We start from the raw sequence: 69,643 nt of genomic DNA on the forward strand, positions 1-69,643 counted from the left end.
GTCCAATTATAGTGTAGTTTTCAAATTGGAAGTATTAGGGCATCTCAAATGGGAAAATGTAAATTTGAGATGCAAAAACCATATTTCCGGCAGATGTAAATGAAAGTTCTACTTCAATCGGTGAGATGTAAATTTGAGGTCCCATGCAATTTTCTCTCTTTGATTAGTGGGACCCATCACCAAAAGATGTAAAAAAGAATGTAAATTTATGTTTTTATTTACATCTTCTGTCGAAGATGGATAATTTACATTCCTCCATTGGAGAATTTTCCAGCAAAGAAAAGATGTGAAGTGTCCATTTCAAGGCATTTTGCATATCCCATTGGAGATGCTTTTACTGTAGTAGTGATACAGCTGCTGTTACTGTATTTCAGTGTTTGGGGGAACAGCTTGAGAATGTACTTTCTCTAATAGGGTTTTCTTCTCTGTTCAGTTTGGAGGTGGAAGAGTTATACGCCCAGGGCAAGTGCTGGAAACAGCTGAAGAAAAAGCAGCTAAAGAAGCACGCACAAGACAATTAGTAGCTGCTTACAAGAGTAAAATGGGGTTGAATATTGATCCAAAGCTAAGAGCTGAATGTGAGAAGGTTTGCTTCTATTGATATATTTCCTTTTCTACTTGTATATATTTCCATTTCTTCATAGCTTGACATCAATCCCTTGGGCATCTCCAGTGGTTTTAGAATTAAGTTAAAAGTCCCAGTCTAGTGATGATAGGTTTGGTGTTGTATGTAATGCCACTGGTCTAGAGCTGAACTAAACTAGATGTTGGAATTGTTCACGAGTCCAGTAAAACTATTTGTAAAGAATAAAAAATAAAGTGATGGCTCTCTAGTCTCTATAAAAGGAACATAGATACTGGGTTTCAGGTTCAAATACCTCCAGATTTCAATTGGTATTGACCGATGTAGGAATTGAAGGGATATATCTATCATTAAATTTCTGTGAAATAATAAATGATTAGTTGATTCCAAGCCTGTACATACATTCTTCTAATGATCTTAGGATTCCGTGATTTATGGACACCTTAGTAGTAGAATACATTAAGAATTTATGACTTATAGGTTTTCCGTTAGAAACAAAACAGACTCTTGGGCTAGTACAGCTGCAATACATCCCATTATTGACCACCCCAATCAGGCAAGGTCCCAGGTTGGTCCAAAATTGTTCATTTATGCCAAATATTGATATTTTGCTCTTCACAATCTTTAATTCATCTCATATTAATGTATCCAATACTACATTGTCATTTCCTCAAATTAATAATTCTAAATGCAGGCGTTAAAGGATGGCGACTCATTGATGAATGTTGGAGAGCTTAAGGAAGCATTAATCTATTATCAGAAGGTTATGGATAAGTTACCATTCAAGGTAATGCTGCTGTAAATTATCTGAGCTGATTGCATATATAAAAAATAAATTAAAAAATTTGCTGCAAACATATTTGGACAATGAGTATTTTGTACCATGCATAAATGATACACTACTTGTGTTAAAAAAACCACGTTCTTTATCATTAACAAACAACAATGATCCTAAATCTTCTATCCAAAATCGCTAACTTTTAGCCAGTGATGCAGTTAATAATCAAGGATAATAAATCAGTTTTCATCACTTCCATTAAACTTTGGCAGTATGCGTACACATTTTTATACCCACCCCACCCCCTTCTCCAATTTTCTCTTTCCTTTTGTTGTTTCTGGACAATGAATAACTGATTGTTCTTTATATCAGTGCATTTTTCATGCAAAAATTGTTTTCACAGAGTGAGCTTCATGGGTTGGCTGCTTTACAATGGTCCATTTGTCTGGACTCCCTCAGCAGGTATATTTCTTTATTTTGAGAGTCCAATCACTCACGGGAGAGTTTACTACACAATAAGTTGGTTTTCTTTCTAAAAAAGTTGAAAATTTTGTATTTTCGGTCAGCTTTTATAAAGTTTCAAGGCATTTTTGGTATCGAAATCATAAGCTTGCATCTTAGTATGGAATTATTCTTGTGTCTTTGTCCGTGTTTCCATTTTTGGATGTTTAAATGCTCTATGAAGTATGATGATGTATCATTTCTAGGTTTATTCAACTTGTTTGGGAGTAATAATTCTTCAAACGCTAACGATTTGGTGTTTGTGAGGAATTTACTTGCTTGATTTGGAAATTTGAAATTTCTTTGCTCTAGTAACCATGAATATTACTGCTGCCAAGGTTCTCAAATTAACAATGGTGAGAATTAAGCAGTTGTTTAGAAATGAATCAAAAGCATAAGAAGAAAAGAGAAATTAATAAAAGGAGAGCATCGTTGACCAGATAGAGGTAAACGATGCAGCTATTTGGAGTGGGTACATGACTTCTTGACCGTTCATTACTACCTTATTCTGTGTCATATTATTGGTAAACAAGGCCTTCCTGTATAACATAGACCATGTTTTGGTTATAATTATTCATTTGGGTATGAACTTGGCACATCCTACGTAAAGATGGGGAGTTTCTGAGTATTGTTAGCTTTTCATACCAAAATACCTAAGGGTTTTAAACAGTAATTGTGGTTGGTAGGTCAAAGGAAGCTCAAGTTATGTACGAGAAGCTTCAGTCCCACCCAACTCCTAGAGTAAGTAAGAAGGCGAGGCAATTTGTGTTCAGCTTTCAGGTAACTATAATTTGATCTGTCATTCATCTAGCACCTATAATTACAAGACAAAGCTCCAAAGCGCTCTATTCTTCAAACTAAGCATTCAATCCTTAAAAAAAAAAGGTTGAGCAACTATGACTTTGACACCTGATATGATACCTATATTGTAGGCATGCGTTTTCTGTACATGTTAGAGTTATTCCATGTCCTAAGATTCAAATGCCAGTTTGAAATAGTAGCCTATATCTTATGGGGATTCTTACAAATAGTTTTTTCACATTTCAAAGTGACCATTTCGTGTGCATATTGCTGGATTGTTGCTTTCATTTCCATCATAAGTTATATGGAACTTGTTCATCTGCCAGGCCATGGAAATGTTGAGGCTTACAAAGAACTCACCTTTGAAGAACACTGGCTTCCAGAATTATTTTGAAGCTTTCATTGAAAACAAATCGGACTACGTGCTAAAAGAGGATGAAGTCGAAGTAGGTACACTGAATCAAACTCTACCATATATCATTTTTCTTGTTTCTCCCATCCTTTTGGTGCTACTCATTGCTATACAAAACAGAATATAAAGTAGGTTACCATATACAGTCTTATTACTAGCGGGACAAAATCAACAACTTGTCATTGTAATTGTATATATCTAAAGATATTATTTGGCATTACAGTTACTGAGCAGTATATTCCATAAATGTCAGCTTCGTATTTAGCTTATGACCCATTGCTTTTATTTGTGAAATGCGACTTTGTAGCTCAAGTGAGTATGAATATTTGTTCGTGTACTTGACGTACTTTGTTCATTCCGTCTTCCCTCCTTATCAATAATATGAAAGCTTAAAATACCGGCTACTTGTTATGGTCTCTGCATTTAGCTTTCGTGCATTTACATGCATTGCGCATCTCAACCTTTTAATAGTTAAGTTAACTCCAAGTTAACAGCCGCTCCTCCCCGACAGCACCTATCACCCAATCAACCCCACCTTCTACTTGTTAATAGTTTACATACTTTGATAAGGTAGGGCTCGTTCAAGTTAAATTGACAGTAGAGTTTTCGCTCACTGAATTGCAGATAATTTCAGACTGCAGAGATGCAATATTTTTATGCAGATGGTGAATAAGCTTTAGTTGGTTTTACGGCTGAAAAGCTTTTTCTTCTGTTTTTAATTATTTTTAATTGATATAGACTTAATGGCGTTAAATCGGAATTAACTATTAAGTTTGACGTGTCATGTTTTAAGTATTTAGATTATCAAAATAATTGAATTTTAGCAAAATATGTATAAATGCATAAAAGCTAAATGTAGGGACTCGAGATTCGCAAGACATGTAGGTCGATTTCTTGCATCTCCATTCAACCCTAATCTTTGATTATGGCATAATTCTACCTCGAAACGAATAATGACATGTCTTAGCTGTATATATAGTGACATGTAAAGCTCTACCGACAAAACCAATTGTTCTTATTTTGTTCTTGTCCAAATAATTCAATAAGTGGTATCATGATTTTGGGAAATTCTACAATATTATGTTGTATTTAATGCAACATAATATAAATGAGAGAAATTTAAAAAAACTAATCGTATACCATTATCACCTCATCTACTCCAGTAATCGGGTTGAGGAGGTCACAAGAATGTTTGATTTCATTATGGCACTATTCCTCCTCATTTACAATTATTCATTTTTTTTTAGCAGATAATATTATCTACGTTAAGGGGGGGACCTTAGTGAGAGGTGTACTTGGCCTCACAATAACTAGCAATAATATGATTTAAATTTACATTTGGCAAGAATCGAATTTAAGACCTCTTACTTACAAGTGAATGGGAATACCACTAGACCGTAGTACTAAGTAGCAACAATGATTCATATTTAATTTACTAAAAAAGATAGGAGGGACTACATGCTGAAAAAACTATATATTGTCAAGATGACTACAAATAGAACAAGTCACTTACGTATAAACTACATATTCTTTTGGAAAATGATTTTCGCACATCATTTTCTTTCTATACATCTTCTTATTTCCCTAGCATTTAGATTGAATATACTAAAGGAGAAAATAGTGCGCAGATCATTTTTTAAAGGAAACAACATATTTCACTTATTAAAGTGGCAAAGTATATTACAATCAGATGAAAAATATGGCCAAGAATCTGAAATGTGAAGACAATGGGAGATCATGTGAGAGAGAAAAAAGCTCTCTAAACAATTAATTGTGGTATATGAAAAATGCCATGCTTTTTATTTAGACACTGTAAAGGACATCGGGGCTTCAAATCACCTCGTGATCCAAGACCACTTATGTATCTGCTTCAACATTGGATCCAACAAACTCAAATAACGAGAGATTTTTCAGTGTAACTGGTACACGAGATGGTACATCACGTGTCACTATACAAATGATGAGATATATGTGCTAAAAAGTTAATAACTTAAAAAATAAAATTTCCCACCACTTTTATTAAAATATGTAATGTATTACTCGTATTCCTGTCACAGTGAAAAATTTCTCCTCAAATAACGTACCTATATGGTTGCATTACTTTGGCATGGAGGGTGTTGGAATTTATTAGTTTATTTAGGAAATTAATTAGAGATTCGAATTGATTTTGTACTAGGGTTTCTTTTTTATATTTTACACATTAGGGTTTTTCAGGTTTATGTCAACTATAACTTGCAATATAGTTTGGTAATTAAGTTACTCATGCAATTCTTAGTTTGTAACCGTCTTGGCATTTTTGTTTGTTTGATTTCCAGTTAAAAATATTCGGTATCATGATTTGTTTGATCGTCTGTTGTGGTACTCTAATTTTCAACTGAAATACTACATCAACCACACAACGACCAAAACTCACATGTCCCCCCATATAAGAGACTAGAAGATTATAAAAATTCATATGAAGCAAGGTGTAAAAACACAATCAACTCACAAAGTATTATACTTTCTCAATAAAAATACACGTATTGTATTTCGTTATCATACCATTGTGATCAACTATATTACTAAAGAAAATGTAAAAGAAACCATATTTTTAGGCCAAATCGTGATCGTTGTATTTTATGTGAGAATAAACAATTTTCACTCTCTACTTTAGGTTTACAAAATTCTTAACTTCCCTGTACAAATCCCCATTTACGATACACTGTCGTCTAAATGTCTATCATTTCCAAGTCAGCAAGGATAAGGATGACCTCATAGCCAATCATTTTGCCTTAGAGACGTGGAGATGACAAACCAGAGGGTGCCATGTGGCATAGAGTTGTTGGCTCTGTGCACGGCTGGGTAATTTCAGTCTAACCTAGACACAAGCACTATAAATAACACTGATATTGCTGCCGTCAAGGCTCAGAGTGCGCCGTACATCGTATAGAGCAGTAGGGTTTCTTTTTGTCTTTTGATCATCCTTGTTCTCAAATGTTTAGAACAGATGGTGGGTATTCCAAGAACCATTCAGTTCCTCGAAAAGAAGAGAGTCAAATGCAAACCCTAATTTCCCTTTCAGATCACGACGCATGACGTTGAATCGAATCCATGATTTACCAGAAAGAGATCCCTTGTGTTTGTACTCGTCGAGAATGATATTGCAACTATTCATTCTGCGTGCATCAAGGAGACCGTGATTCCAAAGTTTGATCATGTAAGTTCTAATTCAGATGCTGTTGTTTCCATTTTGCTTTTGGGAGTATTAGGGTATTAACTAGTATAAGAATTCTTATGGAGGAATCAAAATATGTCAGATTTTTGGCTATGTGATTTGTAACATGATCCCTGATATAGATAACTTATATAAACTGATGCAGGCAGTGAATGGTTTGCTGAGGGGAGGAGGGACCTCGAGTTCAAGCGAGGATCTGCATGTGTTTGAAGGAGGAGTGGTGGGGCTGCTACCATTTCCGCCGTCGAAGAAGCCGTATCGGAGGAAGTTTACGGTGGAGCAGAAAGAGAGGATGAGGGTGGAGGATTCAGAAGCTGGCTGAGAAAAAAGTGGAGTGATTTGGGTGGAGGTTTGGAATTAAGAAGCAGGAGCTTAGCTAGGGTTTGGATGCACAACAAGAACTGAGATTTGCGAATGTGGAGGGAGAAGGAGGAGAGGAAGGGGAAGGAGCTGATCAAGATTAAGGGTAGTGACAAAAAGTTAATTAAGTAAGATTTGTAAAAGTTCATAATGTGTAATACCCTTTTAATTATGAATAGTTTGAAATTATCGAATCAATGATTTACCAAATGGTTGTAACTTTTCAATTATGTAATAACATATCAGTTTTTTATTTGGAACCAGCATATGTGCACGCACAAAATATGTGTGAATGTACGTGGGAATGAGGAGAGAAGGGAGGGAACTTTATTTTTTATTTTTAATTAGAGATTGTTAAAATCAAATGTTGATGAGGTTTTAAAAAACAGCAAAATTTTGATTGTGTGAAATTACATTATTGTTCATATTTTTTATTTATATTCAATTTTAACTGAAGGGTAAGAATGATAATTTTATGGGATTTGGTTGATAATGAAGGCTCTATTAATATGGACTTTAGATAATTAGACTTAACCTCTCCATTTTCTCTCATTTGTAGCTTTCCTGCTTTTGATTTTATATATTTTTTGTTTTAAGTACTTTGACTTGTTTTCGGGTCAGTAGTTATTTATCGCCAATCATATTACATGTTAGTATTTTTTTTTTCTCATTAGATTTTGGTTATTAATTAATTTTTTCTTTTAATGCTATGAATTTTGTGGATCTCGTCCTCCCTATATATAAGGAATTCCACTAAGTTTTGTCCAAAAATATACTATTAGTAAGTTTTCAATTGATAAATTCACAAAATTATACTTTCATTTTTTCGTTTATTTTTATAGTTTTGTAATTTTATGGACATGCCTTGAGGTACTTTTGCCTGTATAGCTATTTGGTTATATGTATGGTACGTTTAGTTTTGCATAACATGAATGCATTTGGATTTTAGTAGCATACATTTATTGTATGTTTATGGTACATTTGAGTTTTAAACATACTACAAAATTGATACGTTTATGATACATTTGAGTTTTGATTCATGACATTTAATTGTGTTGAAGGGATTATTTTTATTACTGTATCAAAACAAAAATAAAGTCGCCTTTAATTGAAACTTATCTATTAATTTTTTTTCTTTCTTGACATGCCGTTTACGGCAGGAAAAGATTAAATATGAATTTCACAAAATTAATTTCCTAGATATTATAGGAAATTAGTTGTAGCTGGACGAATATGGTTGTATTAAAATTAATGGCATTTGGTGTAATTTCATATCCAAAAAATGTTTAAATTTACTTTCTTTTTTTTTTTCTTTTTTTTTTGAATTTGTTACATCCTAAATTAGAATTTTGGAGAGGGGGAGATTCTGTGATTTCTAGTTTTCGTTCTACAATACTAAGGAACTATTCAGAATAAATCTCACATTGGAAGCTTAAATACTTTTTACTTGTTATATATTAGTCACTACATTTACCTTTTGTGCATTTATGACATGCATTTTGTTGCATCTCAACCTTTATAATAATCACTTGCGTAGCCATACCAATGGCTATGGTGGGCTATAGCCCAGGGAGGGTTCGTGGCAATATGTATATATATTTTAGTGTATTGTATAATAGACAAAAAGAAGTGCAAGAAGAATTATTTTTAATGAAACTAGCCCAGTGAGTATTTAGCACAACTAAAAATATAAAAATTATCATGGAAATTGTGATGTCATTTTGTTCAAGATTCAATTGACTTTATATTAGTTTCAATCAAATTTTATTAAGATTGCCTTTACTTCTACTTTGTTTTTTTTTTTTTTTTTTTTTTTTTTTTTTAAGTTTTCTATCTTCTTCTTGTGTTTTCATCTAAATATATGGGATATTTGATGATTCATTGTAATTTTTGCAGTTTGCAATCGTGAAGCTTATTGAGTTCATGCCTAACAAATTTTAAGTATACAAATATAGAATTTAAACTTAAACTTTTGTTTTTTTTTTTTTTTTTTAGCTAGACGACCCATAAAAAAAAAAAAAAAATTGATTTTAGGATATCTTACAACTCAAAACATGACACATCAAGTCTGAATAAATTTGATTTAATATTAACTCCAAGTTAACATCCTCAAGTGTGAATAAATTTTAATAAACTAAAAACCAAACAATAAACAAAAAGTCCAAAACTTATGAACGCCTCGATGCCAGACTTTTTTGGCTGATAAGTTTCTGATTTTCTGTTTTGATTATTTTTAAATTTATAAACTTAATGTCATTAGACCGGAGTTAACTATTAAGTTTGACTTGTCCTGTTTTAAGTCATTAGATTATAAAAATGATTGAATTTAAGGCAACATAATACGGATGAGTCAGATTTAAATAACCTAATCTTATACCGTTATCACTTTCATCTGCTTAGTAATTTGGTTGAGGAGGGTCACAAGAATGTGTGATTTCATCATAGTACTATCCCTCCTCATTAACAGTTATTCATATTTAATTTACTAAAAAGGATAGGAGAGACTACATGATAAAAAAAAATAGGGTAAATTACATTTTCATACCTCAGGTTTAGAGTCTATTTCAATTCCTTACAACATCTTCAAAACATTTCACTTTCATACCTTAAGTACTATTTTATTTCAAAATAATATCTCCGTTACATTTTCTATCCATTAATCCGTTAAGTGCTGACGTGGTTGCCACATATATGCCACGTGGTTGCCAAATGTCTGTCACATGGCAAAAAAAATAATTTAAAAAAAAAAAAAAAACCTGAATCTTCTAAAAAAAAAAAAAAAAAAAAAAAAAAAAAAAAAAAAAACCCAAAAACAAAAGCTAGACCCGCAACCCCCATCCCTCCCTACCCCCCAACCCAACCTGCAACCCAGAAGAAGAAGAGGATAGGGGGGAAAAAAAACCCATCTTTCATCTTCCTCCCCCTCCCGTCTTCCCCAAACGCACCGTGCACCCACCCTCCACTTCCTCCTCCGCACCCACTACCTGCAACCCAGAAAAAAAAAAAAAAAAAAAAAAAACCCAGAAAAGAAAAGAAAAGAAAAAAACTCTCCATTTCCATACAACCCAGATCCCGTCTTCCCCAATGAGTGTGGATTTAAGGAGTAAGGTGTGTAGATGAGGGAAGAGGGTGCGTGCGAGGGTGGGTGCAGAGGGTGGGTGCGCTGGATTTTTTTTTTCTTTTTCTTCTTTCTGGGTTGCAGGTTGGGCTCAGGTTGGAAGGGGCAAGATAGAAAGATGGGTGCGCGGAGGAGGTGGAGGATGGGTGCAGAGGAGGAGGTGGAGGATGGGTGCGGAGGAGGAGGTGGAAGATGATGAGGCTCCGACATTGCGCCGGGGGGGGGGGGGAGAGGTTTGACGAGATCTGGGGAGAAGGGTGTGCAGGATTTGGGTTTTCTATTTTTTTTTTTTTTCAGTTGAAGGTTTACGTATGGGGGGGTTTCGGCGCCGAAGTGGGGTGGGGTGGATCTAGTTTTCTAAGTTTTTTTATTTTTTGGGTTGAGGAAAAATTATTATTTTTGCCACGTGGCAGACATTTGGCAGCCACATGGCATATATGTGGTAGCCATGTCAGCATTTAACAGATCAATGGATGGAAAATGTAACGGAGGTATTATTTTGAAATAAAATAGTACTTAAGGTATGAAAGTGAAATGTTTTGAAGATGTTGTAAGGAATTGAAATAAGCCCCAAACCTGAGGTATGAAAATGTAATTTACCCAAAAATATATATATTGTCAAGACGGCTACAAATAAAACAAGTCACTTAATGAAAATTACATATTCTTCAAGAAAATGATCTTGCACATCATTTTATTTCTATACACCTTTCTTTTTTTTTTTTTCGTCTAACTTGAACAATTAAAGAAAAAAATAGTTCACATGATTTTTTCTGAGAAAAAATGTCACATCCCGGGCTCGACTCCACTGTAGCACGATATTGTCAGCTTTGGGCCTCGATCACGCCCTCACGGTTTGTTTTTGGGAACTCCGAAGTTAAGTGAGTTCACGCGAGAGTATTCCCAAGATAGGTGACTCATTGAGAAGTTCTGCTCCCAACCGAAATCAAGGTGTGTTGGCCATCACGTGAGGGTGACAGCCAGCACGCCTTGATTTCAGTCGGGGTGTGTCAAAAAAGTACGATATTTATTAAATAGAATAGAGCATACAAAATAGGAGGATAGCAGTGCATACATGGGCCTCGATAAATAGGCAAAGCATAATAATCATAAATGAAAAATATGACCACAAAAATTTGAAAATACAAAATAATAATTGACACACCTCAACCGGAGTCGAGGCATGCTGGCCGTCACTCGAAGGTGACGTAACAAAAGTGTGAATGATGTAAAAATATGAATAAATTAAAACCGAAGCTAGAACTTATTTAAACTAATAAAGTGAGTGCGCAGTAGTCAGTAAAACCCATAAACTACAGTGCAGACGAAACTAATTGAGTACTTAATACACAACAGGGAAAAGGCCCCTACATTTAAACAGGAATATGTCAGAATCGACGCTAATCCTCACACACCATAGGGTAGGTCAGCTATCTAGGACCTGGAGGGGCAAAAAACAGAAGGGTTAGTGGGCACAAAAATAAAGGTTTATAAAACACAGTTAATTTCCGAACATACTAACCCCTCGCTGTAAAACATGTATAGTTTCTGGAAAATCATACTACGTATAGGTATGAAATCAAATGTAAATCAACAGTAACAAGTAGTATGCCACACCACAATATCTCAACATTAACATAAATAAAATCAGGTGTTCAATTAATTTATACTAGCACACAAGTCGGAGTTGCCTAATGCGACTTGTACAATTGGCCCTGATGCTCATCAATCTATGTTAGCACATGAGTTGGAGTTGCCTAGTGCGACCTGTATGACAGGACTGAGTGTAATAATATACGCTGTAGTGCTACGATCATGTGAAGACTGACAATAATCGCGGTCACCTAAAAAGTCAGAGTCGTCTAATGCGACCTGTATGACAAGACTAGCACCTACTTAGATCCAAGGCGAGCGTGCAGTGCGGAGGTGGACATACACGTGAAGGACTGGCCCTGGCCCGGGATGAGTACTAACATCTGGGTGCAGCAATGATGAGCAGACTACATGAATATAAGCATGCCATAATGATGCAATAATTCTAATCAATATATAAACTTACCTGAACTTACCTGCACATCCCGTAGGATTATTTTAGCATTTTAAAACATTACAACATTGATGAACAGGTAAAATGTATATGAATATGCCATGACAATATATAAATCTCAACCACATAACAACATTTTTTTTAATTTAATAAATCATGGCATAATATGCATAAATCAATTTAAAAGCAATTGTGGAAACTATAAAGTTTATATATATATATATATATATATATATATGTATGTATGTATCTATCCACGAAAACAAAATGCCTACTCATTGATATGTCGATGGATCGTAGCCCCCTAGCCTCGCTTGTCCTCATACGTCCTCAGGGTAAGTCTCCCCTATATGTATACAACTAATAATAATTAGTTAATTATCACCTTCACTAAAAGCTAGGAAAAACTCCCCATAGTTTGCTTAAACAGAAGGTTTAAATATACGAAAACACTCTACTTGATGTCACGGACCCGTACATGTCAAGCACTTGCCGGCCGGTGGCCGGACGCGCCGGCTAGCCCACGGCCACACATGCTTCCATGTGCAAGGCAATGACTGATAGAAGTCTAACAGACATTAGGAATATTCCGACTAAATTGACGAAATATTTTGTTAAATAGTAACGACGTTACCTGACGCCGTTAGAATATTCTGTCAACTTTGACGGAATATTCCCCGTCTTCTCCGGTGAGCCTCGTTGTCCGCCATCTGGTTTCGCCGGAAACTGGAAAATTTTCAAACTGTCATAACTCGCTTATTTCTCAACCATTTTCAACGAAATTTATATGGAAATGAAGCTCTTGAGGAGTAGAACAAGTCTATATCTTTCAAAAGCCTTAAAATGGACGAAAAATGGCCTGAAAAAGCCTCACAAGTCTCGGCTTAAAACTCGACTCCTTGAAACCGTGCTTCTTGATGTTGTCTCCACTCCAAACTTAGCCCAGGGACTATAGGGAGTTGTGTGGATGCTTCCACAACCTTCAAAATGTTGTAACTCAGCCGGGATCACGTTGGAGCAAACTCATCTGAGTCGGAGCTTCCGAGTTGGCGAGTTAAAACTCAACCACTTCAAGATCGGTTTGTACAGTTGGGTTCGTGAGGATGAGAGGATCACGATGGTGGTATTTTTAAGTTCAATCTGTGAGTGTTTGATGAAGGTCCTTATAGTTGCAGAGAAGAGGAAGGTACGGGTGAGAGAGAGAATGACAGCTTTTCTGATTGGTGGAAAAGTGAGGGAAGTTGTCTGGTTGGGTGAGAGAATTGAGGAGTGAAATTGATTGGTGGTGAGGGATTTGAGGGCATGGGTCCAATTTTAAAGAAGAAAACAGATAGGGTTTGTACAATCGTAATTAGACGAAATCTAACGTACCCTATCTGAAATAGTAGTTTCCAATACTAAATAATTAACGCACGCATGTACAACTCTACCCGTTGCTAACTTACTTTAACATAACGTAACTTTTTCGTTACAAATCCGATTTGGGTTTAATTTGTGCTCACGCGATCATAACAAGAAGTAAAATTTAATCACGATAGTGAGGAAAATAATTTAAAGCTGCATAATCACGTCCACGTCACTTTGCCAATAAGGGCATAAATGCCAATTTACACACTCGGGAAGAAATTACATAAAAAATTAAGATCGAATCGTCACAATAATCACAAATGCTGAAATAACGTGAAATGTGAAAATAATGGGAGATCATGTAAAAGCTCTCAAAACAATTAATCGTGGAATATGAAAAACGCCATGCTTTTTATATAGACACTATAAAGTACATCGGGGCTCCAAATCACCTCGTGATTCAAAACCACAGTTCAACGTTGGATCCAACAAACTCAAATAACGTACCTGCAGTACTTCGATTTGGAAAGTGTTGGAATCTATTAGTTTATTTTTGAAATTAATTAGATATTTGATTTTGTGTTAGGTTTTTTTTTATTTTTTTTTTATAATATATATTTTATGCATTAGGGTTTTTTAGGTCTATGCCAACTATTAGTTTAAGAATTAAGTTAGTCATAATGTAGCACTCAATTTATAGCGGTCTCAGCATTCTTGTTTGTTTGTTTCCAGTTAAAAATATTTAATAGTTTCATAATTTGTTTGTTCATCTGTTTTGGTACTTGCATTTTCAACTGAAAGTACTATTTCAACAACACAAATGACCAAACTCACCTATCGCATATAGGGAGACTGGATACAAATTCACATAAAGCGAGACTGTAAAAACATAGACAACTCACAATGCTATTATACTTTCTCAATAAAGATACAATTGTATTTCATTGTACCATTGTCATCAACTATATTACCGAAAAAAATGTTAAAGAAACCATGTTTTCAGACCAAATCGTGATCACTGTACCATTTTACCTGACTATAAACATTTTTCATTTTCTATTTTAGGTTTACAAAATTCTCAACTTCCCAGTATTAACTCTTTTCCTATGGCAGTACTACTATACCGTCAGCTTAAATCCTCATTACGTACACTGTCGTCTATATATCTATCATTTTCCGAGTCATCTAGGATAAGGATGACCTCACAGCCAATCATTTTGCCTTTGAGACGTGGAGATGGCGAACCAGAGGATGCCATGTGGCATATATTTTGGCTTTGTGCACAGCTGGGTAATTTCAGTCTAACCTAGACACAAGCACTATAAATAACACTGTTAGTGGTGTTGATGCCGTACCTTGTACACAGCAGTATGGTTTCTTTTATCTTTTGACTGTCCTTGTTCTCAGATGTTTAGAACAGATGGTGCGTGGTCGAAGCACCCTTCAGTTCCTCGAAAGGAAGAGACTCAAATGCAAACCCTAATTTTTCTTTCAGATCACGAGGATTTACGTCGAATCGAATCCATGATTTACCAGAAAGAGATCCCTTGTGTTTGTACTCGTCAAGGATCTCCTCCTCCTCCTCCTCCCTAAGCTCCTGCTTCTTCACTCCAACCCTCCCTCAATACCTCGTTCACTTCCTTCTCATCCAGCTTCTGAATCCTCCACCCCACCCTCTCCGCACACTCCATCATCCTCTCCTTCTGCTCCACCATAAACTTCGTCCGAAACCGCTTCTTCTGACAGTGGAAACGACGGCCGCCCGGCCACTGCTCCATCAACCACATTCAGATCCTCCCTTGAATTCTCGGTCCCTCCTTCCCTAAGCAAATCATTCACTGCCTGCATCAGTTTATACAAGTTATCTATATCAGGGATCATGTTACAAATCACAAAATCCAAAATCTTACAAACATTTTGATTCCTCCATATGAATTCTTATACTAATTAAACCCTAAATACCCCCAGAAGCAAAAATGAAACAACAGCATCTGAATTAGAACTTACATAATCAGTATTTTTTTTTTCCCACTTGATTTCGGTTATTAATTAAGTTATTGTTTAATGCTATGAATTTTGTGGAATTACAAAAAAAGCGCCTATAAATGATGTTGAGTCCATATAAGTTGTTTACTAATTCACTTCAATCGGAATAAAAATTAGGTTGATTACTAAAATATCCTTAATTTATAATAGACAAATTTTAATTTTTTTAAACAATTACACACTAGTATATGTGTTTTAAAGAGTTAAAACTCAACAAAAATTTATGGAACCTCCACGGTTCCACTAGAACCCTCTAAACTCTCCCTCTGCATCCTCCTCAATTTGTTTCTCCGATTATCCTCAAACACCAACTCTTGCTGCTCTCGACACGTCAACCTCCCTCTGCACATCTCTCTCTCTCTCTCCATTCGGGTTTGGATCTGGGTCTGTTGGGTAGAATTTTTATGGTGGGTTGGTGATGGGTATTGGCACTTTGGCAGTCTGGGAGGTGTTGCGATGGTATGTGTTGGTTCAAGGGTGGGCATGGGTGTGCTTTGGGTGGTTGACTCGCGGAAGGCAGATGGAATGGATTGAATCTGAAAGGGTAGTTTCGATCGAAAATTCTGATTCCGAATGTTGGCTTTCATCCGAAATTCAAATACCTCATCCAAGTCGGTAATTCAATTCCGGGAATATCAGGAGTTTGATTCCTGATTTTGGGTGGAGCCCACTAATATTTGCATTCCCAAAATTTGGTAAACGCCGAAATCACCCATGGAAGAAATCGATTCCCTTTCCTTTACCTCCATTCCGGATGCGTAAACACGCCATTACTAAAAAAATTTCAAAATAATGAAAAGAAAATTAAACATTGAGATTTAATTTTTATAATTTGTGAATTTTATTGTTTGATTAACATAATAGAGTTATTAATCTATAAATGAGAGATCGTATTTAGGAAATGTTCTAATAGTGATGGTAGAGACAACATTGATGTTGGTGGGTGGTGGCGGCAATGACGGTGACGGTGACAACAATGGTGGTAGTGGAGGCAATGACAATGGATGGTGACAACGACAGCGGCGGAGGTGACAACGGTATGTGATGGTTGCATCAGCCGTGATGGTGATGAGGATGGTGGAGGCGGTGGTACCATTCATGGTTGAGTTTTTTGGTATTTGTTAGTTTAAACTCTCATTTAAATTTAGAAATGATAAATATTTACATAGAATTTAAATTTGTGAAAGAAAGGATTCTAATTCTAATTTTTTTTTTTCCACTTGAAAATTCTAGATTTCTATATTTATGAATCCAAAGAAAGGACTTGTTGCATGTCAATTTAGAAATAATAATTATTTGCATAGAATTTAAACTTGTGAATGAAAGGTTTCAAATTCCAATTTTTTTTTTTCACTAAAAAATTCTAGATTTCTATGTTTATGAATAAAAAATAATGATTTGTTGCATGTCAATTTAGAAATGATAATTATTTTCATAGACTTTAAACTTGTGAATGGAAGGTTTCAAATTCCAATTTTTGTCCACTCGAAAATTCTAGATTTTTATGTTTATGAATAAAAAAAAAAGGACTTGTTGCATTTGCATGTTAATTTATAAATTAACATAGAATTTAAACTTGTGAATGGAAGGTTTCGAATTCCATTTTTTTTCCACTTGAAAATTCTAGATTTTTATGTTTATGATTCCAAAAAATGAACTTGATGTATGTTAATTTATAAATTAAACTTTATCCAAATTTCAAGTTTACGTTCCTCATCGAAACATAATGCAATAGAATTTTTATAAAATCCTAATGAAAATACCACGTTAACAAGTGTCAATAAAATTAAAGAATTATATCAATTTCAGCAACTTATACGGGAAAATACCTCGTCATTGTTTAAGTCGAAACGCGTCGTTTCAAGCTACGGCGAATCATCATATTTCAGTCGCTTAAGCCCCAGGTTAAACCCTTCTCTGTCTCCCCCTCTCCGAATGAAGCATTCTCGGTTGATCTCGCTGTTCAATTTCTCATCTCGTTTCGGTTTCCGAAACGCACCGGGCGTTTCGCTCTACTCGACGACGACGTATCGCCCTCACAGAGAGCCCTCGACAGGCACACTCAACGAGCTCTACCGTCGGATTTCCCGCGCCGGAGATCATACAGCCCCCATTTCCCCGATTCTCGACCAGTGGATCGAAGAAGGCCGAACCGCACCCAAAGATGCATTCGTCACCATCATCAAGGAGCTCAGGCAGTACAAGCAATACAAGCATGCTCTCGAGGTACTATGTTCTGTTTGGTTCTCTGGAAAATGTGGAAATGAAATTAATTTAGGGCTTCTTATTCCGTAATTTTGTTTTTTTTTTTCTCCCCAATATACTGAGATTATGTTGAAATCAGTGAAATTGAAATGTCAATGGCTTGAAATTATGCTAATTGAGTAGCTTAATTGTGTTCCTATCAGCATTTGAATGCATATAGAGCTTCATTGCTTCATTTTTGTCTGTTTATATTATATTTATGTGTATATGTGTGTGTGTGTGTGTAGAGCTGCATTGCTTCATTTCTGTGTGTTTATATTATATTTATGTGTATGTGTGTGTGTGTGTGTGTGTGTAGATATATGTAGGAGAAGCTTTATAAGAGGATCCCGCTCCATGGAGCGGAATAGGATAGTGCCCTCGTAATGAACGTGTCATGACCGTGTATGACTGTTCATAGTTTCGTGTTTTTGCCCCCACAATATAGGGCTGCTATATGGACAATACATAGTTATGTAACAGTCAATACGAGGGCACTGTCATATCTCTCTTCAACAGTGAAGTTGCATCTCCTTAAGAAGGGGCTCCGATATTCCGTCTTTCTACAGTGCAATTAAATATCAACAACATACCGACAATTTTAAGTTTGCAGTATTGACAATTTCAATAATATCGACGGCATGTCTGCCTTTAAAGAAAATGCAGTTAACTGCAATGTAAAAAAATTCTGTGTGTGTGCACGTCTGTATTGAAGTCATAGCTTCTGAACTGAATAAATGGGAGTGCTTTAACATTAGTTTAGATGCCAATTCTGATAACGATGCTTTAATAGTCAAATAAGTCACCCAAGTAGCAAATCTTTCATCTGTTGCATCTACTTGATATTTGGATATCTGGAGAAAGATTGTCTAGCCTTGTCAGTTAGCATCAACCCATCTTCTTAATATTAGTTTAGATCCCAATTCTGATAACAATGCTTCAATATTCAAAATAAGTGTCTAGTCTAGTGAGTTAGCAAGTATCAACCCATCTTCGGAAATTTGATCTCGTTTATTTATTCTCAGATATCAATGTGGTTGTCTGACAAAAGGTACCTTGAGCTTACAATTGCTGATGTTGCCATCCGGCTCGATTTGATTGCAAAAGTTCATGGAATAGAACAAGCTGAGGATTACTTTAACAACATTCCAAAAAATTTGAAAGTTCTCGAGGTTTACTGTGCTCTCCTGAACAGCTATGCTCATGCAAAACTTGTGGAAAAGGCCGAGGACATTATGCAGAAGATGAGGGAATTGGGGTTTGCTATGACATCGTTGTCCTACAACAATTTGCTCAATTTGTATTATCAGACTGGAAACAGTGACAAATTCAATGTTCTAATGAGTGAAATGAAAGAGAAGGGCATTGTTCATGACAAGTTCACATATTGTATCCAGATCTCTGCATATGCAGCTGCGTCTGATCTTGAGGGAATTGACAAGGTTATGGCAGAGTGGGAATCAGATCCCAAGGTTCGTATGGATTGGGATAGTTATTCCAACGCAGCAATTTCTTATAAGAAAGCAGGAAATGTGGAAAAGGCTTTGGCAATGCTAGAGAGGTCTGAGAAACTATTGTCAAGTTCTAAAAGAAAGAGGCGAGCATATGAGTACCTTATGACACAATATGCAGCACTAGGGCAGAAAGATAGGGTTATGAGACTCTGGGAACTATACAAGAAGCACATGAAAATATACAATAGGGGTTATATAAGTATAATGATCTCTGTGTTGAAGATTGGCGATATTGAAAGTGCCGAGAAGATCTATGACGAATGGGAATCCAGCAATTTATCTTTCGACATTTGTATCCCAAATTTCTTGATTGGTGCTTATAGCAGAAAGGGCCTAGTTGACAAGGCTCTAGTTGACAAGGCCGAATCCATTGTTAACAGGGTAATACAAAGGGGAGAGAAACCGGATGCAAGGTCTTGGTATTATTTGGCAAGGGGATATCTTGATCATGATCAAATTGGGAAGACAGTTGAGTTGACGAGGAAAGCACTTTCAGTTGAGGGGTCACGGTGGACACCAGATGGGCATGTTGTCGCCGCCTGTATGGAATATATGAAACAGAAAGCTGATGTGGAAGGAGCTGAAGAATTTATAAGACTACTCGGGGAGAAGTGTAGTTTCCCCATAAGTATTCAGGAGAAATTGTTAGATTACATTAATAATGAGGATTCAGTCACTGTAGAAATAGGTGACCTGGAATGGGATCGTCGGAGCGGAGTTCTGAAAGAAGCTGATTTAGGTTCCAACTAACCGAATCTGTCAGATACTTATTTCGAAAAACTCCCGAAATTGTGGGTAGCAAATGCAAGTCAACTTCAGGGAGTTGTAAAGATTCTCTACCGATTTAAGGTATTACTTTTGTTTCTGAACATTAAGTTTGCTGCAATTTGAATGAACTTTTTCTTCATTCCTGAATTGTTTGTCCTTTTAAGACGGCTGCCAATTTTTATCATCTGCATTGGTTTTAGAAAGTAGGAACTATCAGCGAGGAACTTGTAGCTCAAATGGGTAAGAGCGTTTACGAGGTTGAGGGTTTTTGTTCGAATCCCTCTCTAATATATCTTAGTTTACAAAATAAAGTAGAGCTACTTATAAAAGATTTGATGAGCTGATAAGGATTAAAAAGCAGACAACTCAAACCCAATTCATATTGAAAATTGACTGCCCATGAAGATTTTTTTTTTTTATCTGACAAAGTGCTGTTAGACACTACAGAGAGGGTATTAGTGTAAGGCCAACTGCTTAATTTACTTCTACAACTATCGATCCCGATCTAACAAAGTAATTGAGTTCAAACAACATAATGTTCCTTGGCGGGCAAAATCTGTTCCCTAACACTCAAAAACTAAAATTTTAATTTATATTAAAATCTCGCTACATTTTATCCTTTGTTGGTATGATTTTTTTTTTTTCGACAAAAACTAAATAAATTTTTAGTTTGTGTGAATACACGTAGCATGAGTAAAGTGAAAATGTTAAATGAGACGGTAGTCCCTTCAAAGTATCTTTTTTTTTTTTTTTTTTTTTTTTTTTTTTTGTGTGGAGGCGAAGGGGTGTGTGTGTGTATTTTGGAGTGGGACCAAAACGTCGGGGTGATATTTTGGAGGTGGGACTCAAATTCGATTTAATCTACTTTAACGGTAATATAAAATATTCAACGGCTCAAATTTAAATCCAATAGTCAAAATAATAATATTAATTAATTTAAATTAGATCCGACACCAAACCTCTATAAATACACATCCATTTGTTTACAAATCCATAAAAAAAAAAAAAAAATTCATTTTTCTCACCAAGTTTTTTTGTTTGTTCGGAATTTGAATTTTATACACCAAAATATTTGTAAAAATAAAACAGGATAGATTATACAAAATCTAATTCCAAAATTATTAGCAAAAATAAAATCAACGAGACATAAAAAAGTTTAACAAATTATAAAGTTGGCAATGGAAATTCTAGGTCCTTTCCCGTTGGAGAAAAAAATTGCCTAACCTCATTCATATAGTGAATAGAGGAAAATATAGGGTTAAATTCTAAAATTTTAGCCCATTGAGTTGGAAATAGCCTTATATACTCTTGATTCTTAAACAATTTAAAAAAAAAAAAAAAAATCCTATTTTTATAAACTAATTACTTAAGATTGCAGAAATGAATAATAATTTTTCCCTTTGCTTCCTATTCACGGCACCTTTCCTAATCCGATGGTGTAAATACTCAATAGCCTTGTTCCATCACAAAAATTGACCTTTTATTCACAGTTGAGCAGATAAAGTCATCAAAGAAGAAAAGACACATTCATGGGCTTCTTAAACATCAATTTTAATCTAATTAGAGAAATAGTCCATCAACTTTAATCTAATTGGAACAATGATCTTTCAACTTTAACTCAATTAAAGCAAAATCCCTCAACCATAACCATTTTGTCGGAAGTTGATTGACGAAAATAACTAGGTTTTTAGTCGACAAACTCCAATTAAGAGAGTTGAAGGGCTATTATTACAATTTTCTCTATTCATTATGTACTCGTGATTTCTTAAAACAATTTTTCAAAAAAAACAAAAATCCTATATTTATAAACTAATTACTTCAAATTGCAAAAATAAAATGGGCACAAAGTAGTTTTGGCCTTTGCTTTCTATTGACGGCACCTTTCGCAAAGGTGACCTTTTATTCACAATTCGGCAGATAAAAATCGTAAAAGAAAAAGAAAAAGAAGAAAAGAGACATTCATGGGCTTCTGAAAAATCAACATAAATTATTAACCGCCCACTCAAGTGGGCCCATCCCACATTCTGTACGTCACAACGTTGGGAGTTCAGACGGAGGAGGAGCGTCTGTTTTGTAAACGGGCATTTTAAGGCATACTAATGGGGCCCACTACCGCCGACAGTGGCTCTTATCTTTTTGCAAAGCGGCCGTCCAACCACCCGTTTCCTGCATTTCAAGTCAACAGTTTCCGACCAAAACCAAAATACAAGAAAATTGTGCTCCGTGTGAAATTACCATGATACCCTTCTCCACGTTTCATTTTTTCCTACTTCTTTGTGGGGTGTATTCTCTACATTTAACTAATTTAACTTACAATAAGGAGAAGAGGGGAGGGTTTGGACTTGGAACACAGTGAGTTAAAAAAGAAAGTCTTAATCGTCAATACAATCTACTATTTAGTTTCAAGTTAAACGAGTATTTTTCAAATATCTAACTATTTGTATTATAACATTTGGAGATGAGCCGTGTTCCCAGAATACTGAAAAATTTATCATTTGGTAGGTGGCTCATCTACCCCGGAAAGGTGCAATAAATATTCGATCCTACTAACCATCTATCCAACTAATTGAAAACATAGTTGCTCACCCGTCACGCCCATGCAATACGTGAAAGAGAAAGTAGGCATATAGCATGTCTAGTGTCACAAACGTTCTCTTGACCAACCGGCGATCAATGAATATATGGTCTTTAGTATTGAATCTAATATCAAGAGTACAGAATAAATAAAAATATTTTGATGCGTTAATCTCAACTATTGATATCAAATCCAATAGCCGGTGATCATGAATCTTCTTGTTCTTCCCATCCAAAGAAATTACAAGAATGGAGGGTATTTATGTCAGAAAAGCAAAATATGTGATCTAAATAAACAATTGAGTGCCATATGTAGACTTCTCATGTCATAAGCTTCATAATTCAATTCAAAAAAGGCCAATAACTTAGCACGCAAAAACAAAAGAAAACAATTCATAAAAAAAATAAAAAATAAAAAAGGCAGAAATATAGGACCCAAAAGGTACCTGTGGGTGCATGTCAGCGTCAGACACTTGTCTCAGCCTTATTCGAAATATTCATCATCTGCCAAACAAGCAGAAAACCAAAACTAAGAACTCCCAAGGAATCTCTGCTTCTTTGGCTTTCAAGAATCCCATTCCTCTCCTTTCCTTTCCTTTCCAATCCGATGCAATCTTTCCACCCATAAACAAAGCATGGGACAAGAGGGAATTGCTTTCCTCTATGAGCTTTGAATTCCCCACCTCAAGGGGAAGACATAGTCCAACTTGGATGTTGTCTTTGCTTCTGGTTTTCCTTTCAATATGGTCCAAAGAAAGGTGCCAAACAAGCTTGGAATCCAAGCTGATCATGATAAATTCGAGAAGCGGTTTTCGAACCTGAAGACTTCTTCTCAGTTCCAAGATGGGAAACACAGAGGAGCTGATTTGAAGAAGAAGATGAAGAAATCTAGATCAATCAAGCTTTCAGATGTTGAGAGCTTGAGATCATCACCTTTGAGGAAGAACTCATCTCAGCCAGGAAAGCCGCCACCGCCGGCTCTCAATGTTCCAAACACTGCGGCTTCCCCTCAGAAGCAGCCCCTGGCCAAAACAACTTATGGCTCGCCAAACTACATGAAGCCCACCAGCTGTTCTCATGCAAGGAAGGAGCAGTCACAGGTTAGTCTTCGAAGTTCTCCGCCAATATTTTCGGATAGTAAGAACCAGAACCGAAAAAATTCGGGCAGTTCAAAGCTTAGCTCTGCTTCTAGTAAACCTGAAAGAATTTTAGCAAGGACATCTAGTTTGAAGCTTGTGAGGACTTTAATAAGGTCCCCTGGTTTTAAGCCAGCAAGAGCTCCGGCGAGAAAATCTTCGAGCGTTGCTCTTTGTGCAGATGTTAATGTTCAGAGAGAAACTTGTTCTTCAACACTGAAGGATACAAAGTTTCCAGATTATCTGATGATTAGTCCTGGGGGAACTGAAGCTGAGGGAACTTCAGTCATGAAGGTTTGCCCGTATACGTACTGTTCCCTTAATGGACATCGTCATTCACCTGTGCCGCCATTGAAGAGTTTCTTGTCTGCAAGAAGACGTTCATTGAAGACCCAGAAGATGATGAAATTGCAAGCTCTAAGTCCCCGTGGAGCAAAGCGATGTAATGATGGAGTAAAAGAAATTGATTTCCAGCAGATGTTTGATGAGAATGACAAAACAGCTGTGAAAGAAGCTGATTTGGATTTCTTCGTTGAAATCTATGCTACAAACAAGGAAGATGACACTGAGGCAATTGGAAGGAAAGCCGGAGCTGATTCTGTAGGAGAACAAGATGATTACGAGGGTCCTGTGTTTCCAAATGCTGCAAGTGATGAAACAGAAACAGTAGATTCTGCCAACAACCTAGTTGTGGAGAACCTGTCGGATAGATCACTGCATTCTGAGAGTGAATCTGAGGCAGAAAACTTTGGCAAATTTCCTGAAGATCGAAAAGAAGATGCAAATGAAGACTACGGATCACTGTCCGATCAAGAGGAAAATTCCACTGGAAGCTGCTCAAACGAGAGCAACTCTGAAGACCTTTCAAGCACTGAAATGGATTATTCCAGTTCTGAAACTACTGACATGGAGTGGGAGGAAGGGCAATTTTCCACTGCAGTGCTTGATGGTTATGAATCTGGTCCAAATGCGGGGTGTTCAATAACAATTCAAGATGCTGATATGCATGAAGAATCTCTGATCAAGTCTGATGCAATGAATGGTGACTACGATAATTTGGTTCAGGATTTTTATGTAGTACTGCAGAATGATGGTGATGTCAGTGAACAGGATGGCATAAAAAAGAATTTTGAGATTCTAGAATCTAGACACATGCACGAAAGAATGAGTTATGACCAACTTTCCTACAGCGATGATGCATTCGAAGAAGGCAGTGAACTATCAGAGACGGACTGTGTAGAGATATCTTCATCTTCAATGGAGGAGCCAAATGAGGAACTACAAACAACTGGCAAGGAACTTCAAGAGCAGAATGGAGTTGCTGAAGCAGAGGATCATGAAATCGATTCTCATCTTGGAGATGTTGAAAGCAACTGCAGCATTGTGGAGACAGGCAAAGCTTCAGATAACCAACCAAAGAATGCATTTCATGAGGATGAAACAAGTACAGTGACAGGAGACCGAATTTCTATTCCCTCTCAGGATATGAGCGAAACAGATGATGCTGAAGCAAATGAAGGATGCAACGGGAGCCCTGATAAAGGGAATTCAGAAACAGATCAAAGCGTTCCAAGTGGTGGCATTGGCTCAGAACCCAAACTCCCTACAGTGGTTTCTGAAAATAAAATGGAAGCAGTAGAGCAAATTGGTGATGTGAAGCCATCACCGGAGATTCAGCTTTCTGATTCGGTGCACGATGCATCTGAAGCTGATGAAGATGAGGTCAAGGTTGACGATGATGACAATTACAAGAAGACTGAACCTCTCCAGGTTAATGACATTGCTGAAGATGGTAACCTGTCCAACGGGAAGTACAAGAAGCCTATAACTTCAAGTTCCAATGAATCTGAGGATCAGAGTGATTTAAGGCTGAAAAAATCAGGTATCTCCAATAGCAACACAGGACAACCTCATACTGTGGAAGTGAAATACAATTCAGAGCCAGAAGCCACAAAAAATTTCAACATGGCCAATAATAGCATTAGCCCTGGGATGAAGAGAAAATTTTCCGAGGCAGCAAGCAACTTCGAACAAGAACTTCCCAACACCTACGACCACTGGAAAAGAATCAAATGCAAGAGACTTAGCATGGATGAGGAGGAGCAAAGGAAGTTCAATCCAAGAGAACCGAATTACCTACCTTTGGTTCCTGACCCTGAAGCAGAAAGGGTTGACCTCAGGCATCAGATTATTGATGAAAAGAAAAATGCAGATGAATGGATGCTTGACTTTGCACTCCAGCAGGCTGTCACAAAACTTGCTCCAGCAAGGAAGAAGAAGGTTGCACTGCTTGTTGCAGCTTTCGAAGCGGTCATGCCAGCGCCCAAAGTGGAAAAACATCTTAAGCATCCCTCAGCAGCCTTCAGTCACGCAAGACCTATGCAAGCTTGTAGCTGATGATAGTTACTGAGGTAAATATATAATTACCATTTCAATCCTTCAGATAGTTAATTCCAATAGCTGTTCGTGAGCTCATATTGTTAGTACCATATAACAAATAGAACCCATTCACATATTGTTGTGCAGGTGAAAAGACTGCAATATCGATAATAAGTTACTGAAGCAAAAACACAAGAACATAGGAGAAATACATTTCCAGCGGAACAAAACTCACCGTTTCTTGGCTACTGTCAGAATTTCTGAAGAGGAAGGAGGCAGCTTCATGTAGTGACGATTCGAGAGTGGTTTCTCCTAAGCTCAGCAGATATATAGATAGTGTAGTTTGATTAATAATATATGTAATGACAGTTTAATGTTACATGGTGTGAGTTGCTACCATCTTTCCTTTGCTGTTGTACTAGGCACTGGCCTCCAAAACAATATATATGGTTGTTTGCTTAATATGCATGTCAAGTGCCAACTGACTGCCATACTCACATCCAAAACGTCATTCTAGCAACACTAAAGGTACAACTAATTTAAAGCTGCTCGTGCATGCATACGGGGCTTCTAGCTCAAGCGGTTAGGAGCATTTAGCTCCACACTCGAGTTCCTGTATTCAATTCCTTCTCTCCCAATATCACTTGTGTCAGGGAAAACAAAAGTTGCTCTTGCATGCTACAATAACTTACAGTTGTTCACATGATACTTATATCCACAACGTCTTACCATTGCATTGTAAAAAACGAAAACAATTATAATTAAGATTTCCCAGAATATCATATATAAACATAATGAACCCAATTGGAAACACTTGTCAAAATGTATAATTCCTATAACATGGGACTCTAGCAAATAATTCTCAGAACTCAATTCACAAATGTCAAATAATTACTCACAAAATTACAACAACAATCTCGTCTATGGTAGATGTACGTTGACTGCAGGACACTTGACAAGAAGTGACTGGAGTTGTGCAAAGTGATTGCCTAGGCCACTAACATGTGATATTTTCTCTGGCGAACCAACTTCAAGAGAATTAGTAGTATCAGAGATTTCACTATGTTCTCTATCTTTTTTCGCAATCATATCATCGTACAAATACCCGAGGGCATCTTTCGTTGAAATAGAATGCACAGATTCAAACAATCTTTGAAATCCATTTATTTGTTCTTCTGTTTCAATCAACTTCTCCTTTAAACCATCTGGAAGGCAAGCCAGCGCACTATGGATGGAAGATACGCCAGAATGGATAGAGAAGAAAACAAAACTAAAGTAAGATATATAGAAATTCCAAACAGTACAAAGATTTATGCAAGTGAGACATTACTACAACAAAATAACATTTGCTTCTTTATATTACCTAGTAACACCTCTGACAAGACCCCAGTTGTACCCAACAAGGACCGATTTCTTAAAGCCAATATTAAATCCCTCTTGTGAAGAAGCTTCTTTTCCCGCTATTACACCATCACGGTAACCAGTCTACATATTATCAACAAATTAAGCACATATTAGAGAACTACCTGAATCATGCACGTAAAACAACTAACTAAACCCACGTAATGACGAAAGTATGTCTGAACTGTCAAACAACCGTATGGTATTGGTTATGTCTCCTCTGCCATTCCCTGCCCAAAGCAGATTGTTCATGCAATTCATCGTCAGAAGCACACCAAGATGCATCTTCATCACACGGCTCAACCGTATCATGGTCTGCAAGAAAACATTAAAAAATTACTTACCACAGAGAACATCAAAACCACAGCAGTTATACACTAACGCATTTACTTATCTACGGCTGACTATAAGATGAAATTAACAAATATTATATGTGGATCACTGTTATACGGAAAAAATGGTGCTTTAAACAATTAAAATACCGTGTAGATCACTTTCTATACTGTTCACACTGGGTGTAGGATCCAATTGTATTTTTTCTAGGCTTAAACTTTCTGAGTAGAGCTCATGTGCAAAACTTCCCTCCATCTGGTACAGCATAAAGCAAACACCAAAATCAAAATTACCATAAGAGCAAAGACTGATGTAACATCGAGCTTCTAAACACTAACTTTAACAGGAAAATGTACAAGAAAATTAGAAGAGGAATGTGTTTAAATGATACAATCCTAGAACATAAAATCCAGAAGACGTAAAGACCATGACCACCGGAAAAAACCAATGCAAATTACATAGCCTCAAGCACAAAGCTAATAAGAGCATAGTATATTCACCAAAAGCTCAAGAACACTACAGCTTCAACCTGATACATATTATGTCCGGCCCTGAAACCTAGGACATGACTTGGTCGTGGATTATGTTACGGGAAAATGGCATCTATTAATACTTTTAGTAGTGTCCCGTCGTTTTAGTTTTCCTTTGATTCCAAAATTTACATAACCTAAAACAATGCAAGTAACCATGTTCATATCCTCGACTACAACCGAACCTCCCCTTCCCTCCAAATGCATTTCCCCATCACAGATACTATAATAATATCACATAGAACATACTGGTCCTCAATCTCCATGACTAAAGACGTATAATTAATATCCATCACTCCAAAGGGACAAATGCCATACACACAACCACAAAGGAAAAAATACCACTCTGTTGGAGTGACACACGGTGCACTCTCGTTGCCATACTTGAATACAACTTCATCAAATTCCATTTGATCAATCCGCAATCGCATGCCAAGCAGAAAAAGAAACATAAAATCCAACATTCCATTCAAATGATTCCATTGAGATAAAACTTTCAATTTCCAAAAGGTTGTAGTAATTGAACTCAATGCATACAAAACACTTGAGAAATTCAACTCTAAACATCTCAATTAACGATCAAAATTAAGATTAATCGTAAAACAATTCAAACAGTTCTAAACAATCGTCAAGATTATATCAAAATAAATCACACCACCATAAAGTTACAGAGAGAGAGACAGGGAAAACGAAGGAGATGGGTGAAAGAGAGTGAAACTGACCTGGAGAAAAATAAAAAAATGGAGAGAAGGAGAAGCTGCAGAGGTTTCAACACTTTGTTAACGCCGACTGGTTTTGGACCATGCCCCTTCGGCTTGTGGAAGAAGATGACATGGATGCACCGTTTCAGCCTTTAAGAGTGTGCTCGAATAAGATAAAAAGAAAAATCCAGATGTCAAATAACCACTGGCTGGAACACCAACTTACGTGGAGTTCCCGGAACCCCGAAATATTTCTCCACTCTCTGAGGAGCTGGAGAAGATTTGTGTAATGGTAGTTGGGCCCTTTACGGGCTTATGACGTGCTATTTATTTTGGATCCCGCTTCTTTGTTTTTCCACTTTTCATACACTCTCATTTCTTCATATGTGTACAGTCATGGTTAAATCACGTCAATATTTTATATTAATATTTTTTTTGTCTTATTATCTTTATAAAAGAAAATTAATATAAAATGTTGACGTGGTTTAACCGTGACCGCACAAAATAGGAGGGGATGAGAGTATATGGGAAGTGGGAGGGCAGAGAAGCCGGGTCTGTAACACAATTCTGCAAAGTCAAATCTAAGATCGCCAAACCACGGGGGGATTTTTGTGTTGGTGGACCAACTTGGGTTGTACATATTTTTGTACTACAATTCTATACCATTTTAGGTGGTATCTGATCTGGATAGTCACATCGTCTGAAAAATTTGCAAATCCCAAGGAAAGAAAGGAGAAGACTCCTCGTATACCACAATCATTATTTAATTAACTAGTTTTTCTCAATTATTAGTTTACTAAATAATGAACTAAATTTAAAAATCTGATCAATACAAATGATGTGGCTATCCACATCAAATGCCACCTAAGGTGGTATGAAAATATGGTACAAAAACATGGTATGAATAGCATTACTCATTTTTCCTTTTTCTTCTTTGCATTCTAGTGCGAGCACCAATTTTCCAACCGTTACATTTACAATTTAATCCTCTAACTTTATTGTTTATTGAAAAAAAGTCTTGTATTGGAAGCCACTGGAGATGCACCAAGAAGCCGAGTGAAAAATAAATGGACCCGACTTCTCTGCCCTCCCACTTCCCATGCACTCTCATCCCCTCCTATTTTGTGTGGTCATGGTTAAGCCACGTCAACATTTTACATTGATTTTTTTTGTTTTTGTTTTTTTTTGTTTTGTAGAGATAATAAGACAAAAAGAAATAGTAATATAAAATGTTGACGTAGCTTAACCGTAATCGCACAAATAGGAGGGGATGGGAGTGTATGGAAAGTAGGAGGGCAGAGAAACCAGGTCCTTGTGTTACCCTAACATTCTAACCATGCTTTCTCTTCTTTGCCTAAACTTGCAAAGCCCCTATCTACCATGCTTTCTCAATCAAGCGTTGGATGCCAGAACAAGAAAGTCGATCACTTGGAGCAATTTCCATACTTACCAACGACAAAAAGTCGATCGTTTTGAGGAATTATATTGCAACCAATCGCAAAGCAGACTCGTAACAGGTTGGTAAAACCAGGAGAGAATCTCTCTTTGCACCCAATGCATAATTGTCCACTGTAAATTGAAATAAAGAAACATAGGCATGATAACAATAAAGTATGCATTACTCTGTGGGCTTTGTTTTCTTTTTTGTTTCCAAGAATACCAAGTTTTATCGAGGAAAATCACTCGACTGTTGCATCTTCCAAGATATCGATGTGGTACAATAAAGTTAGTTGGGATTCACCGTGTTTTTCATCGGACTCAAGATCACAAGCATCTTCAACATATCCAGATCATTTCATCTGTTCGAGGAGCAACTTCAAAACATAATGTATTTCTTTCCTTTGAGGATGCCGTTTATCTTTCACTAGGAAAACATGCACATGGCCCTGTATTTCAATCCACCTGCAACCTGGCTGCTTGATAACTCCCCGTTGCCTTATCGGCTTCCTTACTCGTACAACATCAACCCATTTCCTGAGCTCGGCATACATGTTTGAGAGAAGAACATATGGTCCAGAGTTCCTAGGTTCAATATCTAAGAGTTTCTTCGCCACATACTCCCCTAAGGTAATGTTACGATGAACTTTACAAGCAGCAAGCTAAGACCCCCATATAACAGCATGAGGTTCAATTGGCATGCCCTCTATCAAATTGTTGGCATCATTAAGGCAACCAGCTCGACTGAGCAGATCAACCATACATGTATAATGGTCATTCAATGGTACCAAACCATGTTCCTCACTCATAGAGTAAAAATAATTTTTTTCCTTCATCAACCAACCCTGCGTGGCTACGAGCGTATAGAACACCAATCATAGTGACATGGTCTGGTTGCTCATCTGATGCCAACATTTTTCTAAATATTTCAAGAGCTTCAGTCCCGTAACCATTTTGTGCATACCCCACGATCATGGCATTCTAAGAGACATAATCCATTTCCAACATGTTTATAAAAACTCGACAACCATCTTCAACAGATTCGCATTTCATATACATGTCTATTAGAGAATTTCCGACAAAAATATCAGGCTCTTCACCAACCTTGAATTGACATCCGTGCTTCAATACGTGTACATGAACCTACCTGCCAAGCTGCAGATCAACAAGATCTGCACAATCATTGAGCAGATTCCCAAATGTATAGTGGGTTGGCAGAATAAACTCCATTTTCAAAAGGAGAAAAAGTCCAAGGGCTTCTTCATATTCCCCATTCTGTGTGTAACCTACAATAAGTGTGTTCCAAGAGACTATATTTCTTTCCATCATCCTTGAAAACATCAATCCTGTGGCTTTTACGCTTGCTGATTTTGCATATCCACTTACCATGGAAGTTTCTGAGGTAACATTTCTAACAGGCATCCCATCAAAAATCCATCTGGCTTCTTTTACTCTTTTGCATTTTGCATACATATCAACTATTGCATTGCCTAAAACAAGATCATTCCTGTATTTATCACATTTTACAACACAAGCATGCATTTGCTAACCTTCCTTTATTGCAGACAAGCTTGTGCATGCACTCACCACAATGGCTAATGTTAGTTCATCTGGTTTGAACCCACACTCCATCATCCGCACAAAAACTTCCAGGGCTTCACTTGCTGGGCCATTATGCTGATAACAAGTAATTAAACTGTTCCCATAAACATTATTCTGATCATTCATCCTATCAAAAACTCTTTTTGCACAAGAAGCACTTTAACACTTATAGTATATATTGATAAGTGCAGACCCCATGTATACATCTGATGAGTACGAGGATTTCGCAATTAAAGCATGAATTTGGACACCCATTTTCAACTCTCTTAAACCTGCATAAGCACTAAGAGCACTACCAAACGAGTATTCATTTGGCACAAAATCCTCCCCATGCAGTCTAGTAAAATATTCCAAAGCCTCTTCAAAACGGTCATGCTGGGCAAACCCTGATACCATCGAAGTACATGAGCACTAGTCAGGCTCAGTCCTTAACCTAAAAATCTGCACAGCCACATCAATTAGACCTAACTTCGTTAATGTGCTTATAATGGAGTTCCAAGTGAAAAGGTGTTCCTTTCAAGCATTGTATCAAGCAATTTGCATGCATCATCCAAGCAGCCATATTTTCCATAAGCATCAATGAGCCTATTCTGTAATTGTGAGTCATTAAAAATAAGTATGTAAATATATTGTAATTATTAGGAGTCCTTTATTAGGAATGATTAATTGTTGTGTCCCTTATTGATTATTGTTTCCATATAGAAAAAGTTTGTATTTGTATATATTTCAAGGAAGTAGTACAATGAAAATTATCTCGTAAAATTCTATTTGGCATTAGAGCCAAGGCTGCCGTAACCCTAGTTTTTCCGATGTGCTCAGTCAACTGGTTTTTTGCAATTCTTCTCATAGAACTCAGTTGGTTGTGTGTGTGTGTGTGTGTAATATTGCCGCGTGTGCATCAGCGTGGTGCGTCATCGATTCAACATGCAAGTACAGTGTCGGCTTTGCAGATTTGTGTAAAGCAAAATGGCATCTGCGGAAGGTAGTGGCGTGTTGAAATTGGAGGGCAGTGTTCATAACCCAACCAATAATCCAGTATTGAATCCTGTCTTTATTCAGAGTGATGCATCTGCTGTACCAAACACCGTGAAACTAAATGGATCGAATTATCCTCTTTGGTCCAAGGTTTCAGAGATGCACATTGCTAGACGAGGTAGGAAGGGCTTTGTGACTGAGAGTACCAAGGAGCTTGCTGAAGATAGTGTTAAGTATCAGATATGGGAGACATGGAATACAATAGTAAAAGGGTGGTTGATCAATTCCATGGAACTTGCTATCATGGGATTTTTTATTCACTAGCGTACTACTAAAGAAGTTTGGGAAGAGGTGGCTTAGACCTATTATGATGGTTCAGATATTTCCCAAATTTATGAATTGAAGGTTAAATCTTTCAGACTCCATCAAGAGGGTCTGCCAGTTGGTGTGTATTACGCTGACCTCAAGTCCGTTTGGCAGAAGTTAGATAAAAATAGACCAATCAAGATGGAGTGTGTTGTGGATCTCAAGACCCTTTGAGAAGAAATTCAAATTGACCGTCTGTTTTTTTGGCGGGTTTGAATGATATATCTGATAAAGTACGTAGTGATATTCAACGTACTCAACCCTTACCATATGTTAAGGAAATGTTTTTAGTTGTTCGACGTGAAGCACAACGACATGCCACTATGATCGGTGGGAGTAACAACCAAAAAGGGCTGCCAACCATGGCCATGGTTTCTCGGCTAGTTGGTGCCCCTTGTCCTAATAATCATTCTAATCAATCTTTGAATTCTCATCCCTTTACCTGAGAAAATAAAGATGATTTGAAGTGTACTTTTTATGGACAAACCCGTCATACTGAGGATACGTGTTTTGCCAAGCATGAGGTGCCTGATTAGTTTCCAGATTTGAAAATAAATTGCGTGCAAAGGAGCATGGAAGTGCGGGAAATAATAGAGGCCGAGACCACTTCCAATGACTCGAGTCAAACCTTGTTGACTCGTCCTACCTATGGTAACTCGTCCGATACTGTAGCGCATGTTCTTTTGGCCTCCGATACTAAGCATTATACATGTTGGATTCTGGACTCTGGTGCAACGGATCATATGACATAAGATAAGAATATGTTTCAATATATGACAACATTTCACAAGGAATATATTGCCACCGCCAATGGTACTTGTGCCCCTATTATTGGTGCTAGCACCGTGTATCTCATGGCCTCTCTCCCTTTACATCAATGTTTACTTGTTCCATTTTTATCACATCATTTACTTTCTATACCATAGGTTACTGAACAATTGGATTGTGTTGTTCTAATGTATCCGTCCTTTTGTCTACTTCAGGATATTCAGACCAAGGAGATAATTGGGCATGGCACTAAGAGAGATGAGTTGTACTATGTGGATGATGTCGTTCCTGACAGAGCTCATGCAGTACAAGTGTTCCGTGATAGTAATCTATAAGAAGTATGGTTATTGCATCGTCAATTAAGGCATGCATTTTTAGATATTTAAGGCATATGTTGCCTAGTTTATTTAGTGGAATAAATGAATCAGACTTACATTGTGAATGAAGTATATATTCTTGCTAAAAGCCATCGTGCTTCGTTTCCTCCTAGTATGAATAAAAGACATTTTCCGTTTGATCTTGTGCATTCCGATGTTTGGGGGCCTTCTCCAGTTACTAGTTCTTCAAGAATTCGGTGGTTTGTTACATTTGTTGATGATTACACTTGTATGACATGACTTTATGTGTTAAAAATAAAAGTGATGTTACTACCATATTTAGGTCATTTGCTCAGATGATTCAGACACAGTATTCTTCCGTTATCAAAGTTCTCCATTCTGATAATGGAGGAGAATACATCAATTTTGAGTTGTCGAAGTTTCTACGTGATCAAGGGATACTCCATGAAACCACATGTTCGCATACTCCACAACAAAATGGGGTTGTAGAATGCTCCTTGGGGCCTCGGTTCCTCAGTGTTTTTGGCCTGAAGCTGTTACCTATGCCGTGTATGTCATTAATAGTATGCCCTCTTGGGTGGTTGGTTTTCAAACACCTCTTCAAGTCCTTACACAACATGCTCCAGTGGTGTCAAGTAATACTCTTCCCCCTTGAGTCTTTGGTTGTGTGGCTTATGTTCATATTCAGATATGGTGTGTCTTTCTAGGCTTCTCTTCTCACCGAAAAGGGTATAAGTGTTACCATCTTGAGACTCGTCTTGTTGTGTCAACTTGGGGTTGGTTCAAGGTGAAAATATCTTTCATGACAAAATTACCAAAAATACCCTTATTGCTCTGAGTCCCGTAAAGTCTTTGTTTTAGCTCCAAATTCACTTTCGCTTGCGTTCCCGCATTCGTAATGATGAGTACTGCGAGGCTATATCAAGGGAATGAATTTTACATGACACGACAAGACGATCAACAAAATCAACGTATTTACCTCGAAGGGTATTTTCATAATTTTACATTTTAAAATTATAAAAACCGTAATATTTTAGGGATGGGTCGTTACACCCAGCTCGTTGCTAGCTAAGCCTAGTCCACGGCAAGCCGAGCCTAAGCTCGCAAGGAGCAAGTCGTAGCCTATAGCGCAGACAAAGCCACCGCGGAAGTTTAGCCCCCACATTTCACCTTGTTCAAAGGAGATGAAGATCTGGACATGCATTTGATGCACTACTGAAGTGTCATGACCTTCTATGACAACAATGACGCTCTTATGTGCAAGATCTTTGCCACGACACTCCAAGGCGAAGCGCAAGATTGGTTCCACTTCCTGCAGCCACGTTCAATCCGGAACTTCTGTGAATTTTCCTTAGTTTTCACTAAGGAATATTCATCCTACCGCTCGCTCAAGAAAAAGTCTGATTACCTCTTCAACATGAATAATGATCCGAAGGAGTCACTCAGCACATAAGTCAAGAGGTTCTAGGCGGAGAAGGCAAAGATCGTCGAATGCGATGACAACATTGCAAGCTCAGCCTTTTGGAAGGGATTCCCAACAGATCACCCACTTTTTGAAGAGCTGATCATGGGCGAGAACTTGACCCTAGCAGATTTTTACGTTTTGGTATAAATGCATTCCTTCTAGGATGAGGCCACCTGAGCATCCGTGTAAAGACATGGAGCCAACTCAGAAGAAGGCGGGTGATAAACTGCTTAATGACAAGAACAAGCTAGGAAGCAGACACAATGATCGATCCCTAGTAAAAGAAGGCTATGCACCCAAGGTGTACACCAAGTTCTCAGTCCCGATTAACCAGATCCTTCACAACCTCAAGGACAAGCCATAGTTCAAGATGCTATAGCCCATGAAGGGAGATACCTCCAAGATGGGCCAGACAAAATATTGCGCATTTCACAGAGGTCTGGGGGCACACAACCAATAATTGCATCACATGGATGAGGAATCTTGAAAAGTGTGTAAAAGAAAGCAAATGCAACCAATATGTCGACAGACCAGCTGCCTAACCAATGCCGAACTCCCAACCAAGACAATTCGAATCAACGACATCTTTGTCAAATTCGAGCATCTGGGGGCCACCAACAATTGCAAGAATAGGAAGATCCACCTAGACCAATCGTCGGCTTCACTGAGTAGAACGCTGAGAGAGTAGACTTTCCCCATGACGATGCCTTAGTGATTTTTATTCAATTGGCCCACACCATTGTTGATAGGATGATGGTGGACGACAGTAGCTCAATCAATATCCTACAACTGTGAATCATCCAAAAGATGGACCTGGAAAGTACGATCAGACGTAAAACAGAGGTCTTGACTAGATTCAATGAACTTAACTTAACTTCCATTGGAACAATCACACTCGATGTAACCAGCCCTCCAATTATCTCATCGCAGGCCTTCATGATCGTCAGCGACCTATCTCCCCATAACGGGATATTAGGCTGACATTGGCTAGTGAAGATTGAAGCTATTGGAGAAGATAAGCCAAGTGCTAGTTGGAAACCTTCATTCATTTTTTGAGCATTTGGAGTCGCATTTTAATTAGCCTACTTATCTACATTGTCAATTATTCCAAGTACCAATTTACAACCAAACGAGTAATTCATTGAGGTAAACATGCCCAATTGGGCACAAACACAAACGAGTAATTCTTTGCAAGTCACATTTCTGGCCAACATCGTTGGCATAAGTTATCATGTTGCGATGCATTCGATCTTTCATGTTCGTTTGCCCTTACCTCAGTGTTTGCATTCATCCTCACCTTTGGGACTGTGTCTTCTCCAATAAGACACCATCATCTCCAGTAACACATCGTTGTTCTCATTGACCCTTACCTTTGGGCCTACTGCGTCGTTCCTAATAACACACCATCATCTCTTGCGACTAACCACCTACTATGAACTCATGTTTCTTCGTCTTCAATGGTGCTTATCTTATTGATGTTTATATTTGAACCCATGATCTCTTACTCACATATTACTAGTTGTCATTTGAACCAAACGATTTAATAAGTTTAATGAATCAATCAAATTGTATAACTATAGATAACTAAGTCAATACCACATTAATAAGTTTTGATTTTATGTAAATAGTGGATCGCCCGGTTAGGGGTTCTTTTTTTTTTTTTTTTTTTTTTTTTTTTTTTTTTTTTTTGTTTAACTGCATCTTAAGTTTGAACTCTCCTCCTATCCTTTTAGTCTAGGGTAAGGATATCGCTTGTATTTGAAAAAATAATCATAGAACTAGATCGGGCTAGCCCTATTAAGAGCAACTCTAGTGTTGCAAAGGCCTCCTAGCTAGGGCAACTCACTATTGAATAGCCTCCAGTGAACAGTAACTGCCTTTTGCATTTCCACCCCTAAACTGAATAGTCATGGCAATAGGCAATAAAATATTAGTATTTTTTATTTTATAAAATAATAAAAAATAATTTTATTTGTAATTTTGGATATGCTTTTTAATTGGTCTCGTTATACCACATGTCATTAAATAAGAAATTACAACCCAAAGTATTTGAGAAAATATAAAATTATGGTGTAAGTTGGACGATAATGATAACATATTTATAGAAAAATTAAATCAAATTTTGGATTTTTTTAATTAATTTTTTACATTTTTAATTAATTTTTTACATTTTTATTAGTTTTTTACATTTTTATTAATATTTTTTATTTTTATTAATTTTATATTATGGCTGACGTCACCCCTCAGCCATTCATCGCTCGGGCCTCAGGCTCTTTGGTGATGGATTCCCGCTTGGCCTGTCCACCGGGCCTCCCCCGAGCCCCATTGCCCACATGGACTGGAGCTAATTGCTGGGGCAATTGGGTGATTGGAATCGCCGGTCCATTGAGCTAAAGAGCATGCGGGACTTGCTCTAAAGGCCGGGTCATTGGGCAACAAACCAAACTCAGACCGACCCATCGGGCCTAGGCTATACTTACAAGCCTAGTATTGATAGGGTTGAAATAATAAAGGCTAAAATAATGAGTTTGGAATAGTACATGGCTATTCGGGATAGAAAACTCTCTCCTCTCTCTTACCACGAACCCTAGTTACTGGAGGAACACTACTTGTACAACATGGCAATGCGGAAGAGGAGGCAGTCGCAGTCGGAGTCGGAGTCGGAGTCGGAGGCGCAGGATTTATCTAATAAGACTGTGAAGCGGAAGTTGGAAGAAAAATCGACAACAACTGAAAAGTTAACAGATAATGACGTCACGCATGATGCCATTATACCGTCCCCGCCGCCGAATGTGGAGGTCCGTCGGGCAACCTTTGTTGTAGAAAATGCTTCTCTGAGAAAGGGCATCGTTCGAAAGGTGCGGGAAACTCTTCATGCAAAATTTAATTTGATATTCGAGTAAAATTTTTTTTGAGGATTTTTAAATTATTTTATTTATTTATTTGTCTAGAATTTTATTTCCTCAATTTTTAACTTTTTTTCTTCTCAGAGGTGGAAGATTCTGGATTCAGAGGAAGACGCTGATGCCCTGAAACAAAAGAAAGATGAGAATAATTATCGGCCTGGAGTTGTCTACCAGGTTTGCTCTTGAGCTACAACTTACAAGTTACATTGATTACATCTTCTTATATGAGTTTGGTTAGGTTTCTATATAGTGGAGTTATAATCTTAGGTTAATGAAAATACTTATAAGTGAACAAACTAATGGTATTTGATAAGGTGTTGATATCATTGATGATAATGTATCACAGTATCAGTGACAAAACTTACTGAGTTATTGATACAAATTCCGACGACAATTTGCACCGAGACTTTCTGGATGCATAAAAGATGGGTCCTAGCTTTGCAAATTTGGGGTCTAAATAAATCCATCCGTTTGTTTATATGAGATAGAAAAGTTATTTCCAAACCCTCATTTTTCTCAAGTAGCTTTTGGATTTTATTAACAAGTCAGTAAAGTCGAATTAAACAATTTACACTGTATCATCCCATTGTTACAGACCCATAAGTTCATTCATAGGAACTGAGGTTAGCATAAGGGTTACTGTAGAATGCCACTAAGATTTTAGCATTGTCTCACTAATATGTAGTCTATGTTGTGTTTCTTTTGCTGTTTTTAATTTATAAATTTATGATTTTAAGTGTTTTACCCATCCAGGCTCTTCGTGCGATTTTTGATAGCAAACTTAATAAAGCTGGTATGGTAGGAGCTGTGTATGTGAAAACAGATAATGGAGTGTTATTTGAGATTAAACCCCATGTTCGTATACCAAGAACGTGTAGGCGCTTTTGTGGAGTCATGCGTAAGTTAGCTTCTATTACTAGTTGTCTTATATTCACTCTGCATCATTCAGCCTCTTCAAAATATATCCATGGAACTTACAGATTGCTTTGTGTTTTGACTTTTGCAATTTTTAAAGTGGAGTTGCTTGATAAAAAATGCATACGGACCAAAGATACAAATGAAATTCTTATGCGTGTCATTGCGGAACCTGTAACCCGACATTTACCGGTCAACTCTCGTGTAGTAGGTGAGCATTGCCTACCTCTATTTAGTATTCTGATCTTACTGACGTTGACTAATGCCTGGTGTACTGGGTTTATAGGACTCTCTTATAGTTCAGAAAAAGTGGTTGATATTGATGACTATGTTAATTCTGCCGGTGATGAATTGAATCTTGTTTTTGTGGTATGTTTGAGATTCTAAATTTCAGTTCATAGGCCTCTACTTCGTGCTCTTTTTTGTATGTGAAATTTGAAATCTGCATAACGGCTTTTTATACATGTTCAGGTGGGTGAACTGGCCCATGGGAAGATCAATGAGTATACAGATGATTTTATATCAGGTAATTTATACTTGAGCTATGTGATAATGTGGCTTTTATAAATGTCGATGCGAAACGTGAATAGATGTTAAGAAACTAAGATGGTGTATCTGAACTTTTGAGCTTGAAAAGGTGATTTTTGGTGGTCGAGTTTGAATTCTTGAGTAAAAAGAACAGCGATCAAAGTATTTTGTGCAATATAGGAAACTTGAATCTTATCAAAACTGGGGAGCGGATGGTTGACAGAAGTAGATATTGGATAGGCTTAATTGTTTAGGGTTTAGGATTTTCTGCGATGATGATTTTTTGTATCTCTGTACTTGAAATTCATTGATGAGAAAAAATGTGCATGTGAAAAGCTCTGTAGTAGTACAAATAAGAACTGAAATGGTAAATAACTCCAATGGCTTAACTTGATCCTTCCTATATTTAACAACTTACCAAATATTGATCTCTTTACGATAAGCGGATGCAGGCTTTGAATTTCGGTTATTATTGATTTGAAGTGCTCATTTTCTACTTGTCTCAGTCATTTTCATTATTATTATCATTATGATTGAGACCGTTTGTACTTAAAGGGTTGTTATTGCTTTTGTTTATTTATCCTGCGCCCCTGAGATATATGAGGAGCCTCCCCCGGTTCTCACACTTTTAAGGTTAGCTTATTGTGTCAGTATGTATGTTGTTTATGACGAACAAAGGCAGCTCGTTCACTGGGTTGTTTGTATGTTTGTCAAAAAGGCATTTATTCCTTAAGATCCTTGTTGAATTGGCATAGGCAAAACAACTTGCCTTTTGCGTCTGTGTGTTTGTATAAATTTTTCGTGTTGTCTGTTCTTGGACGGCTGGTTTTTTTTTTTTTTCCGTTCTTCCAGTTTCGTTTTCACTTGACTTCTCTATGTCATGCATGCTGGAAGCTATTAATATCTTAATGTTGCATTTGTTTGGCTCTGCAGTTTCAAATTATCCATTGAGTGCAAAAGGCTGCATAGGGTTGATTTGCGAGTCGTTGGAGCATAAATGGAAGGTCTTCTGAATCATTTATATCTAAGTTATTAAGTACGAAGTTTTGTACAAGCGTCGAAGATATCTATAACATGAGTATTCCTATAGTTTGTCGTGATTTAAAAGATGAAAGTTATTGGACAAAACTGAATTACTTGTGGAACATTTGTTTTCATCTTTTAATTGAATATCGCTTGAGTAGACGATAACTGGATGATTATTAAGTTATTACTTCAAAAAAAAAAAAATGTTTATTCGACTTAGTCAAAAAAAATAATTCGACCCTGAAAAGTAGAACCGATCACAATACTAGCCAACTAACTATTGTAATTTGTCTATAAAAGATGATAGTTTAAGTTCCTCCTCGGTCATGGGCAACAAGGATGCCTTCCAACATGAAGGGCTTCCCCCTTAAACTTGTCCATTGAAGAAACGAGTGACTTGGCGAAGAGGTAGTCTAAGTTTTCTTAGGATATAATAATTGTCAAAGACAATAATGTAAGGACAAAGATTGTAATTTTGTAAAGTATGTTTTTGTGGGGGGGGGGGGGGGGGGGGGGGGGGGGGGGGTATAATTGTCATTTAAAAATTTAATTAAATGAGCATTGATTACTATGCTTTAAAAAACTGCTTTGAAAATTTAATTAAATGAGCATTGATTACTATGCTTTAAAAAACTGCTTCGGTTTGCAATAGTTGGAATGGTTCTAATTGGTGTTGGCCTAATAATTCTTCTCATGAGTTGTTGGAAATTCAAATGTCTATGTCTAATATTGTGCCAAATCCTAGCTTGGGTGATATGATTCGATGGACTCCTTCATCGTCTGGCATCTACTCTGCTGCTTCTGCTTAGGATAAGTTTCGGCAATCCAAGCCTACAGTAGGTTGGTCTAAGCTTGTTTGGTATAATCAAAATATTCCCTAGATGAGCTTCATTCTTTGGTTGGCTATTAAATGCAAGCTTTCTAGTTTCTACTATGGATAGAATCTTGAGTTTTGCTCTGTCGATTCTTGTCACTTGTGTACTCTGCTCTATTGCTACGGAGTGCCATTGCCACCTCTTCTTTGAGTGTTTTTTTACCGATGGTATTTGGTCTTCAATGCTATTCAAGTGCAATGTCCCTTGGCTAAGGCTCCCTTGGCCTATTTTTGTCATGTGGGCTACTAGCCGTTGCAAGAGAAAATCTCTATCATCGATAATTTTGAAGTTAAGTCTTGTTGCTACTGTGTATTATGTTTAAAGGGAGCGGAACAATCGTAGATTCAAGAACTCATGTCAACCCACTGTGGTGGTTCTCAACTCAATTAAGTCTAACATTAGACTTCGATTGAGTTCTTTGAAAATCGCCCATTCCGCTGCTAGACTCTACTTTACGGGAATGAAATATAATTATGAATAGTTAGTGCTTTTTTTGCTGCTTTGATACAGTGTTGTTAACTTTGCTGTTTTTTTTTTCTTTTAGCTGTAGCTCTTTGTTGAGTGTTTGTATTTTCAGCTACTCTTTGCTGCTTATATTCTTTTTTTCTCATTAATATATTTTATTTATAAAAAAAAAAAAGCATTTTTTTAGAAGCACGATAGATCTGCTTCTGCTCTTTTGTGTTTTTCTACTTTCATTGACAATAGGTTTTTTTTTTTTTTTTAAAGCACTTTTTTTTTTTTTCGGTTTTATCAAACACATTTAATGTTTTAGAATTTTTAGTCTGTTTTTTTTTTTTTTTCTTTTTTTTTTCTTTTTCTAAAGCACCACAATACCTGTGGGCGCGGTTATACATACTGACACGATAAGCTGTGGGCGCGGATAGCTCCAATATCAGGAAACTGAAATTTCACAATATTACATTATTTATTAACACTGTAAATACGATTGTGACGCTTGTTACACTAAAAAGTATGATTAAATAAGATCTCTTAGACCAATCCATGTACTTATCATAATCCTTGTAGGATTCTTAAACCCCACAGAGGAGAAAACACATATCAAGTAATCAACCCTTTCTGTCTCACTCTTTATAAACATACTCATACAATAAATTTATTTAAGGACGTTATAATACACACCATTTTTTTTATCTCCCATACAAACTCTATTTTGTTCTTTTTTTTTAATTTATTCAATCAAAAAGTTGAAAATTCAAAAGAATGTGAGCAATGTAAAAATAGTTGTGTGAACAGCAATATCCTTTAACTATTCTATTTATAATTTTTTTGGTCAGGAGGCACCGTACAATTATGTGTTGGAAAAAATGAAAAGAGAAAACAAATAAAAGATAAATAAAATATAGAAAGAAGAAGAAGAAAAAAATGAATGAGGATTCTCTCTGGATCTTCTTTGTGAGGAATTTAGAGATTTTTCAATCATATTCGTTTATCTTGTGGTCAGTTTTTGTTAGATACTATTTATATTTAATTTTAAATAAAATAATGTACAATGATTCAGATCGCACGATATACAATAAACGAATACGATTGAAGATTTTATGAGGATCCTCATTCGAAAAAAATTAGGAAGAGAATTCGGAAACCCTAGCCCCAGTTGGCCTCCTCCTCTCGTTTCGATTTTTTTTATTTTTTATTTAACCACAGTCCTCACTCCTCAGACAATTATAACTCGATTCTTCTCTCGAGTCTCGGACTCCCTCAACGGACGAAACCTTCACCTTGGTTCAAAAGCAAAAGGCCTCTACTTTCCAAGCCCCCAATTTGTTCCGGTATACAAACTCTCAGAAGCCCCAATTTGTGGACCAAACTGAAGACTGAACAAGTTTTGCATGCCATGAAGACCCACAAAGCTTCGTATTCGAACAAGTCCTCTAATGGAAGGTACTAAGCTTTTTACTCTCACGTTTGGTTTAACTTTTGGGACTCGGACTAGCAATTATTTATTATTTCTTAGTGTTGATGTAAAATGGGCAATTCCTAACGAAACGCATGCTTCTGTAATGTCTTAGAGGTTTAACTTGTGTGCCATATTTTGTTTTAATTTCTTGGTAATGCACACATTGGTGAAAGGAAATGGATTGCCTTCCATTCTTTTGGTAATTACATTAGCATGAATTCTTCAATGGTATTCCAGGAGGATCGAAAAGAGGGGAACGAAGAGAAAGGCCTTAGAGCGATGCTCAAGGCTTAATTCTTCCAAGGACATCTTGGAAGTCAAAGGAATTATTGAACAGGATATTAATGAAGATTCTATGCTCCAACTTCCCGGCATTCCTCTAGCTCCTTCCAGCCAGAATATGAACCCTGGAGTTACTTTTGTTCTCGAAAAGGCCTCCTTGGTGCCTGCTTATGTCGGCAAGGTAACCCTTCATTAATAATTCTACCTGCATCCTTTATGTTTCTGCTTCTGTGCTACTTTGTTCGTTACTGTTCTTTTACCTTGTATTTATATTTCCTTTTTTCAGAAGTACCAGATTTTAAATCCAGAAATACACGGGGACTTCCTTCGGAAAAAGAATATGGATCCTTATAAATACAGACCTGACATTGTTCACGAGGTGAGGTGCCTGGCGACTCTTTTTAAGATTGAGAATGATTGATTGGACTCATTGCATTTCCTTCAAATATCATCAGAAATTGCATATCATTGCTCTCCAGTGGCAAAACTCACTTTACTTTTGTCTCAGAAGTTCTTTTTATTTTTGCAAATTCTTTTGTATGTTCAGGCCCTCCTTCAAATTATGGATACCCGACTTTGCATGGCCGGCAGACTGCAGCCGGTGTATGTTAAAACTGACCAAGGGGTTCTCATCAAAGTCGAACCACATGCTCGTATACCAGAATCATTGGACAAGTTTTGTGCTATGATGTGTTAGTCATTCTTTGATAACAGACTCAAACATTATTTATTCCTAGCCATTTTTCATCCATGTCGTTGTTTTCTTTTCAAAATTCATCTTTTAACTTCCCAAAACCTGTCCTAATCTATGGTTTGCAGCACAATTATTGCAAAAGCTCCGCATTAAAGCCAAGGGTCGACGTGATACACTCTTGCGTGTGGTTCAGAACCCTTTATCTCAGCATTTACCTTCCAACTCCGTCAAAATAGGTAAGCCTCCGATAATATGCACGGTTCTGTTTCCATTAAAACGCTTTCCTTAACACCAAACGCGCTGTCACTTCAGGCCTTTCCGTCAGTTCGCAAAAGGAAGTTCTGTTACGAGAGTATGTAAATGCTGTCAGCAATAATGCCAACCTTGTTTTTGTGGTATGAGCATTATACTTTCCTATCATCTGTTCGCATTACACATGTGCTATCTGGTGGTTTTGTTCGTTAGTTCATTAACTAACCTGATGTTCAGGTTGGTGCCATGGCTCATGGGAAAATTGATAGCGAGTATGTAGATGATTTCATATCAGGTAACTTTTTTTTTTTATTTACTTTTACTATTCCCAAAAAAATGTTATTGTTCTAAGCTACCCGGCATGTTTTCATGAAAGTGATGATACTACTAAAATGAATATCGCGGACTGATTCATGGATGCTAACGTTAAGAAATACTAATCTCGCGAACAAGTATTTATCCAACCCAGTGGAGCGAACTTGATGGTTCCAAAGCTAATTGGGTCCTCTGGCTGGTTAAGGATTTTTGTTGTTTTATATGTCATGTGGTCCTAATAGGATTGAGATTTATTAAGTAGTCTAGGTCATCGAATCATGCTCTGTATTATCAAGTTAAACTTTAGCTAAAACAGAAAAAGTTACTTGAGAAGTTCTCGATATTACTTCCGCATATTTCCACACCTACCATGCTCTCTAGTTTAGGGAGTCATAATTATTTTTAGCCACTAAGTAAAAAGTATTTCATTGAAATAATAGTTAAAACCAATTTTAGGAGTTAGATAGGAAGCATCATTGGAGTTGATTTTTTGCAAGGTTTTCTAAATTTTTAGCTCATTTAGGGAGTCCATTGGGAATGCTCAGGGAGTAATTGGGTAAGTCTGGTCGGATTGGAATATCTTGATAAACAAGGATTAGGGTTTCTAGGATGCTGTACTCTAGTACGAATAGACTATTATTAGGCTCTTCTATTCAGTTTGCTTTTGCCAGTTATATAATTTCTTCTTTCAGAGTTTTCCTTGGATTTCTTGCTCTAGAACTCAGATGTCTTTGTTCCAGCTTCGGTTTTATTGCTGTTTTATCTGTATCGTTCTCTTGTTCATCGTTTGGAATTCGGTTATACTGTGATTTGGCCCTATTCTACTCGCTGGACAACAGATTATCACTACTGCCCATCAGCTTTCCAAGCAGCGAAGCTAATCAATAAGCCTGAAAATGTACAGGTGTAAACAAACTCGAGGTGGTACAAGGGGTATGGGCTATTTGGGTACAGAAGATCTGAAGGCAAACTTACACTAGATTAAAAAAGGTCTTAATAGGCATTAACTAAAAAAATTAAAAACCAATGCCAAAAATTTTAACTGAGATTTTTGGGAACGACCTAAAACAAAGCCAAATACATATTTCAGTCTCGTGTTATAACTTGAATGGATTAGCCACATGGGTGGTTATGGACCCGATGGCTCTCCCTTGGTAATATTCTTTGCTTTGAGTGAGAAGTTGCGGTACGAGATTCCATTCTTTGAAGTTTTTTTTATTAATATTATTGTTCTGCAAGACTGTAAATAGTAGTCTTGGAGTCTGGTGGTTCCTCCTCATGGACTAAGAAATAATTTTGATTTGGTTTCTGATATTATCTGTTAATAAATGTGTATGTGATGTTGCAGTTTCTGGATATCCACTGAGCGCTGGGGTGTGCCTGAGAAGTATATGTATAGCATTGGAGAGAAAGTGGAATATTTTGTGAAACAACTGTCATTAGTATGGTATGGATTAGAAACTCTTGTGAGCGTGCTATCTTGGTTGCGGAGGATGGATAGAATTATGGAGCTTTTTTGCGGAGTTTTTGTTTAATTTATGGTCTGTATCACGGACTCTCTGCAAGTTGACAAGTTTAATGGCAGTAGATTCTTGTTAACGGAATAAGAGCGCGGTACTTAAGTATTGGAGAAGATAAGTCAAGTGCTAGTTGGAAACCTTCCTTCACTCTTTGAGCATTTGAAGTTGCGTTGTATGTGCCTTGTATCATGTTGGCATAAGTTATCATGTTGTGACACATTCCATCTTTCGAACCATCATCTCCAGCGACTGTAGCCACCTCCAATTACCCAATACGACCTCATGTTTCTTCGACGTGAGTGGTACTTTGATTGACGGTGGACCACCTTTGTGGGTGGCTGTTGCTCATCGTCGGTTTGTAGATCTGGATTTTCGTTTGCTCTGGTTCTTCAATTATCAGTAGACCTCCTTGATTAAAGTTACTTTTTGCAATCTCTGATAATGAGCTAGTCATTATCGGTGGACCATAGCTCATCGTCGATGGACCAAATGATGCCTAAGTAGAGAAGGTTTGGTCTAAATCATATTGTAATAACCCGTCCCGGGATTTACGTAGGAAAATAGGTATTTTTGTATTTTCACCAAGTTTGGGGGATACCTTTCTTTTTAAAATTGTTTTTGAACCTTATTTGGTGAGCCCAAGGGGCCCACCCCCTGTTTTTGTTCCCCGTTCCCTTTCCCTTTCCCTTTCTTTTCTTCTTTTTCTGAAAAGTCTTCTCTTCTCTCTTCTCTCTTTCTTCCCGTGCTCTCTCTCCTTTCTCCTCCTCTCGGTGCTTCTTCCTCCGACAAGAACACACACACACACACACCCATGCCCACACCTATAACTCTTTTCTAACCCCGTGGTTGTGCTTTGGACGTCAAACCACGAAGAAAATCACCTCGGAGACATTTCCTAATTTTCCGGCGAGCACCGCACCTTTCGAGGCAATTTCCGGCCAAACCACGGCGAGTTGGCCGACGTGCGAGGTATCAGTCTCTTCGTCTCGCTGAGTACTACAACTTTCCTTTTTGTTTCACCTAAATTTTATTGAGTATTGAAGAAGTTATACTCATTTGAATCTTACCCAGTTTCCGGCGGATACCCGTGGCTTCCAGGCTGTTTTCCGGCCAACTCCGACCACGATGACGGGAACCAAGGGTATATTTCGATTCCTTACCTTCGGGGCTTCAATTTGGTATATTGAATGACATGTTTTGGTTGAGTTTTGAGCTCCGACGGAGCTTGGGAATTCTCCGGCCGAATTCCGGCGTCCTTCTCCGGGCACCCAGGCCTTCGGGCCATCTCCCACACCCACGGGCCTTAGGCCTGAATTGGTTTTTGGCCCAAAACCCTAACCCTTTCTGTTTTTGTTTTTAGTTTTGTTTCTTTTAAAAACCCAAAAGGCCTTAGGGCCTTGGTTGCAGCCCAAACCCCCTTAGGGCCTGTTAGCCCAAAACCCATCACCCTTTATGTTATGAGCCTTTGGGCCGTGAGGTTTAAGCCCGAACCCAATCCACCTAAAACCTAAACCCATTTCTGTTTTTGCCCTAACCCAAACCCTTTAGGCCCAAACCCGGATCCAACCCAAGTCCAAACCCTTTAACCCAATCCGGATCCAAGCCCAAACCCATTGACCCGTGACCCTGACCCGTGACCCGTGACCGTGACCCGTTGACCGTTGACTGGGTCAACGGTCAGCGTTGACTTTGACTTTGACCGGTCAACGGTCAACGTTGACTTTGACCGTTGACTTTTTGGGTTTTCGTGCGGGACCCCTCCTAGGCTAATTTCGACGTTCTGAACCCGTTTCCGATGTCCGTTTTCCCAAATTCAATCGTTTGAGTAGAGTTTGACTAAATGTACCTTTTATGTGCTTAGGGGCGTTTAATTGTGGCGTTTCCGTCTTCGCTAGTGGCGTGGCTTTTCGACGGCGAAGTACTGTGAGTGGACCCCTTCTAAAAATGCATGTTTTAATGGTAGAATTGCATACACAGAAAAGCATGACTTTACGATTATGTTTTATGAACGTTTTACGAGATAACATGCTTACTGAGGCTAGTTTGAATTATTACTATTTTTCCTATAACCCATGTTCTTATAGCATATCTGATGGATGACGATATGATATTTAGAACATGTTTAGAACACCTCTTTATAGTATAGATGATGGATGACTTTATACTATGAAGTTGATTTTCAATATATGTATGTTCACTGGTTTTGTACTTACCTAGTGGTCCTTTCCGCTACGGGACGTAGGGATAGATCCGGTCCGTCCCGGGCGACGGTTTGGTGTTGGCATAGGGCCTGAAGTGTGTTTTTCCTCTGACTGTCTGCTCAGAGACGGGGAGCCGGCAAGGGGCCTGAAGTGCATTTTCCTCTGACTGTGTGCTCAGAGACGGGGAGCCGGCATGGGGCCTGAAGTGTTATATTGGACATTCACTAGTGATTATTATTGTTTATGAGAATGATGATTTGAGACATTGCACGACATGCTAGGTTTCGGAAAACCTATGTTTATCATTATATATATGTGTTTTCATAAAACTTGGGGGTTAGTACGTTGATAACTGTTTTATTATATATATATCAACTTGGTCCACTCATGTTTGTTTTGCGCCCCCCTTCAGGACTTAGAATCGAGGCATACAATCCCGACGTCCAGGCACTTCCGCATCGGCATCTTCGAGTCCTCTCGGTGTAGGACCCACTCCTTGGTTTCATTCAATTTTATATTATTTTCTTTTAGTGTTCTAGATTAGTGGTGTGCTCTGAACACGGTCCTTATTTGCATATTCATTATTCTTTTATATTTATAAGCCTTATTTATCCCTTGTTTTCAGCATTTGCACTCAATAAATGGCTTTCGTCACCTTCGGGTGTCGGCCAGCACGTGCCTATCCTGGTATTTGGGGAATATCGGGGTCGGGGCGTGTCACATATAATGAGCTAGTCATAAATTACTATTGAATTCATCAGAAATTATTTTTAATTTTGGTTGTGTAAAAGAAAAGTGAATTTTAAAAAGCAAAGAAAATTTTGTTTTTTGTTTTTTTTTTTTTTTAAGTCCAGTATTGTATTAAACACTTCAGTATTGTTTAACTAGTTTAGTCTCAGACAATCCACGACTCCATTGTAACACATGGACCACCTTTATCTTGTAAATGTAACACATGGACCGCCTCTATATTGTAAATGTCATAAATACCTGAGAAATTTTTAATTGTGACGGGAACACAAGCGGTACGCCATATGTTTTAAAGAAGTGGTGGGAAATTTCATTTTTTAAGTTATTAACTTTTTAGTGCATATATTCCACCATTTGTATAGTGACACGTGGTGTACCACTCCGTATACCGATCATACTGAAAAATCTCCCATGCTTGAGGCGTTGATGTTGAATCCCTACGAGGATATCGAAGGTTTTAAGGTACTAGTAGTCGTAGTTAGTAGTACCGCTTCCGATGTGTTTTGTTGTAGCAAAGACCTTATCTTTGGCGTGAATGTGTATGTGGGGTGTGACACTACTACAATATTAGCTTTAGGTGGCGGATGATGTGGCGGTTTTGTATATTTTCTGTCGGTTTTATCCGACAGAAAATGCTATTATTTATTCTTTATTAATTTATTCTCTGTCGGTTATATCCGACACAATTTCTGTTGGTTTTAGAGTATTTTCTGTCGGAAAATTCATTTCCTGACGCTGACAATTTTGTCGCTTATTATATCCGCCACTGCATTCATTTTCTATCGTATTTTGCTTAAAATCTGTCAGTAATATACGTTTTTTGTCGGTTTTTAAACCGCCAGTTATAGATAATTTTGTAGTAGTGTGAGATCATGAGCTGAGATTTAAAAAACTTACATTTTCTCTTCAAATTTCTTCTCATTGGAGCAACCAGAAAAAGTTTAATTTATGTCCCTCCTTGAAATGGTTAGCTCACTGCTCAGAGCAAGAAATTCCATCCCCAAAATCCCCAAAATCTTCCCCCCAAATTCTCACTCCAAACTCACCCCCAATCCAATCCCACCAAAACCCATGTCCCCAACCGCCTCATGCCTAAAACCCTTTAAGGGTTTTGCAGAATTCTTCTTTTTTAACAAGTCCTCCAAGTTTCCTGAATACGAAATGCCCTCGATCACTTGGGGTGTTGTCCAAGGCCGGAAAGAGAAGCTTGTCTCTAGGGACAATCTCTGACTATTTGAAGAGTTTAGGCATAGTTCCTGATGAATTGGAGAACTTAGAGCTGCCCTCTGCTGTTGATGTCATGAGGGAGAGAGTTGAGTTTCTTAGCTCAGATTGTTCATCGACGACATTAACGAGTACCCGTTGATGCTCGGATGTAGTGTTAGGAAAAATATGATACCTATGTTGGCTTACTTGGAGAAAATTGGGATTCCGAGGCCGAAACTTGGTGAGTTTGTTAAAAGTTAATCGCAAGTATTGAATGCTGGTGTGGTGGTTGAGCTTGTGCCGGTCGTTAAGTTCCTTCGTGGGCTTGATGTCGAAAAGCAGGACATTGGTTATGTGTTGCAGAAGTATCCTGAGCTTCTTGGATACAAGCTTGAGGGGACAATGAGTACTTCGGTTGCGTATCTTGTTAGTATTGGTGTTAGTCCTAGGGATATAGGACCGATGGTCAAGCAGTATCCTTTCATTTTGGGAATAAGAGTTGGAACTGTCATTAAGCCATTTGTTGATTATTTGGTATCGTTAGGTTTGCCGAAAAAGATATTGGCTAGGATGTTGGAGAAGCGGACGTATTTACTCGGTTATGACCTAGAGGAGACTGTTAAACCAAATGTTGATTGTTTAGTTAGTGTCGGGATCAGGAGAGAAGCGCTTGCTTCGGTTGTTGCTCAGTACCCCCAAATTCTTAGGCTGCCCTTGAAAGCTAAAATGTCTTCACAGCAGTACTTGTTTAGTTTGAAGCTTAAGATGGATCCTGAAGGGTTTGCACGAGTGATTGAGAAGATGCCGCAGATAGTCAGCCTTCATCAACATTTTCCGGAATACCTTACTTACAGCTTGGAGTTAAGGATTAAACCTAGGTATCAGAGGCTGTAAGGCAGAGGCATCAGGTGTTGTTTGAAATGGTTCCTCAACTGTAGTGACGCCGCTTCTCTGTGTTTTTTACAATTGTTACAAAACATCTCAGGCTTGTTGTATAGATATACTTCTCTTTTTGGAGGTCTGCTCGTCCTTACAGACTTACAGTAGTTATAATGTCAAAGCACGGGCTTTTGCCCGTTTCTTACCTGCTGTCCTTTACTGTGAAGGTCTGCTCTTCTTTGTAAATCTCTTTTTGGAGGCACGCCTTTGCCCACCAGAAAACTGGGTGGATTTGTTTGTCACACGCGGGCCAAGCTGACAGGGGTCAGCAGGCATGGACTGGCACATCTGTTGGGGTAGGCTGCTGCAGGTACGCCCAGTGGCTCTGTGGGTTGGGTCCAGGAACACCCCAACGAGGCTGGGTGGGAATCTCGCCGGAGAAAACCAGTGCCGCCTCGTTATGGCGACCGTGTTCTGCTCAATGTCCAAAATCCAAAAAACCTTGGGATTTCCAACTCAACTAGATTTTAACATGAATCAACCAAAAGTCTGTAAGCATATAAAGAATGGTTAGGATCATGCCAAGTGTTATAAGATTGTATTCTTTAGTTAGTTAGTTAGAGTTGTTATTTCCAGTATATACATACACCAATGTAATAGCTTGGATAATAAGAAAACAATATATCTGAAATCTCTTTCTCTCTCTTCAACCTTCTTTCGTCTTCAATCTCTCTCTAGTTCTTGAAACCCTAGCTATAGTTCTTGATCTTTCTACGTTAACATGGTATCATTCGCTCTTGCTGCTCACGCTGCTTCCTCCGATCTTCTGGCTGCTTCCGCTCATCTTCTCTCTCTGTGAATCTTGCTGTCTTCTTGGCAGACTTCTGGTATTTTCTTTTTCTGTAATTCCGAGGGTTTCTGGATTTCTTCATCTTCTCCTTTCTGTGTTTCTCCGATTGTGCACGCAAGGTGTTTGTGCTATTTCCTCTATCTTGTTGTTCATCTTTCTTCTGCAAACATGGTGACTGCGTCGCAGTTACAAATTCTACAATCTCCGATTACTAGTCTGATTTCTACAATCTCTACGTCTGTGAATGTTAAGCTTGACGAGTCTAATTACTTGAATTGGCATTTTCAAATGCAATTGTTGCTTGAGGGTCACGGTATCATGGGGTTTGTTGATGGATCGCATGTCTGTCCACCTCGATATGTGACTTGTGCTGATACGTCTGAAAGCTCTGCAACTTCTTCTCCTCCATCTGAGGATGAAGCTTACATTGTTTGGAAAATGCATGATCGTGCTCTAATGCAGCTGATCACTACTACTTTATCACCGGTTGCAATTTCTTGTGAGATTGGTAGCACTAGTGCTTGTGTTTTGTGGAATCGGTTGAAAGAACAGTTTTCAGCGGTTTCACGGACTAGTATTTTTTAGCTTAAGTCTAATCTTCAGACTATTCGAAAGGGTTCTGACTCGGTGTCTCAATACATGCAACGTATCAAGGAGGCTCGGGATTATTTGTCTGCTGCTGGAGTCACCTTTGATGATGAGGATATTGTTATCCTCGCTCTTAATAGGCTACCATCCGAGTACAATATTTTTCGAAGTGTGATAAGGGGACGTGAGCATGTCATCTTTCTCCAAGAATTTCGTGTGCAACTGCTTGCTGAGGAACTGATTGTGGATGGTACTGTGAACTCTCAATTCATGACAGCCATGATTGCTGATCATTCTAGCCTTAAACCTTCTACAGGCTTGTCTCCGTCTGCAAGCCCTAATCTTGGGTTTTCTTCACATAATCTTGGTTCTCATGGTGGTTATTCTGGTCCTCCAGGCGGGTATAGATCAGCTAATAACAACAGGAAGGGTAAAGGGAAGTTTAATCACAGCTATCGGTATCCTAATCCTAATTTGCACCCACAGTTTTTCAATAATGTTTCTAATTCGACTCATGGTTCCTCTGGAGTGCTTGGTCCTCATCCACCATCGTTTTTTGGTCAGCCTATCTCTCCACAAGTTCCTTGTCAGTTGTGCAATACCTTTGGTCTCACTGCTCCATTTTGTACTTCAAAACAAATAGATCGACAGGGCTGTCATATTTGTGGTAAAGCTAATCATTCCACTTGGTATTGTTTTTTCAATGACAAAGGGCCTAACTATGGTGGTCCTCATCATTCTCAATCACATGCTCGTGCATATGTTCCTTCTGCACCAGCATTCCTTACTCCATCTCATATGTAAGCCCTGCACACCTCTAGCTCCCAAGCATCTCCAGGTTCCCAACCACCAGTCTGGATCACTGACTCGGGTGCTACAAATCATATGACGGCTGATCTTAGTAACCTGACTTTGGCATCTCCTTATCCTACCAATGAAACAGTGCAAACAGCTAATGGTGAAGGTTTGCAAATTACTCATATTGGTAGTTCTGTTATTCGAACTCATGTGCAACCTCTTAAACTTAATTCAGTTCTCTATGTTCCTAGACTTTCCAACAACTTGTTATCCGTTCACAAGATCTGTCTCGATAACAATTGTTGGTTAATCTTTGATGCTTATTCTTTCTGGATACAGGCCAAAGTCACAGGGAGGATCTTATACAAAGGGCAATGCAGTAATGGACTTTACCCTCTTTCTTCCCTAGCCCCTCATCTCTCCCTCCGTCCTCACAGCACTTCTCAAGCTTCTGCATTTCTTGGCCAGCCTGTTGGTTCTAATCTCTGGCATAGTAGGTTAGGACATCCTTCTAATACCATTGTCGATCTTATGTTACATAAGTCCTCCATTTCGTGTACTAAGGATGATATCCATTTGCTATGTCATGGCTGTTTAAAGGGAAAATTGATGAAACTCCCGTTTCAGTTTAGTACTCATACATCTGTAATTCCTTTTGAGGTTGTGCATAGTGACCTTTGGGGTCCTTCTCCATGTCCTTCTAGTGATGGTTATCGATATTATGTGACTCTCATTGATGAGTGTACTCGATACTGTTGGTTGTTTCCTCTTGTTAATAAATCTGATTTCTTTGACATCTTTGTTGCCTTTCATTCATTTGTGCAAACTCAATTTTCTGTGTGTATCAAAACTTTATAATCTGATGGTGGTGGAGAGTATACCAGTGGTAAACTTAGACGTTTTCTTAATAGCACAGGCATTTTACATCATATATCTTGTCCCCATACCCCAGAACAAAATGGATTGGCTGAAAGGAAACATAGACACATTGTCGAAACCATTATCACCTTATTACAGTCTGCAAACTTACCCTCTACTTTCTGGTCTTTTGCCTGTCAAGCAGCTGTATATCTTATCAATCGTATGCCTACCCCAACCTTGAAAAACTGTTCACCTTTTGAACGATTATTTGGAGTCCCTCCCCTCTTAACACATCTTCGAGTGTTTGGGTGTTCGTGTTTTCCATTGTTGCGACCTTATAATCACACTAAGTTACAACCTAAAACTACTGAGTGTGTATTTCTTGGTTATGCATCAAAGTACAAAGGCTTCATTTGCCTTGATGTATTAAAGGATAGAGTATACATATCGCGACATGTTGTTTTTGATGAGTCCCGATTTCCTTATCCTTTCTTGGCCATGACTTCTGCACCAAAGGGTGTCCAATCCCATGTGTCTCCACCCTCCCCTCCATCTTATGTTCCTACTTTGGATAATTTACTCGTTCAGCATCTGGTTCCAACCTCACCATCCCCACCTCAGTCTTCCTCGACATCAACTGATGTTCTTATTTCCTCGCCATCCCTCTCACAGTCTACTGGATCTCTATCATCTCTTCCTGGTCCTATTCCACTGCCCTCATCTGATCATGATTCACCTCAGTCCATTACTGTCCCTACAAGCTCCTCCCTTACACTCCATGTGGATCCTGATTTTAGAACTGAGCATCTTCAAGTGGTCTTACCTATTGCCCCACTTAACTTGCATCCTATGCAAACTCGGAGTAAAAATGGTATAATCCAAAAGAAGGTGTTTCTCAGCACGGTTCCTGATTCTAGTCTCCTTGATCTCACTCAAGTGGAACCTGCCACTCATAAATCTGCTTTAAAAGTTCCAGTTTGGTTGAGTGCTATGAGAGAAGAGCTTGCTGCATTGGCGTCTCAACAGACTTGGAGCTTAGTTCCTCTACCCCCCCCATAAGAACCTAGTTGGGTGTAAATGGGCGTTCAAACTTAAGAAGAATTCCGATGGCTCAATTGCTCGACATAAGGCTCGCCTGGTTGCTAAGGGGTTTAGTCAAGAGCCTGGTTTGGATTATGGGGAGACCTTTAGTCCAGTGGTTAAGCCTACCACTGTGCGCTTAGTTCTTGCCTTGGCAGCTCATTTCAATTGGTTTCTTCGACAGTTGGATGTCAAGAATGCATTTCTTCATGGGGTCTTGAATGAAGAAGTCTATATGGCTCAACCCCCAGGTTTTGAGGATCCTTCTCGACCTGATTTTGTGTGTAAACTGCATAAGTCCCTGTATGGTTTGAAACAGGTTCCTCGCGCCTGGAATGAACGTTTCACAAGTTTTCTTCCCTATCTCGGATTTCAGTCTACATATTCTGACTCTTCCCTATTTGTCAAGACTGTTGGCCGTGATGTTGTTATTCTTTTACTATATGTCGATGACATCATTGTCTCTGGGAGTTCCTCTATTGTTATTAACCAGGTTATTCAATCCTTGACCACTGAGTTTGATATCAAAGACTTGGGCGAGCTTCATTATTTTTTAGGGATTCTCAAGGGTACGTCAATTTATGCAGTCTTCCATGGTGTCTCCGTTCACAGCTGTTAAACGTATCTTGAGGTATCTCAAGGGTATGTTATCTGTTGGTATTTCTTATACTCGGGGTGAGTTATCATTGAAGGCGTTCAGTGATGCAGATTGGGCAGGAGACCCAAATGATCAACGTTCCACTACTGGCATAGTTGTGTTTCTAGGCAGCAATCCCATCTCGTGGTCTTCTAAGAAACAAACTACAGTCTCTCGCTCCTCTACCGAGGCTGAGTATCGAGCTATGTCGACCACATCTGCTGAACTTGACTGGATTCAGCAATTGCTGAAGTTTATGCACATTAGCCCTACTCCTGCTCCTGTCCTATTCTGTGATAATCTCTCTACTATTGCCTTATCGTTCAACCCTGTTCAACATCAATGGACAAAGCATATCGAGATTGACGTGCACTTTGTGCGAGAACAGGTTGCTCAGAAACAGCTTCTTGTTCAGTTTGTGTCATCCCGCGAACAGTTTGCTGACATTCTCACCAAGGGTCTCAGTACTCCTCTATTTCGATCTCATTGCTTCAACCTCATGCTTGGTCTTCCTCACCATGAGTTTGCGGGGGAATGTAAGAATATAAAGAATGGTTAGGATCATGCCAAGTGTTATAAGATTGTATTCTTTAGTTAGTTAGTTAGAGTTGTTATTTCCAGTATATACATACACCAATGTAATAGCTTGGATAATAAGAAAACAATATATCTGAAATCTCTTTCTCTCTCTTCAACCTTCTCTCGTCTTCAATCTCTCTCTAGTTCTTGAAACCCTAGCTATAGTTCTTGATCTTTCTACGTTAACAAAGTCTTCCGGGATGATTGCAGTTTTTCGGAGACGATGGTTTCTCACCAAAACTTGGTGAACCACGATGGCTGGCCTCGACTGTAGGCGAGACCCGTGGTGGTCTGTCGGAGGGACAAGGACGACTCCAAAACGGCGTCGTTTTCTTTTTCTTCTAGTTTTTGCGTTTGGAGCAGTGTGGCTCGCGGCTCACAGCTCAGCTTGCATAGACTGCAAGTATGGCGCAGGCGTGGCTCGGTGGTGCGGCTCGAAGCCGCTGCTCGCATGGGGTTTATTCAAACCTTAATTTTTGTTTCTTTTGATTCTTCACCATAATCAATTCACGTAATACATACCTAGCATTTGCCTACACACGTTGTATGTAAAAATACTTTTTTTTTCTGAAAAAATGGGAAGGGGAGAGTGAGAGAGAGAAAACGTGGGTGAAAGTGGGAGATTTTTGTTTTTTGTTTTTTTAATATTAAATATATCTTAACATCACTTAAGTGAGAGTTCAATAAAAAACAGTAAAATTTAGATTTGTGAAATTACATTATTGCCCATCATTTTTTATGTGATAGAAGACTAAATAGTTTTTACACCCTTTTTTGATTGACAAAGAGGGTTCTATTGATCGGTAGTTTAGATAATATATTTTGAAAAATAATGCGATCACAATTTATGCAGAATCTATAATTTGGAATGCGAAAAATTTGAGTTCATGGATCATGGTGAAGGTTCATGCAATCAAGACTGAAAAAATATCGACAATTATAAGACTATATTTTAGAAGAACCTAAATTGCATAATTATAATTGGCAATGGTTATAGTAGAAAATCCCCTTCAGATTCCTTAGCGCACCAAATGAGCGTGTTGATAACATGTTGTGGCCAATTTTCTAGGAGAGATTTTCTAAATGAGAGAGAGGGTACGGAGAGACAAAGTGCTGAATGATTAAGCATAGAGAAATTGTAGAATGTTAGAATGTTTACACATTGTGATTTTCCCTATGCCAATGTCTTTATTAATAGTAAATCATGAGGAAATAGTAATTTGTTCTCTAAGTAAATATAAAGGATAATAGGCAAGAATCTCTAGAATAATCGGAAAACCTAAACTCAATCTACCCATAATTTACACAATCACAAATGTGCTAATAATGTTACAACAAGTTATACTTAATTCCCTTTTTTTTTTTTTTTTTTTTGTTCCGACCTCTCGTTCTTTCGTAATTTATTAGGAATTCATTGTTTAAAAAAATTGTGAATCTAGATATGGCATTGATATTCCAAGGTCCAACGCAGCATCATTGAGTTGTAATTAACTTGTTATTCATATTACAATATCTTAAGTTCAATCACACTTCTAAAATCATAATATAGAACAATAGTTTTACGTTGCAACGACCTGAGAATCATCCAATGGTTAATGTGGTTACATGAGTGTCAGTAATCAACGCGGTAAGTAGTAATTAAATTAGGTGGTCAAAAGAGCGCGTGCAGGACTTAATCTCACTGTCATCTCAAATGCAGTTAAAACTGTGAAAAAACCTTTATCTCGATCCCACCTTACATTCCTGCATTGTCCTCGTACAGCATTTGGTTTCCTTCCCTTGAAGGAAAAAAAAAAAAATCAAGTAGCGCATTTAGATATATAGATATCTATTTCTGCAAAAACTTAATTATTCTAGGAGATGTCCAAAAATATTTCAAGTTTGGAGGAAGATGATGCCATTGTGCTGCAGAATATCAATGGAACGTTCTTCAATGTTTGCTTCAACTTACCACCAAACATGAACTTTCATGTCGTCTGGGAGGACGATCTCTCAAAAACTTCCGCGCCAGCACGAGCACGTACTGATCAATTAGTGCCTCTTTTGGAGTTTCAGATGGTTGTGATTTTCATCATCACTCAAGCCACTCATCACCTTCTGTTCAAACATTATAGGCTCCCCAGGTTCATCTCACAAATTGTGGTATGTGCTTTCTCTACTATACTTTTAATCTCTTAATTATTATTTTTTAAAATAATGATCGCATGGTGATGAAATATGAAATGATTATTTTATTTTATTTTTTTTAATTTTTAAATTTTATGGATGTAAAGTAATTCATCACAAAGTAGTTACATGCAATTTCATTAGAAATCAGAAAGCTTTTTCGTTGTTTTATTTTTGGTTTTCTAAATGACAATTTGATGGAATAAATTCTAGACTGGCATGCTGCTTGGACCTTCAATCAAAAACAAGTTGGGAACATTCAAAGAGTCCTTGTTTCCACTCATCAGTCAAGATGTAATTGGCACGGCATCTGTGTTTGGTTACTGTCTGTTTATGTTTCTAATAGGTGTGAAAATGGATGTGGGATTGATAAAGAGAACAGGAAACAAAGCTTTAGCGATTGGTGTGTTGTCACTCGTAGTGCCCTTATCATTCGGCTTTTCAATTGCAGCGGCTTGTGTATATTTTACCCGCAGAGAACAAGACCTGGAGAAGGTTTTTTTTGTAGCAGGCACACATTCTTTGACTTCATTTGCTGTCGTTTCTAGCCTTCTTGAGGACCTCAAACTCCTAAATTCAGAACTAGGTCGGTTGGGATTGTCTACTGCCCTAATCGGCGACATGCTCAATGTGATTATAACAAGTACTGCTACTTTTTTCAGAGTTTTCATGGGAACTGGCCAACCAAAATACAAAATCTTCACTGATATTGCATCACTAATTGGCTTTCTTCTCACGGTTGTGTTCATTATTCGTCCTGCCTTCTTTTGGATTGTGAGACATACACCTGCAGGCAAACCTGTTAAGGATGTGTACCTTTACACCATCTTTGTACTGCTAATGCTTTCTGCCTTTCTTTCTCATGCGTTTGACCAAACCGCACTTTTCGGTGCATTTATTTTGGGATTAGCTGTTCCAGCCGGACCACCATTAGGCTCAGCTCTAGTGAAAATGCTGGATTGTGTCGCCAGCGGAGTTTTGGTGCCACTCTTTGTAACTATATGTTCAATGAAGGCTGATTTTTCATTCGTAACATATGATGGTAAATTGTTAATGCTGGACATAATCCTTCTGGTAGTAACTTTTGTGTCCAAAGTAATGGCGTGTTTTGTGCCAGCTTTGATTTGCAAGATGCCCTTCAATGATGCTCTTGCAATTGGTTTCATTATGAGTGCCAAGGGCATCGTTGAGTTGGCCTCCTATTCCTTATTCCATGACTTCAAGGTATTCACTTAAGCACTCCAATCATTTAACTTTTATATCGTTCTATCTAAACCCTAACCCTCGATATGCAATAAAAAATGCATTTAACTGATTTTTTTGCTTGGTTTTTTCCGGCCTCGTATATTGCAGACCATTGATGACCAAACATTTGCCGTGCTGATCGTTAGTGTTCTGACTGTAGCAATACTTGTGCCAAGCATGGTGAATTACTTGTATGATCCTTCAAGGAAATACGCAGGCTACCAGAAAAGGAACATCATGGATTTGAAACCGAATTCTGAGCTCCGAATACTTGCATGCATTTACTCACACTCTGATGTCGCTCCTATCATCAACCTTCTTGATGTTTCATGCCCAACAGGAGGGAGTCCAATTTTTGTGAATGCCCTTCACCTTATTGAGCTAGTTGGTAGATCCGCCCCTCTCTTTATTGACCACCATATTCATGAAAAGGTTACATGTGACATTGCCTATAGTGAAAATGTCATCATCCCCTTCGACCAGTATCAACTGAACAATCAAGGTGCTGTGTTCGTGAACATATTTACAGCCATCTCTCCACCCAACACAATGCATGAGGATATATGCACACTTGGGCTTGACAAACTTACATCCATTATACTACTCCCATTTCATCGAAAATTCTCCTTCGATGGAAGCATAGAGTCTGAGGACAATAATACAAGGGCACTAAATTGTAGTGTCCTTGATAGGGCTCCGTGTTCAATAGGAATTATTGTTCACCGTGGCTATTTGAGACGTCCTTCAGTGTTGTTTCGCATTGCCATGATCTTCTTAGGGGGTAGGGACGATAGGGAGGCCTTGACATTTGCAAAACGGGTCAGCAAAGATCCCAGGAGCTTCAGCCTAACAGTAGTACGATTAGATGCCGAGGATGATCACACAATGCCTGATTGGGATACGATTCTTGATAATGAGCTGTTGAAGGATTTTAAGCATAATGTTGGAAACGAGAATATTACATACATAGAAAAGACATCAAATGATTCAGTTCGAACAACAGGAATACTTCGGTCTATGATGAATGAGTATGAGCTTATCATAGTTGGGAGAAGGAATGGCTTACAATCCCCTCAGACATTAGGTCTCTCAGAATGGACTGAATTCCCGGAATTGGGGATCATTGGGGACCTGCTTGTTTCGTCAGATTTCAACAGCAAAGCTTCAATTTTTGTGGTACAACAGCAAAAGAAATTGAAGGGAAGGATAAATATAAGCAATGGCAATACTTTCAAGCTATGATATAGGAAAAGTTTCGGCTTTCTTGTTCCTTTTCATGTTTTTGGATTCTTTACATTGATTTGTAGCATATGTTTGTTTTAACAAATGTTTCTTGTCTATTTCGAATCATCAGACATTTTGACAAATCTCCAGTAATATTACATTGTATTTCCTTGTGATGTAACGCCCTAATGATCCTTCAGTTAGTGACGGATTACTGGTGCAAACTACTTACACATGCACCGGAAATTTTACACAAATGGAGTCTAGACTCGTCCACTTTTGTGCATTTACCACCACATCGGATCGGTTAGTTTCCGTCCTCAATTCCATCAAATATCAGAACAGAACTTGCATGAGGACCGCTTTTCAAGGGCATTGTCAATAGATCACAGTCTTAGGTTATCATACTCTATTCATATCCTACATGCCTAAACATGTGTTGGAGACCATTTTTTCAAGAAGTAAAATACTCGACAATTTCTATCCAGTTCCTATAAAAGCAGTAAGAAGATCCTTGGTAGTTAGGGCTTTACTCTTCAGCACACTGCATCAAACTTTCATGAACCCCCTTCCCTTCGTGTAGTAAAAAGACTTTTTTTTAGATTTCCACTCCTTAACCATTTGTCTAGTCTTATCAATTATCATACTTTGTGACAGGTTTTTTGTTTTTGATACAAGTACTATTCTACATTATATGAATCTCAACGGCGAATAGGTACTTGAATTTGAGTGCAAAGTGGGCTCAAATCTGTCAGTCTGTGACACACTATGAAGCACGAATACAATTTGGTCACGTATTATGTATGCAATACTTCATCGGATATGATACTCGTAGGATATTCTCGGATACTCGTCGAATACATATCATGATCAACAAATATGAATTTGACTTGATGAACACGCGTATCCATATTTGGAAAACAAGTATCTGATTTTTAGGATAGAAGTATGTATGTTGATGTTGGAGAGAGAAAAAAGTAAGTGAAGGTGTGAGATATAGTACTTGATGATCACATTCTTTTGGGAATAGGATCCTCTCCGGATCATCTTTGTGGGATCCGGGGATCAAACAATCATGTTCGTTCATTATATATCGTGTGGTTAGTTTTCGTTAGATACTATTTATATTTAATTTTAGTTTTCGTTAGATACTATTTATATTTAATTTTAATTTTAAATTTAAAATAATTTCTAACCGTACGATATACAATGAACAGACACAATTGATTGATCCCTTGAATCCCCACAAAGAGGATCCGGAGAGGATCCTTGTCCATTCTTTTGTATCAAAATCCTAGTGGGTGTCCAAAAAGGCTGTACAGTTAATTAATATTTTAATTAAAAAAAAAACTAATTAAAAGGGTTTGAAAACTTTGAATTTTAATAATAAGGACAAAATAAAGGGTAAAATGAATAGTAGTAGGATTGACTTTTTAGTGTAAAAATATGGTTTTTCGTTAAAGTGAACAGTACCGTGGGCTTTTCGTTAAAACTCCCTTAAAAAAATCTAATAAATCCTTTACAATAATACAAATTTGGTAACCCGTGGAGTATATGTGTGGTTGTAGGGCTTCGCACGATATACCATGAAAAGTTGTGATTTCGCTATAAAACCAATTAACAATATGGAGAAAACCCAAACTTATGTAAGGTCCATTCTCTCATCAAACTTTACATACGATTATAAGAGTCATTTTACTTTAAAATAAACTTAAAGGTTGTCCAAGAGGAATGAGGATCCTCTTCGAATGCTCTTTGTGAGGATCCAGAGGAACCTTTAATCGTATCCGTTGATTGTAAATCGTGCGACCAGTTTTTGTCAGGTATTATTTGTGTTCAATTTTAAATAATAAATTTAAAATGATTTTTTAGCACATGATGTACGATGAATATACACGATTAAAAAAATTCTGAGAATCCTCATTCTTCCGAGAGAGCACTTCGATGTAAACAAAATTTCAACTGAATAATAAACCAACCCTAAATGTCCATCTCAGTACTTAATGTAAAATCAGGCCCAAATAGAAAGCCAATTGTTGTTATCATTGTTTTCGTTGTCATCATCATATAAGTGCATTAACTTAAGTCTCACATAACCTTATAACAGAACACCAAACTCATGCCTGTCGATTCCTAGAACAAAACTTTAAAGTTTCATGTAATGTTTGACATTTGGTTACCCATCACTGGATTTCAATCTTTCTTTGCTTCAAAGGGATTCAAACTTTCCATGATGTGGTAAAGCAATTAAAAGCCAAACACTCTTATAGGCTTGTAGACCCAACAAAAAGCAGTGGTTGCTTGAAAGTACACCAACCAGACCAACCATCCTTTAATTAAGCAAGATGGGAATTTTTATGGTATTTCAAAGTATCAGTTACTCAGGGATTTTAACCGTTATCATTAGTTAAAAACTCAAAAACTAACATCTAACAGTTAAAAAGTCTGAAATATAAGATACTCTGGATCATCATAGAATTTCGGTAAACAGGACACACTTGATTAATGTGTTACCAACTTCTAAAACTTGCCCTCTTCCTCCTCTATTATAGTGACCACAAATCTTACCAGAAGTCTATATTTCACACACACACACACACTACACACTAGAGAGACTAGTATGGCTTCGTTTCTCTACTACTCTATCTTCATCCTCTATGCAACCTCTCTCTATTCCATTGATGGAGTTCTAATTAAGCAATTCGTTAGATCCGGCGGGAAAACAGAAAACTTAACCCACCTCCACTTTTTCTTCCACGACATCCTTGGTGGCAAAAACCCTACCTCTGTTAGAATTATTGAGCCGCCAAATGGTATTGCTGGCGGCTTTGGAAGCACTATGATGATTGATAATGCACTGACTGAAGAGCAAGACCGCGCCTCCAAGCTCATCGGAAGAGCACAAGGATTTTACTCAGTGGCTTCACAACAAGCAGATGAATTTGCATTCCTTATGGTCATGAATTGTGTTTTTGTGGAAGGCAAGTATAAGGGGAGTAGCATTAGCATTCTCGGGAGGAATCCGGTCATGAACAATGTGAGAGAGATGCCGGTTGTTGGAGGCACGGGACAGTTGAGGTTTGCTCGAGGTTATGCCTTGGCCCATACGGTTTGGTTTGATGCTGCTACAGGAGATGCCATTGTTGAGTACAATGTTTATGTGTCAGACTCCTGAATTTTGTATTAGGCTAGCCATTGTTGAGAAAAATATCTTTTTACTTTTTTATATTTTGTTTTTCCTTAATCCCTTATAGAGACATCTATTGTACTTAATTAGGGAATGGCTACGTTAATCTTATAACTAGAAATAATTGGATTTGAAATAATACTATTCTCATATGATGGATTTTAAAATGAGGTGGAATTTGGCGAAATTTTGTAGTGAATGTGATTTTATTTCTGCTTAAAAGATTGATGGCCTTAAAAATAAGTGTAGGGACTGTTTAATAACAATTTCGTTTTCAATTTTTACATTTTATGAAAACTTGAAACTAAAAAATCATTTTGTCATTACATCAGTTTTCAAGTTTTGAAAACTAAAAACCAAAAAGTCAGTTAACTTCTTTAGTTTTCAAATTTTAGAGAACTGAAACGGTCCCATAATAAATACAATTTCGTTTGGTGTCAAAGTTTTAGGTCCCGCACGCTTAGTATTTTAGGCCAACCATTTTCTTTTTCTTTATGAAAGAACTTTTTGTTAATTAAATCTAGCTCGGCTCACTGAAACAAAGTCGCCCATAAAGCACTTTTGGTGAGGATATTATCCATTCATCGCAAAAACAAAGCCGATTGTGATCACTAAACTTGTCCCTTACTATAGCAAGAATATAAAATATTTTGCCAGAAAATGTGTTTTCTCGGTGTCGATGGACTCTTAGCGAGGAAATCTCTCTTTCCTAGTTTTAGGCTTGTAGCGAGTAAAAGTTAAAGAGGTAACCATAACAGGATTCAGACTCCCAGTCTCCAATATTCCCCACATCTCAAATCCCACACAAAGCTGCACCCAGTTTTCCCCTTAGCTTTCGAAACCTATTTTCTCGTTTTCCCCAATTCCACTCTGCCACTATTCGCAACCACCATTCGCCCTCCAACCACACTCTTCCCACTCAATTCCACTCTCTCTCAGCTCTCTTTCTCTCTTTCATGTCAACATCACTGCAGAGAGTGTTCTGTTGGTCATTGCCCTTAACGCTCGCACCTAATGGGGGCATTTGTAGAGCTAAGCTGTTTTACGGACTAGGGAACATCTACCCCTTAACTTGTTTTATGGCGAGGAAAGAATAATTGCCTCGCAATGCCCTTTCCTCATTGAACATGCCATTTTTGCAAGGAAATTTCTTTTTCCTCGTGGAAACTATAAAAAAATTTCAACTGTTGTTAATCCTACAGCGAGAAAACAGCTTTTGGCGAAAAAAATGACGAACTTTAGCAATGAATTATTTTGTCCCAAAAAAGGTGCAACTACAATGAATTAAATTTGACACCTCCCGATCCTGATATCTCTAAATACTAGGATAGACATGTGCTGGCCGACACCCGAGGATGACGAATCCATTTGAAACATGCATGCAAATTAAAATATGCAATTAGAAAGATATATACAAATGCAGAATCATGTTCAGAGCATACAACTAATTAAGAATAATACGAAAGAATTATAATAAAAGGTATGAACAAGGGAATGAGTCATACATTGAGAAGACCTGAAGATCCCTATGCGAAAATGTCCTCACGCCGGGATTGTGTACCTCGATTTTAACTCCTGAGGGGGCGCAAAACAGAAAAGGTGAGTGGACTAAAGTTTATAATAATAGTGCTATAATAAGAAAACCATTTTCTTTATAAACATACTAACCCCCTGTTTTGAAAACACATATATAGTACCACATAGTAGTTTTCCGAAAACTTTACATGCCATGAAAATATTCGTAAAACATGTATAATGTAAAGCCATGCTCTAAAATGGTGCTATCGCCGCCGAAGGCAGATTCGTAAATCTCGATAATGTTGTACTCACTAGGGGTATCATAGTGGCTCGAAGGCATAACCATCACCAAAGGTGAAGCTGTACGACATTGGGTTACGCCAGTGAAGAAACCATGGTCCATCACCCAAAGGTGAAGCTGTATGACTCGGGGTTATGCCGGAGAAGAAACATATACATATAACATCACACACTAGCCTCAGGCTAGTGAAGGTAGGGGTATGACATAAATATCTCACTCTTCATTCGCCTGAAGACAGTACTTGTCCATCACCCGAAGGTGAAGCTGTACGACACTGGGTTACGTCAATGAAGAAACCATGGTCTATCACCAGAAGGTGAAGCTGTACGACTCCGGGTTACGTCGGAGAAGAGGTATATACATAAATATCCTCATATGTGTCCTATGGCCATAGACGTCTACATACCCATGTTGTGTGGATGTGCTGTATGATAACCCGCTAGATAAGCACAAAAAACATATCTCAAAATCTCATATCAAATCCGGAGCTCAAAAGCTCTAAGGCTCATCATAACCATGATAAACCATATTCATATATCCATAGAATTCATATACGAAAATCCAATAATTCATAACCTTTTGTAAAACGTAAACTCGGTAAATCCTAAATATTTCGTAAACCATAATTATGGAAATCTGTAAAACATATTATAAAACATAATCAATTCATGAAATATGAAATGCATGCAAGCCTAATATTTTATAAAAACATGCAAGTTTAGAAGGGGTCCACTCACATATATTTTGTTGCCCAAAAGCCGCTCAAGCTAGCGAATATAAAGTCACTTCCCACCGATGCACATAAACACATATAGAGGCCATTAAGTAAAACTCTACTAAAACAATCAAATTTTGGAAAACAGAAAACGAATTCGGATTTGGCACGTCGAAAAACTTAAGGAGGGACCTCGGGTTCCCTCATTAGCTGCCGCAACGTGACAACTCAGAAGACCATGCGTCACCGCACGCGTCGTCACGTGCCGATATGGGTCGTCGAAAAGTTCACTGGAAATGTCGCTAGCGCCGTCATGGAAGTCAGTGGAGGTGTGTGTACCCACGCACTGGCCATGACGTGCACCCATAGACCGACCCATGCGAGGACCATGGAATTGGGATGGGATCCAGGTCAGATTTAGGTCTGGGCTTGGGTTGTTGGGTTGGGCCTAGGTTGGATCCAGTTTGGATCCAGCTGTCGGGTTGGGCTTGATTTAGTAGATTGAGCCGAGTTACTGATCGGGTTTCATAACCCAAATATTTAGGTCGGGTTTTGACTGCGGATCGGGTTTAACCCATTTAAACTCACGGGTCGTCAGACCCAACGAAGGAAAAGGCCGGATTTCGGTCGGGAATTTCTCGGGCTCTGATCTAGCTCAAAACTCAACCAAACCTTGCACCCTAATATATCAATTTGAAGCCTGGGAGACAAGGAATCGAACCATACCTTTGGTTTCCTTAATCGTGGTTGGATTTGGCCGAAAAAGGGCTCGAAACCTTCGAACTTCGTCGGAATCTCGAGAAAATTCCCCACGTCGTCTCTATGAAGTTCCACCGTCCAAAATACAATGCCACGATCAGTAATAACTACGAGGATAAAGATGAAAAGATTAAGAGTGTCCTGAAGCTTACCAACGTCAAAATCGTCGAGGGTTGGAGTTCACTTGAGACAGCGAGATATTTCTGTTTTTCTTGTGCTGCTTGCACAGACATGGATGAAGACAGAAGGGAGATCAGAGAGAGACGAGGGCCGGAGGTGGCTGTATTGGTGATCCTACGAGTGTGTGGGTGTTGCCATTGTTGTTGCATAGGTAGGGCACATGAGAAAGGTGATGGAATGGCAAATATATGAGGGAGGGATGAGTGAGAGAGAGAGAGAGAGAGAGAGAGGTAGCTAAGAGGAGAGATGAGAGCTGAGGGAGAAGGTTGTTTCCCCGAAAGAGACAAAAGAGGAAGAGAGGGAAAAAGAGAGAGAGAGAAAAAAGTCATGGGCAAGGGAACACCCCAGAAAATGGGGAGAATCGGCCACGTGTCACTTCGGGAGTGGTCCAAGGTGGAAATATCTTGGCTTGGAAAATTACCAAACTACCCTTATCGTTCCGAGTCCCGTAAAATCTTTGTTTTAGTCCCAAATTCACTTCCGCTTGTGCCCACACATTTGTAACAACAAGTACTACGAGGCTACGCCAAGGGAATGAATCTTGTGTGACACGACAATGCGGTAAACAAAAGTCAACATTTTTTCCTTAGGAGGCATTTTCGTAAATTCGCGTATTAAAATTATAAAAATTGTAATTTTTGAAGACGGGTTGCTACAAAATTCCTCACCATTGGACTGTCTCTAAGGATTCTACTATGAGGAACTAGTGCTAAATTGTATCGTGACGAAAATGAGACTTGCATAATCAAGTACGGCTACAGAAAATTCGACTAACTGAACCTTCTCAATCATGTATTACTATAACAATGTTTAGAATGCAGATAGTAATTATTGGCTATTCTAATGATTTCACAGTATCTAAGTGTTGGACTAATCAATTAAAAAAGATGATGAGTTTATAAGAATGAATGATGGGTTTACAAGGATGATATGGCACGTTTATAAGA

At 38.0% G+C, this 69,643-nt stretch overlaps 9 protein-coding genes, 1 long non-coding RNA gene and 2 pseudogenes across 11 annotated transcripts in view; 10 read left to right on the plus strand and 2 right to left on the minus strand.

The window, feature by feature from the left end:
* Window positions 1–3,344, plus strand: part of LOC137748269 (uncharacterized) — a 4,695-nt gene extending 1,351 nt beyond the window's left edge. The window contains exons 3-7 of one of the 2 annotated variants that reach the window (XR_011070042.1): window positions 434–586; window positions 1,278–1,370; window positions 1,734–1,823; window positions 2,549–2,642; window positions 2,990–3,344. Coding sequence is in view for 1 of the 2 variants with exons in the window: in XM_068488396.1 (XP_068344497.1) it covers window positions 434–586; window positions 1,278–1,370; window positions 1,765–1,823; window positions 2,549–2,642; window positions 2,990–3,202 (612 nt within the window). In the remaining variant the exon portion in view is untranslated. The remainder of the gene's footprint in view (window positions 1–433; window positions 587–1,277; window positions 1,371–1,733; window positions 1,824–2,548; window positions 2,643–2,989) is intronic. The other variant, XM_068488396.1, reaches the window with a different exon arrangement.
* A 13,751-nt stretch (window positions 3,345–17,095) lies between these two features.
* On the plus strand, window positions 17,096–19,872 carry LOC137748734 (pentatricopeptide repeat-containing protein At2g20710, mitochondrial-like). The gene is made up of 2 exons (XM_068488913.1): window positions 17,096–17,433; window positions 18,477–19,872. Exons 1-2 carry the CDS (start codon window positions 17,143–17,145, stop codon window positions 19,713–19,715), a joined length of 1,530 nt encoding a protein of 509 aa, XP_068345014.1. The 5' UTR covers window positions 17,096–17,142; the 3' UTR covers window positions 19,716–19,872.
* Window positions 19,873–22,748: 2,876 nt separating this feature from the next.
* LOC137748398 (calmodulin binding protein PICBP-like) lies at window positions 22,749–26,284 on the plus strand. Its single transcript, XM_068488545.1, has 2 exons — window positions 22,749–25,854; window positions 25,970–26,284. The coding sequence occupies exon 1, from the start codon at window positions 23,051–23,053 to the stop codon at window positions 25,838–25,840; it is 2,790 nt and encodes a 929-aa protein (XP_068344646.1). The 5' UTR covers window positions 22,749–23,050; the 3' UTR covers window positions 25,841–25,854; window positions 25,970–26,284.
* Window positions 26,285–26,577: 293 nt separating this feature from the next.
* LOC137748399 (uncharacterized) lies at window positions 26,578–28,944 on the minus strand. The gene is made up of 5 exons (XM_068488546.1): window positions 28,809–28,944; window positions 27,706–27,811; window positions 27,420–27,538; window positions 27,186–27,307; window positions 26,578–27,047 (listed from the first exon to the last, which is right to left on the minus strand). Exons 2-5 carry the CDS (start codon window positions 27,809–27,811, stop codon window positions 26,744–26,746), a joined length of 651 nt encoding a protein of 216 aa, XP_068344647.1. The 5' UTR covers window positions 28,809–28,944; the 3' UTR covers window positions 26,578–26,743.
* A 1,522-nt stretch (window positions 28,945–30,466) lies between these two features.
* On the minus strand, window positions 30,467–32,741 carry LOC137748068 (pentatricopeptide repeat-containing protein At2g13600-like; annotated as a pseudogene).
* A 5,539-nt stretch (window positions 32,742–38,280) lies between these two features.
* On the plus strand, window positions 38,281–41,170 carry LOC137746535 (uncharacterized). The gene is made up of 7 exons (XM_068486553.1): window positions 38,281–38,596; window positions 38,729–38,818; window positions 39,398–39,542; window positions 39,660–39,770; window positions 39,846–39,928; window positions 40,031–40,085; window positions 41,021–41,170. The coding sequence occupies exons 1-7, from the start codon at window positions 38,357–38,359 to the stop codon at window positions 41,098–41,100; spliced, it is 804 nt and encodes a 267-aa protein (XP_068342654.1). The 5' UTR covers window positions 38,281–38,356; the 3' UTR covers window positions 41,101–41,170.
* Window positions 41,171–43,687: 2,517 nt separating this feature from the next.
* LOC137746422 (uncharacterized) lies at window positions 43,688–47,403 on the plus strand. The gene is made up of 8 exons (XM_068486442.1): window positions 43,688–43,893; window positions 44,147–44,372; window positions 44,478–44,570; window positions 44,739–44,883; window positions 45,011–45,121; window positions 45,198–45,280; window positions 45,375–45,432; window positions 46,801–47,403. The coding sequence occupies exons 1-8, from the start codon at window positions 43,847–43,849 to the stop codon at window positions 46,878–46,880; spliced, it is 843 nt and encodes a 280-aa protein (XP_068342543.1). The 5' UTR covers window positions 43,688–43,846; the 3' UTR covers window positions 46,881–47,403.
* Window positions 47,404–47,739: 336 nt separating this feature from the next.
* LOC137746433 (uncharacterized) lies at window positions 47,740–49,793 on the plus strand. The gene is made up of 4 exons (XR_011069846.1): window positions 47,740–47,941; window positions 48,044–48,113; window positions 48,834–48,895; window positions 49,586–49,793. It is a non-coding gene; the product is annotated as an uncharacterized lncRNA (long non-coding RNA).
* Window positions 49,794–50,886: 1,093 nt separating this feature from the next.
* LOC137748069 (transcription termination factor MTERF4, chloroplastic-like) lies at window positions 50,887–52,176 on the plus strand (annotated as a pseudogene).
* Window positions 52,177–53,026: 850 nt separating this feature from the next.
* Window positions 53,027–57,381, plus strand: LOC137748070 (uncharacterized). Its single transcript, XM_068488165.1, has 9 exons — window positions 53,027–53,419; window positions 53,462–53,904; window positions 54,268–54,439; window positions 54,584–54,715; window positions 55,161–55,325; window positions 55,694–56,119; window positions 56,202–56,504; window positions 56,595–56,678; window positions 56,773–57,381. The coding sequence occupies exons 1-9, from the start codon at window positions 53,027–53,029 to the stop codon at window positions 57,379–57,381; spliced, it is 2,727 nt and encodes a 908-aa protein (XP_068344266.1).
* Window positions 57,382–59,261: 1,880 nt separating this feature from the next.
* On the plus strand, window positions 59,262–62,054 carry LOC137748071 (cation/H(+) antiporter 3-like). Its single transcript, XM_068488166.1, has 3 exons — window positions 59,262–59,483; window positions 59,781–60,791; window positions 60,921–62,054. The coding sequence occupies exons 1-3, from the start codon at window positions 59,262–59,264 to the stop codon at window positions 62,052–62,054; spliced, it is 2,367 nt and encodes a 788-aa protein (XP_068344267.1).
* A 2,602-nt stretch (window positions 62,055–64,656) lies between these two features.
* On the plus strand, window positions 64,657–65,376 carry LOC137746566 (dirigent protein 22-like). The gene has a single exon (XM_068486584.1). The coding sequence runs from the start codon at window positions 64,657–64,659 to the stop codon at window positions 65,209–65,211; it is 555 nt and encodes a 184-aa protein (XP_068342685.1). The 3' UTR covers window positions 65,212–65,376.
* The last annotated feature ends 4,267 nt before the right edge of the window (window positions 65,377–69,643 follow it).

Source organism: Pyrus communis, chromosome 10, assembly GCF_963583255.1.
Source record: "Pyrus communis chromosome 10, drPyrComm1.1, whole genome shotgun sequence".
Classification (NCBI taxonomy): domain Eukaryota; kingdom Viridiplantae; phylum Streptophyta; class Magnoliopsida; order Rosales; family Rosaceae; genus Pyrus; species Pyrus communis.

Excerpts from the sequence above, each read along its gene's own strand:
- LOC137748734 (XM_068488913.1), top strand. The coding sequence starts at position 17,143 with ATGAAGCATTCTCGGTTGATCTCGCTGTTCAATTTCTCATCTCGTTTC. Across the intron at positions 17,434-18,476 it reads AATACAAGCATGCTCTCGAG|ATATCAATGTGGTTGTCTGA; the intron begins GTACTATGTTCT and ends ATTTATTCTCAG.
- LOC137748398 (XM_068488545.1), top strand. The coding sequence starts at position 23,051 with ATGGTCCAAAGAAAGGTGCCAAACAAGCTTGGAATCCAAGCTGATCAT.
- LOC137748399 (XM_068488546.1), bottom strand. The coding sequence starts at position 27,811 with ATGGAGGGAAGTTTTGCACATGAGCTCTACTCAGAAAGTTTAAGCCTA. Across the intron at positions 27,539-27,705 it reads TATAGAAAGTGATCTACACG|ACCATGATACGGTTGAGCCG; the intron begins GTATTTTAATTG and ends GTTTTCTTGCAG. Across the intron at positions 27,308-27,419 it reads GACATAACCAATACCATACG|ACTGGTTACCGTGATGGTGT; the intron begins GTTGTTTGACAG and ends GATAATATGTAG.
- LOC137746535 (XM_068486553.1), top strand. The coding sequence starts at position 38,357 with ATGGCAATGCGGAAGAGGAGGCAGTCGCAGTCGGAGTCGGAGTCGGAG. Across the intron at positions 38,819-39,397 it reads GGCCTGGAGTTGTCTACCAG|GCTCTTCGTGCGATTTTTGA; the intron begins GTTTGCTCTTGA and ends TTACCCATCCAG. Across the intron at positions 39,771-39,845 it reads GGTCAACTCTCGTGTAGTAG|GACTCTCTTATAGTTCAGAA; the intron begins GTGAGCATTGCC and ends CTGGGTTTATAG.
- LOC137746422 (XM_068486442.1), top strand. The coding sequence starts at position 43,847 with ATGAAGACCCACAAAGCTTCGTATTCGAACAAGTCCTCTAATGGAAG. Across the intron at positions 44,571-44,738 it reads GACCTGACATTGTTCACGAG|GCCCTCCTTCAAATTATGGA; the intron begins GTGAGGTGCCTG and ends TTGTATGTTCAG. Across the intron at positions 44,884-45,010 it reads CAAGTTTTGTGCTATGATGT|CACAATTATTGCAAAAGCTC; the intron begins GTTAGTCATTCT and ends TATGGTTTGCAG.
- LOC137748070 (XM_068488165.1), top strand. The coding sequence starts at position 53,027 with ATGGTGACTGCGTCGCAGTTACAAATTCTACAATCTCCGATTACTAGT. Across the intron at positions 56,120-56,201 it reads GAGAAGAGCTTGCTGCATTG|AAGAATTCCGATGGCTCAAT; the intron begins GCGTCTCAACAG and ends TTCAAACTTAAG. Across the intron at positions 56,679-56,772 it reads CCTCTATTGTTATTAACCAG|TCTTCCATGGTGTCTCCGTT; the intron begins GTTATTCAATCC and ends CAATTTATGCAG.
- LOC137748071 (XM_068488166.1), top strand. The coding sequence starts at position 59,262 with ATGTCCAAAAATATTTCAAGTTTGGAGGAAGATGATGCCATTGTGCTG. Across the intron at positions 59,484-59,780 it reads TGATTTTCATCATCACTCAA|ACTGGCATGCTGCTTGGACC; the intron begins GCCACTCATCAC and ends AATAAATTCTAG. Across the intron at positions 60,792-60,920 it reads CCTTATTCCATGACTTCAAG|ACCATTGATGACCAAACATT; the intron begins GTATTCACTTAA and ends CGTATATTGCAG.
- LOC137746566 (XM_068486584.1), top strand. The coding sequence starts at position 64,657 with ATGGCTTCGTTTCTCTACTACTCTATCTTCATCCTCTATGCAACCTCT.